The sequence below is a fragment of the Papio anubis genome, chromosome 2 (assembly GCF_008728515.1).
Source record: "Papio anubis isolate 15944 chromosome 2, Panubis1.0, whole genome shotgun sequence".
NCBI lineage: Eukaryota > Metazoa > Chordata > Mammalia > Primates > Cercopithecidae > Papio > Papio anubis.
In genome coordinates this window covers 12,970,658-13,042,746 of record NC_044977.1, presented here as the reverse complement: position 1 = coordinate 13,042,746, position 72,089 = coordinate 12,970,658, and the positions used below count along the sequence as shown (strand labels likewise).

At 34.8% G+C, this 72,089-nt stretch overlaps 2 pseudogenes; both read right to left on the bottom strand.

Moving 5' to 3' along the window:
- Positions 1-24,709: 24,709 nt before the first annotated feature.
- LOC101005558 lies at positions 24,710-27,312 on the bottom strand (annotated as a pseudogene).
- Positions 27,313-27,373: 61 nt separating this feature from the next.
- On the bottom strand, positions 27,374-28,964 carry LOC116273699 (annotated as a pseudogene).
- Between the last annotated feature and the right edge of the window lie 43,125 nt (positions 28,965-72,089).

The following is a 72,089-nucleotide window of genomic DNA, read 5'->3' as shown; positions in this document are numbered from 1 at the left end:
TGGTGATGAATTCCTTGAGCATTTGCTTGTCTTAGAAAGAGTTTATTTCTCCTTCATTTTTGCTGGACATAGTATCCTTGGATGACTGCTTTTTCTTTCTTTTTATTTATTTATGTATTATTATTGTTATTATTTTATTTATTTTTTTTAAGACAGAGTCTTGCTCTGTCACCCAGGCTGGAGTGCAGTGGCGCGATCTCAGCTCACTGCAAGCTCCGCCTCCCGGGCTCACGCCATTCTCCCGCCTCAGCCTCCCGAGTAGCTGGGACTACAGGCACCGCCACCTCGCCCGGCTAATTTTTTGTATTGTTAGTTGAGAGGGGGTTTCACCCTGTTAGTCAGGATGGTCTCCATCTCTTGACCTCGTGATCTGCCCACCTTGACCTCCCGAGGTGCTGGGATTACAGGTGTGAGCCACCGCCCCCCGGGCCGGCAGTTTTTTCTTACAGCACTTTGAATGTATTATTATGTTTTCTCCTGTTCTGTAAGGTATCTACTGAGAAATTTGCTTTTAGCATGACAGAAATTCCTTTATAGATGACTAAACACTTATCTCTGGCTGTTTTTTGACTTTAGAGAGTTGATGGTAATGTGCCATGAAAATGTTTGTGTGTTATATTTATTTGGAGATCTCTAGGCTACCTGTATGTGGATGTTTAATTCTCTTGCTGTACTTGGGAAGTGCTCATGTGCCATCCCTGGTGGACTGGGCTGGGTGATTCCCAAGCTCCTGGGTGGTATAACTAGGTACTGGGAAGCATGGAACCAGGTGGGATTGTTCCCTCAGTCCCCACTCCCCACCCCACCCCCGCAGGGGGAAAAATACACTGGCTATGGTATGCAGCAGTGAGGTGAGTTGCAAACCACTGGCAGAATGCTCAGGTGGAAGCAGCAATGGCTATGTTGTGACCTTGCTACTGGGGAAGGCAGAGTTGCTTTCCTTGGAAGCAATTGTAGACACCCAGCCAGATGGGGAGTAGAAGCTTTGCCTGTATCTTGGTCCACAGCATTCTACAGTCAAAGCAATTATGGGCAGTGAAATTTGTCCTCTGGGTATATGAGACTGTGTGGCCACCCCTTGGCAAGAGGATGTATAAGGGTAGTAAGAAGGTAAGAAGGATTGCTATCTTTGGCTGCTACCTTGCCCTAGTTGCAGGACAGACCAGAGTCCAATGGGGTGTGAGCTGTGCTCCATAAAGGCGTTGCTTTGCCACTGCCAAGGATTCTGGGGATTGTGGGACTCAGCATGAGCACCATCTTTGGAGCAATGGGACTTCCAAAGAAGTCCTTAAATAAGGCTCAGGGCCCATGAGGGTTTACACACTCTCCTGTGGCTGGGATTCTAAAAGTCAGTGATGGGAATGTGAACTTCTGTGGCCTCTCTCTTACCGTTTCCCGGTATTGGGGAATCTCTGTCAACCAATCTCAGATAAGCATGCTAGCTGCCTTCTTCCCTTTACTTGCTTTAGGTGTTTCCTGTCATTTCTCTGTTGAATTCCAGTGTTTTCTCTTGGACAATGTATTTGAAGTGCAATTATCTACTCACAATTTTGGTTCTTCATAGTGGAAGAGGTAAAAGATGTCTCTAATGAGCAATCTTGAAGCCCCCTTGTAATAATATTTTTAATCAAATTACTTTAAACATGGCACTTGTATACAACTTTTTTTTTTTAAGACATACTTTTCCTTGTAACTGGTGACTTTGTTCTTTTTATATAGTTCTATTTTGTTTAGTTTCAATAGCTGTCATAAGGGTTTCATTGTTTCAGTTAGTATCTTAGTTGTATAAATTATACAAAGATTTCCTTACAGGTAATACATCTCTCAAATTGCAGACAATCTGATAATGTCTTTTTGTCTCTTTTACATATTAAGGATGACGTGGCTAGGAATGGAATTTGAATGCATTCTTCTTTTCCCTAGAAACATGGCAGACTTGACTCCAATCCACAGAGACTGCCTTAAAGAAGTCTGAGACCCTCTTGATTTTTTTTTTAATAGGTGACTTGCTTCTTTTGTTTGCATGCCTTTGTCATGATTGTGTTTTCTTTAATCCCTGTAATTCAATAATTTCAACAGGGTAAATTCTAGTTTTGAATGTCCTCTATTAAATTTTCTGGGAATAAAATGAACTTTGTCAATGTGTGGATTCAGATATTTTCTCATTTCAAGAACATATACTTAATTTCTTTTTTTTTTCTATTTGTTCTGCTTTCTGCGTCAAGGAACCTCCAATTTTCCGCATGTTTCTGTTCCCAAAATCTAGCATTTATTTCACTACCTCTTTTTTCTCCAGCTTTGTCGTTTCTCTCTTCAATCTCTGATAATCTCAAGACAGATATCTTATCATTAGAAATGATTTTCCAATTCCTCCCTCCTGTTTCTAATGTATCTACTATCGCTGATGGCACCATTCTCCTCACTTCGTTTTCTGACTACTACTAGCTCTCTTAGAAGCTCATCAGTTTTCTGATTATCTCATCATCGATCTCTTTTTCGTAGATTTCCTGGTCTACTTGGTTATCTGAGTACTTGATGCACTTGTCTACTAAATTTATTTTAGCACGTGGTGAATTTCTTTTCTAAGCTTTCTTCTTGTTTCTATTTACTTGGATTTTATTCCCTATGTATCTGTTGATTACTGTATTCCTTCTTTGATTTGTTACTCCCTAAAATAGCTGTACACAACCTATGTGAATTCTCTTTTCTCTTCCCCCTCTGACTGGAGACAATTTTATTTAAAGCTGGTTTTCAGAAACAGAGTGAGCAGATTCTTTGTGTGTCTCTCTGTTTACCTGGATAACCAAATGTGGGGAGTTTGTATGATTACTATTATTTTTTACATTTTAGATACCCGAATGGTGTGGAGTAGGAGTTTCAACTATTTCAAAGAAACTTCTCTTTGTTTCCTTTTCAGTCTTTTTGTTGTCAGGGTACACTCTTCATTCAGTTCTATCCTATCCCATAAAGGGGTCCTCAAATTTCAATGTGTGCATTTAATGCAAGAACAGCCTGACTAGGTTTTGTTAAAAGGCCTTTGGCCTTCAATTTTTGCTTTCTTTTCCATTTTTCCTTTATTAACATGGACTGGAAATTTTCTTTATTTCATTATTCTCCTCCTTCTCTTTTTCTTCTTTTTTCTCCTCTAATCAAGTAAATATTTCTGCCAAAGAAAATTGACCTGAGAAGATTAACCCTGAGGTCCTTGAAACCAAGGCATTAATTTGACTATGTCTTCCTGCCCTCCTTGCTTTTGGGTGCTTGATTTTTGTTTTTGTTTCCTTTTTCCAAAAAAAAAAAAAAAAAAAAAAAAAAAAGCTGAGGCTGAAGGCTACAAGTTGGCTGCTGAATGCTGAAACTTAACTTTCACTATCTATTTTATAGATAACATTCATAAGTCATCTTGGTAATGGTCATTTCAGTTGCTTTTCAGGAACATGGGCCAACTCCTGTCCAGTTCAAACCAGTTGAGATCACTGACCCTTCACTGTGCCTATGCAAGTGCCCTAGAGGTAGTTTTTGATATTAGAGGGCCAAAAACTCCACCCTCAGATTATGCTAACACCACCATTTTCTGCATATCTATGTCCTATGAAATGCCAAGATCCCCAACTACAGTTGTCAAAATAAATCTGTTACTTCATTTTTCCCCACAGCCAGTCACCTCTCCTATGCCTTAAACCAAGCCATTTCTCTAACCCATAAATATCCCTAAGCCTTATCTTCAGGGAGGTGGATTTGAGAGCTGTTCTCCCACCTCCTTGCTTGGTGTCCTTGTAAATGAATCTTTTCTCTTTTGCAAAACAATCATTGTGATTGATTTACTGAGCATGGGCAAAATAAACCTGAACCTGGCTGGCAACATCCCATCTACAAACCACAGGAAGATGTTGGCCAGCAGGAAAAAATCAACAATAACAAAAACAGAGTAGATCGAAGTTTGTTCTCTAATGTTTAGGAAATATCAACAAGGTATTTCATAACTGTGTTAGTTTTGGGAAAGGGACATCTCCAAGTGTCTGTCAGAAACTATAGTCAGCATATACAGCATCATGTTTAAAAATGTCAGTTTCACCCCATACTACTCAGTTCAAATCCTACATCTACTATTACGTCCTCTGTCTGAAATGGGCAAGATATTTATCATCAATCATATCTTACCTTTGTGTATAAAACTCTGTGCAATCATTGTGCCCTACCTCCTAGGATTTTTGTTAGACCAAGGTTCTCAGGAAGCTTACATTTGCTGGACCAAGTGACTTGGTAATTAGTATCTGTAAAGTACTTGGCAATAAGTAGTCAAAAATTATATTTTTTTTTGTCATGTCTGTTTATATACTTAATAGAGGGCTGCAGAATAACTCTCAAGTGACACTTCTAAAATATTCCATATCTGCATGCATATTTAGTGTGTTACATCACATTGTTAAAACTGAAAGTGACATTCCATTTAATTTGAAAATATTTAACCGAACAGGAAATAATGAAACTTTCCAGAGAAGAATAGTGGTATCTCATTGCATGCAATCTATAATGATTGAATTTCTTCCAGTTATTGTTATCCAAGCTGTGACTACCCACGTGCATCTGAAATCATGTTCATTTCTCTGCTTTGTATTCAGCACCTGCTAAGGTGTATCTATTTTCCTGAATAGCATTTAATGAATTAAAATATACATGAATACAGTGCTATTTCTACCATATAATTCTACTTTCAGTGTATTTGAAATGACTGTGTTATCATTTATATTCATTTTGTTTATGGATGATCATTATAATGACACCATTGTTTAAGATGCTGTCTTTAAAAATTTTTCCTTGGATGCATAATTACTATTTTTTAAAACGCAGTTTTTCATGCAGATAAAATATAACATAGATATTTTCCTGTGCCAGAATTGATTTTTACAAATATATTTTGCCTAAAGACCAATGAGTTTTGTTGACATTTTACTTTGTACCTGTTCAGTGGGAACTCTGTTTAACGGAACTGCCATAATCAAGCATGTTTAAAGATTTCAATTAGTAAATGAAATGCAAAAAAAAAAAAAGTTACAATCTTTTAACAGAGGTGCCAAGTGTTTTATAGTCTTTCTTAGGAAATTTGGTCTTTCTGGGTAGGTGTTTATCACCAACCTCATTTGTTAGTGATCATGGTTGGAATGTCATCTCTTAATTATACAGCCAATTATATAGAGGTTCTTGTTACACTTTTAAAACATTATGTGGATAAATTACGATAATTCCAAGTGCACTGTACTCATATGTAGAAAGGTAGAACATGAACTTCAGCATTATTTTATAAATCAATAACTTAATCGTGTAAAAACATGTCATTACACACCTCACTGTTTAATTCCCCTTCAGGACTGCTATTCAAACTACAAGAACTTCTCAGAATTTTACTTTTTATTTGCTTCTCAAATATCATCTTGCTACATTTGATTTTAAATTGGTGTAAATGATATGCAAGTGTTTCAGTTTTAACTGTACGTGTATGAAACTTATGAAGCAATTTTCTGAAACCGTCATTGTCAACCTGATAAAGCTCTTGTTTTATGTTTTCTAGTCAAGACTTCCTTTTAAGTTATCTTCTAGCACAAATAATACTAGTTCAAGATTAATTAATACTTTTATCTTTTAAAAATCTCATATAAGTCATTTTTAGAATCACTTACTGTTAAACTAATCATCTCAGATTCTTTAAGAACCTACTTTTAAAACTATGTAAGAAAAAGAGGGAATCCTCCCTGACTCATTTTATGAGGCCAACATCATCCTGATACCAAAGCCTGGCAGAGACACAACAAAAAAAAGAGAATTTTAGACCAATATCCCTGATGAACATTGATACAAAATTCCTCAGTAAAATACTGGCAAACCGGATTCAACAACACATCAAAAAGCTTATCCACCATGATCAAGTGGGCTTCATCCCTGGGATGCAAGGCTGGTTCAACATATGCAAATCAATAAATGTAATCCATCACATAAACAGAACCAAAGACAAAAAACACATGATTATCTCAATAGATGCAGAAAAGGCCTTTGACAAAATTCAACAGTCCTTCATGCTAAAAACTCTCAATAAATTCGGTATTGATGAAACGTATCTCAAAATAATAAGAGCTATTTATGACAAACCCACAGTCAATAGCATACAGAATGGGCAAAAATTGGAAGCATTCCCTTTGAAAATTGGCACAAGACAGGGATGCCCTCTCTCACCACTCCTATTCAACATAGTGTTGGAAGTTCTGGCTAGGGCAATCAGGCAAGAGAAAGAAATCAAGGGTATTCAGTTAGGAAAAGAAGAAGTCAAATTGTCCCTCTTTGCAGATGACATGATTGACATGATTGTATATTTAGAAACCCCATTGTCTCAGCCCAAAATCTCCTTAAGCTGATAAGCAACTTTAGCAAAGTCTAAGGATACAAAATCAATGTGCAAAAATCACAAGCATGCTTATATACCAGTAACAGACAAACAGAGAGCCAAATTATGAATGAACTCCCATTCACAATTGCTTCAAAGAGGATAAAATACCTAGGAATCCAGCTTTCAGGGGATGTAAAGGACCTCTTCAAGGAGAACTACAAATCACTGCTCAGTGAAATAAAAGAGGACAAACAAATGGAAGAATACACCATGCTCATGGATAAGAAGAATCAATATTATGAAAATGGCCATACTGCCTAAGGTAATTTATAGGTTCAATGGCATCCCCATTAAGCTACCAATGACTTTCTTCACAGAATTGAAAAAAACTGCTTTAAAATTCATATGGAACCAAAAAAGATCCGGCATTGCCAAGACAATCCTAAGCCAAAAGAACAAAGCTGGAGGCATCATGCTACCTGACTTCAAACTATACTACAAGGCTACAGTAACCAAAACAGCATGGCACTGGTACCAAAACAGAGATATAGACTAATGGAACAGAATAGAGACCTCAGAAATAATACCACACATCTACAGCCATCTGATCTTTGACAAACTTGATAAAAACAAGAAATGGGGAAAGGATTCCCTATTTAATAAACGGTGCTGGGAAAATGGGCTAGCCATAAGTAGAAAGCTGAAACTGGATCCTTTCCTTACTCCTTATACAAAAATTAATTCAAGATGGATTAGAGACTTAAATTTTAGACCTAAAGCCGTAAAAACCCTAGGAAAAAACCTAGGCAATACCATTCAGGACATAGGCATGGGCAGGGACTTCATGTCTAAAACACCAAAAGCAATGGCAACAATAGCCAAAATTGACAAATGGGATCTAATTAAACTAAAGAACTTCTGCACAGCAAAAGAAACTACCATCAGAGTGAACAGGCAACCTACAGAATGGGGGAAAATTTTTGCAATCTACTCATCTGACAAAGGGCTAAGATCCAGAACCTACAAAGAACACAAACAAATTTACAAGAATAAAACAAACAACTCCATCAAAAAGTGGGCAAAGGATATGAACAGACACTTCTCAAAAGAAGACATTCATACAGCCAACAGATACATGAAAAAATGCTCATCATCACTCACCATCAGAGAATTGCAAATCAAAACCACAATGAGATACCATCTCACACCAGTTAGAATGGCAATCATTAAAAAATCAGGAAGCAACAGGTGCTGGAGAGGATGTGGAGAGACAGGAACACTTTTACACTGTTGATGGGACTCTAAACTAGTTCAACCATTGTGGAAAACAGTGTGGCGATTCCTCAAGGATCTAGAACTAGAAATACCATTTGACCCAGCCATCCCATTACTGAGTATATATCCAAAGGATTATAAATCATACTGCTATAAAGACACATGCACACGTATGTTTATTGCAGCACTATTCACAATAGCAAAGACTTGGAGTCAACCCAAATCTCTATCAGTGACAGACTGGATTAAGAAAATGTGGCACATATACACCGTGGAATACTATGCAGCCATAAAAAAGGATGAGAGGATGAGTTCATGTCCTTTGTAGGGACATGGATGCAGCTGGAAACCATCATTCTCAGCAAACTATCGCAAGAACAGAAAACCAAACACTGCATGTTCTCACTCATAGGTGGGAACTGAACAATGAGATCACTTGGACACAGGAAGGGGAACATCACACACTGGGGCCTATTGTGGGAAGAGGGGAGGGGGGAGGGATAGCATTAGGAGATGTATCTAATGTAATGTCGATGTCGATGTATCTAATGTAAATGTCGAGTTAATGGATACAGCACACCAACATGGCACATGTATACATATGTAGCAAACCTGCCTATTGTGCACATGTACCCTAGAACTTAAAGTATAATAATAAAAAAAAGAAAAAAAAACTATGTAATGTGTCAAAACCAAAAGTTATACAAATATCATATATAATAATTTGCTATATTAACACAAATATGTTATAATTTAGAATGTAAATGCATTCTATTATTTAAATGGTCAGTTTGGTATTTAAATTAAGTATAATAGAGACTAGAAACAGAATAATTTGTTTTCATTCCTATAAGCCTGCAACCTGTATATCATTAAACACATGCCCATTCAAAATTCACTCACATATATAAACATAAAAATATAATTATAAATGTATAGAAACATCAGAAAAGTAACACTACATCTGCTTCTTAATTTTTATTGGATAATGGCATTTTCTGGTTTAACAAATATTAAGTTCTAAGCTTTCTGGTGTAATATATTTTAAAATTCTTAAGTGTTGTTGCCATTCTAATATAATGGCACTTTCAAAAAAGTAAAAGGAAAAATCTGATACATGCTCGCGTTTGTCTTATACTTCTGAGATGCTGACTGGAACACCACCAATTTCAAAGAAAACCTAGGTTCAGTTTAAATAGCTGAAAGAGAAACTGATCCTTCCTGAAATGACCCTCACATAGTCACCTATATCTTTGTAGGATACTGTCTACAATTTTTATATAAGGACGTAGAATAAGCAACAAAAATAAGACTGCTCTAATTCACTTTATGAATATGGACGTATAGAAAATTTTCAAAAGCTTGCCAGAGCTAAGAAAAGAGCAATTCCCCATTTTTATCCCTGTTCCCTTTTCCACAATGTTCTATGTTTAATTATTTCATTTGTGTTTTAATTAAGAGTATTTTAATGAAGTCTGTTTTAGTTAATTGCTTCTGCATTAATCTCCCCCACTAAGTTGTGAACAAGTTGAGAAAAGGAATCTGTCTAATTCATATTTGAATTCTCTCACACAGAGCTTTGCAACGATTACAGGTTCAAACTAACTAGGGAATGAACTAAGGCAAATATAAGAGGTCTGTTCTTTGTTACTTGTTATTTTGCCTTTTCAGGCTGTGTCCTCTTTTCTTATAGTGGGTTATGGATAGTCGTGGACAGGATGGGCCTCCATTTGTGAAATAGTTTGGGCAAGTATACAAGTCAACTTGTTACGGGATCAAGCTTGCACACCTGCCCTTTGATTTCAACCTGGAAAACGGGAAAAAAAGTTCCTCACAATAATCTGGCCATTTGCTATTTAGAGTCTGAGTGGATCTTAAGTCAAGATGTTAATTTTGCTTGGCGTATTAACTCATTCTCCTTTTATTGGCCTTGGTGTATGCTTGAGATAATACCTTCTGTTGCTCAAAAAAAGATAAAATTGTGAGGTCCAATTTTTGTTTCCAACTACCTAGGTAATTTACATTCAAGTGAAAAACAATTTTGTATAAAGTACAAATTTTCTGCATTTTTTGGAAAATTTGTGTTCTATTTGGTCTGAGTATTTAGTATCTACTAAAAATGTGAATTTTAAAGCTAAAAATAACTGCTGCTCTCCTGGACTTCTTGCAGTACCTTTCTAACTCCAGAACTTCTGTTGAAATTACTTGGATAATTCCATACATAGGAAACCTGCTGTGGGTCTTAATGATTTTTATTGTAGAATTGTATAAGCTCATGATTTTTCCTGGACATGTCCGAAATGGATGAAGTAAGTGACCTTTTTGTTTTTTTTTTTTTTTTTAAACAATATAAAGAGTACTAATTCGATTTGACTGTCACAGCTGAAAATTTTGTGTTCCATGAAGAGTTTCAGTGTGTAGATCTCACTAAATCTAGTCATTCCATTATATTCTTTTCTACTGCCTTTTGAGCATGACTTTTATATAAACTCCCACTCTACCCACTTGGTATGTGGCAACAACATTATTTTCCCTGCTGGAGTTCATCCTCTAATTTCTTTGAGTTTCAGAGAACTGTCACTGCATTTTGACTTTTAGTTTGGGGGTTAAAAATGCAGCAGGAAAGGAGAGATAGCAAGACCTGCCCTACATTGTCAGGTGAATAAACCAGCATGAGAAGATAGTGCCAGGCAAACTTGGTTGCAAGTGTTGTCTCCTGGTAATATAGATATAAATGTTAAACTTGTATAACATCTGACTGCAAATATCTAGAAGATTTGCTTGATAACTTTTGTAAAGGATGATGCCATGCTAGTAAAATTAGTTTTCATCTTCAGACTTGGTGTTTATGTTTCTCCTTACTAAGGTGTCAAAGTTCAAGTCATCTGTTTTAGCTATTTCAATTCTATTTTCGTTAAGGTCCCTATTCTCATCCCCTCTTCCAGATATTTTAGGTTCTCCTTTTTCCTTGAGACAAAACTGCAAGGAGTAGCCTAATCAATTGATGGCAAATGTACTGTCTAACATATTATTACTAAATAAAACACTTTGAAAGCATAGAAAGTTTAAAAAATATCCAAAAACCTTCCATACATACCTCAATGGTAGTACTTAGCAATCTTCCTTTTTTGAACCAATTGTAAGATTCTTGGGAGTATGAGCCACGTTCTGTTCTTTGAGTCCCCAGTGCTTAATGCTTGGCAAGAAGGTAAAATTAAAAATATTTATTATTAGATCAGTCAGTGGTTCCCAGCTGGGGATGATTTTCCCCCAGGGGGATATTTGGCAATGTCTAGGAACATTTTTGGTTGTCACAACTGAGGAGAGTTGCTACTACATCTAGTGAGTAGAAGCCTGTACTGATGCTAAGCATTGTATAATGCATAGGGCAATCCTTTCCAAGAAAGAATTATCTATCCCAAAATGTCAATAGTGCCTAGATTGAGAAACTCTGAATTAAATGATGTATTCATATTCTCAAAGAATTAAAGAAATTAAGTCATATTTAGCTATAGTTACCAGCTTTCATAAATGACAAAACAGTGTAGAATAGAATTTGTGATATTACAAAATGACTTCTGAGACAAAATTTTAAAATACTGTCAAGGCATGGAGTGATTAAATGACTGAATTTGTGTTTGAACAGTTTTGAACTAATGGAAAATGCCATCCTGAACTTGCTTGTGGTATGAGTAATAGTACCTGTCCATATCCAGCTTATTCAGTTTGTTAGAACAGAATGCACTTTAAGTTAATACTGCTTTTAGCAAGTTGGCCTTTATTTGTTCTATATCCGCAGGGTGGTCTACAGCTTATCCTGACCTGGCTTAAGTGCCATTGATCACAAGAAGCGAGGATCAAAATAAGGTGAATGGATTATTTTAAAATTATCATTACTATATTATTGTATACAACAGTGTCAATGGCAGCCCCATCCTGCCAGCAGGTCAACATTGTGACTTTATTCTGGAAGGACAGCTTATAAATTAAGCAGTTGACCTTTATGTCAGTCAATCAACATTGGGTGATCTAGGTCTGCCAAAGACATTAACTTTGAGCAATGACCACTTCATCAAAGGCAGAAATGCAGTATTTATAAACCTCTCATTTTTGTCTTTGCCAAACTCGCAGTGACGTTGTCTAGTTATCATTTTTTTGGCATCAATTAAAAGGCAGGAAATAATAATCAATTGCCTAGAACATTACCTGTAAAAAATACAATGTCCCAGAAGTTAAAAGATATACAAAATGAAAATTCTAAGCAATGTGCCTTGTCTATTTTACAACTTTTTGCATCAGAGCACTTACAAGAGATTAGAACTGAAAAGTCTTCAGTGATATTTTTATTTTTCCACTTTCTTATTGCACAGATGTAGAAATAAGGCCCTGAGACCAAGCAACTTCTACCAGATCGTACACATACTGGACTCTCTTGAGTAATTATCACTTCTCATTATCTAGTTAAATGGTCTCTGCATTATATAATAAGGCCACATAACTGAAAATATGAGTTAGACAATATTATATTTATAACTGAAATATGACATGCAGTGAATGTTACCGCATTTAAGATACTCTCTCCAACTGTGGCAAAAGTAGGAAGTAATCAGAACCTCAAATGATAATAGTATTGACCTAAGTAGAAATCTTGTGTATCTGTTTGAAAAAAAGTCTTATTTAACACAATTATTGCATCCTTATTATACACTTAGAGCAGGTTGGAGACAAGTACAAATTAGGCAAAGATACAACACTAAGGGAGTTTACAGACAATTGATAATATTAGAAAAGATGTTTGCATAAGTTAGAGTACACTCAAGTTAGGATAACTTGGGAAGGATTTATTTGCAGATGGACTTATTACCAAGGTGGGGGCATGGTGTAAGAAAACTCAAGTAGAGTAGAAGTACCAGTAGTCTAGAAAGCGCCAAACTTGGTCTCAATGTAGTGGGGAGGGAGAAGTCACCTTAAACTAGAAAGAGAGAGAGTCGTTAAAATACAGATAGCTCCAGAAACAAAATACCTTAACAATTATTCAAGCTAGTATATTGGTAGAAGGACTGCATTAAATGGTGTGTTGTGTCAGTTGTGGTGTGTGAGAAATATTGGGTAAAGGTAGCTATAAGGACGTAAAACTTGTGGGTCAGCTAAGGGCTATTGCCTTAGGAAAAAGAAAGGGAAAGGCTCAGAGTGATTAACTGATAACTGAAAGCTAAGTGTGAAGCTAGGGGACTTTTACCACGTAAAGAAATTTTCACTTTCTGGAGTCAGAGAAAGCTGAGGACTAGGTCCAGGACTTAATCACAGGAGTGACAGAGCTTCGAAGATGGTTTAACTCTTAATATAAGTAGGTTTGCTGTGCTGGGACCAAGACCCCAGTTAGGAAAGAATGTGACCTTGACACATGGGATGGGGACATCTAGATTTATTGGACCTAGAATTCCCTAAATTCCCCTAAGCCTTGAGGGTTGAAGTGGCTTACTCCTTCTTATTTAGGGCTAATAGTCTACCCTTCTTTTGAAGATGGTGAAAGGGCTTCCTTCGTGCACCTCAAGATTTGTCCCCAGTTCTCCTATTGATCTCTAGGGCTATGTCATGATATAACCCAGCCAGAGACAAACAGGGCCTAAAAGGGGGGGGAAATTGAGAATACGTCAAAAGAACTGTAAGGACCTAATCACCATGATTATGCATGGGATGAGAATCTAAGGACTCTTGTTCAAGGGACAGGGTTGAAGGGAGAGAGGAGGCAAGAAGGAGAGTCACCTTTTTGGCAGAGTTCATTAAATCTCATCAGGAAAATCCAGTAGGTCTGTTGTCACATAGTGGTGGCAAGAAGAAACATATTTAGCATTCAGGTAGTACATTTACTTTCTCTTGATATTCTCTTGCCCAATATTGGTGAATGGACGAATGCAACAACCTTAATTTGATAAGAACGTGAGGAACAAGGGCTCAAATTTCTCAGAGATTATGGTATTCATCATGCCAGGAAGATCAGCAAAGCTGCTAGTCAATGTTGAAGGGAAGGGAATATAGAATGAATGGTTGAGGAGAAAAACAATGAGAATGTTTGTGGTTCTAAGACCCGTCATAGCAGTAATGTACATGGTTTTCTCACGAATCCGCTTCAGCCAAATTTCTCTAAGAAGAGAGGTTGACTCTAGTCCTGGGCTAACTGTTCCCTGAAGTTTTAAATTAAGTGGTGCCAAGTAATTCAAGCAGTAGGCTTATCGAAGCTCTCCCTTCAAGAATGTAGCTGCTACAAGAACTGTCTGCATAGCTAGTCCTCATCTGCCAGCCCCATGCTGGGCTTGCCTTGGCTGCAGGACAGGTACATTGCTCAAGGTCACACCTTCTTCTAGGGGCAGCCTGCATCTGGTAATCACCTGCAGGGCTATAAAGGTTTGGCTCTCTCACTCCAGTTCAGGATAAATATAAATGGTTATCCTATACAGTGAAACCCCTGGGTCTCTACTAAAAAAAATACAAAAAACTAGGGGCCGGAGGTGGTATGGTTTGTAGCCCCAGCTACCTTCGGGAGGCTGGAGGCAGTGAGAATGGCGTGATCCGGGAGGGTGGAGCTTTGAGTGAGCTGGATCCGCCACTGCAGACTCCAGCCTAAGGACAGAGTCAGATTCCCGCCCAAAACAAGGGCTACAAGCAAGGGCTATGGCAAACTGTTATCTGGCCAGCAGCCACCATTGATGCCTCCACTGAGACTGTATCACAGCTCAACTTCTCCCTCTGCCTGGCTGCTTTATTTATTACCAAAGAAGTTGAATCCAACAGCACTCTAATAAAATGCTTGCACTCTAAACTCCATCTCAGAATGGTTTTCCAAGGGACCTAGGGGACTGCACAGCTGGTGGAGGTTTATTTTGTGTGTTGGGGTGAAATATCAGAAATATTGGTAAAAAAGCACTTAAAATATATGTTGGACAGTTTTTATATAGATGTTCTATAAATAACTGCTACTCTGCCTGACCTCTATGTCTTACTCCATTGCAGACCTTGTTTGCATTAATTTTTTTTGCACTAGACTAAGATTTATTTATGCTTAATGGTCATCAAGATCTAATAGTATATTCTTATTAATAAGCTTCATAATTTCCTAATATTTCAGAAATCCACAAAGTGGCATTTACATAATCATCCTAAAACTTGCACAAAATTATAGTTGCTAGTATAAAATCATTTAAATATCATAACCCTATAATTTACCTTATTGTTTGTTTAGTGCAGTAATAATTAAGAGATGAAGTCTACATATACAGCACTTTTTTGAGATCCTGATATTAAAATGAATACCTGATTCATGTCATTAAACAGCTTATAGTTTTATTTAGTTATTTTCAAACAACAATACATGAGAAAACATACAGTCCATGGCCCTACCCACCAAAAGTTCTGATTTAGCCTGCCTGGGAGATGGGTGCAGAAGTCAGCATTGACAAGGAGGGTGCACTGATTTATGAGCTAGAGAGAGCAGACTGAAAAGCTTTGGGTTATACAGACATATCACTGCTGGTGCTTTGAGCTTTTCCCTGTTTTCTCACCTCATGCAAAGTAACAGTAGGTCATAGTGTCTATGCACTAATTTTTATTTCACATTATCATAATCTCTCTCTCATCACTTTTGATATTCTCATTGTTCAAAATGCAGGTTTATCATGCTAATTACCAGTATGTTATGCATCAGTTCTGTCAGTACTAGTATACATTTTAGGCAAGTGTTGCAAAACTAAAAATTTGTTCAGCTTTACCTGTTAAGGAATTGTTATAACCCAAAATGCTTGCGCTCTAAACTCCATCTCAGAATGGTTTTCCATTCTGAAATGGAAATGCTCTTCTAGACACAGTATTCCTGCCTAATTCCTTTACATTTAGCACATCAGTTTCATGGAAATATATAGGTAGATTTTCTGAAGATCACATGTCTAGGATGGCAGCTGTTTTTAACCTGAGGATCAAGATAAAAACATTCTCTTTACTGTTTATAAAAGACTTTAACATGGAATCAATCACATGTTTAAAATTGATAAGGTGTCTTAATAAACCATTAAATACTAAATTTTGAATATTTTCACACTCATAGAAATTCTTTTCCAGTTTACCTCTGAAAGCATGTGATAGTATACGAACGTTAGATCTTCACATTTACTGCAATTTTCAACCTAGGTGCCTATTGTTTCTGAAAAACCTCTTTCATCTTTTCTAGGTTCTTCGTTTCATAAAACCATTGATAACTGGCTTGCCAAAGACACTTTGCATATTATTCTCCTTTTCTATTCATTTTGTTTATAATTTTGTTAATTTCTCAAGTAATTGTTATTATTTGTTTAATCCGCTTACTTCAAATTAATTTTCTTCTTTTATCTGATTTTCTGTAGTGAAAGATTAGATTGCTGATTTTAGATTTTTGTTCTTTTGGAATATATGGAGTCAACGCTAAAAAATTTTCCTGTAAGTAGGCCAGGCTCAGTAGCTCACGCCTGTAATCCCAGCACTTCAGGAGGCCGAGGTGAGCAGATTACTTAAGGTCAGGAGTTCGAGACCAGCCTGGCCAACGTGGTGAAATTCCGTCTCTACTAAAAACACAAAAATTAGCCAGGCATGGTGGCGGGCACCTGTAATCCAGGCTACTCAGGAGGCTAAGGCAGGGGAATCGCTTGAACCCTGGAGGCAGAGGTTGCAGTGAGCCAAGATCGCGCCATTGCACTCCAGTCTGGGTGACAAGAGCGAAACTCCGTCTCAGAAAAAGAAAAAACATTCTGTAAGTATTACATTCCACACATTTTGATGTTTTGTTTTATTTTAATTTAGTCTAAGGTATTTTTAAATTTTTCTTGAGATGTATTTGGTCCAGGTGTTATTTAACAGTGTTTTCAGTCTACAAAACTTTTGGAAATGTGCAGGTATATTTATGTTATTGATTCTAGTTTAATTCCATTGTGTTCTGAAAACATGTTTTGAATGATTTCTGTACTTTTGTATTTATTGAGATGTGTTACATGGCTCAAAATATGGTTTATCTTGGTTAATATTCTGTATGAGCTTGAGAAAAAATGTGCATTCTGCTGTTGTTATATGAAGTATTTTCTGTCAATTAAATCCAGTTAATTGATGGTGCTATATAGTTCAACTATGTCCTTACTGATTTTCTGCTTGCTGGATCTGTCCATTACATGTAGCAGGGTGTTGGCATCTCCAACTATAAGGTGGATTCTACTATTTATCCTTGCAGCTCTATCACATTGTAGATGAGGAACATGTAACAGATAGAGGAGAAATAACTTGCCCATGTTCCATGACTGTAAGTTTATGTTTTCAGATCATGACGGGGGAGCTAACTTGTTAACCTAACAAATAATACTTATTTGCATGCTCAGGAATGAATAAAATTGTAATTTACAAGTGTTCTGGGCAAATATTGTTCCGCCAAAAGATATCTCCACTAGGAACCTCAGAATTTGATCTTATTTGGAATAAGGGTTATTGCGTATGTACTTAAGGATTTTGAGATGAGATCATCCTGAATTACGATGGGTCCTCAGCCCAATAACCTTTGCATATATAAGAATAAGTACAGGGACATTTGAGACACAGAGAAACAGAGGAGGAGGCCATGTGAAGATGGAGACAGAGATTGGAATAATTCATCTACAAGCTAAGGGACACTAACAATTGCCCACAGGCACTAGAAGCTGGGAGAGAGACCAGGGATGGGTTCTCCCTCGAGCCTACAAAAGGAACCAACCCTGCCACCCTTAATTTTGGACCCCAGAACTGTGAGAGAAAAAACTTCAGGTGTTTTGAGATACTCAGTTTGTGGTAATTTATTATGTCAGCCTTAGGAAACAAAAATGAGTATATAAGTACTTCACAAATTGTTTAGCTCAGTGGTATGGTAAGCTAAATCCATTAGCATTTTCTTGTTGAGATATTGACATGAAAAAGACACAGAGAAAACTAAAACTAACAGAACTGTGTGTGTATGTGTGTGTGTGTTAAATAAAACATAAGGACATTAATTAGTGATTTAAAAAATTATTCTCCATTAATCACCTTATAATATATCAGGCTTTAGAAAGCAATTTGATTTCAATTAGAAAAACAGGAAAAACTTCATAACATTAGTAGTAATTATAATTTGTAATTATCCCATTTATCTTGGTTTATTGTTAGTGTTGCCTATTGGAATATAAGCTCCTTGACATGTTGGTGACATTGTCAATCTTTTTTGTTGTATTGTCTCAGATATCCAGCAAAGGCATGTAATAACTTTAATAAATATGTGTCGAATGAAAGAAGGGTTGATTCATAAAGAGAGATCTTTATTAGCATGATGCATTATGTGTGAAAATAATAATTATTTCATATATCTAATCAACAGAGACAGGACAGCAATGTATCTACTGAAATATATCAAAGGTAACAAGGTGACCCTACCTATGGGGTTATTACCACTTGGACATAGGGATTCATGGATCTGGAAATTGACTTTTTATCCCATATCACTTTTTGTGGTTATACCAACCACATTATTATTTTTCATAAAATTTTCTCTGTCTCATGGCTTTAGTGAAAGAAATATATCTAAATATAGTTGAGCATTTTGGTAAAGAATCTTATACTGCAGTTTTAGGAGAATGTAACATTGATTGTTAATATTCATGAAAAAATGAATCATTTGTTTGCCCTCATTTCATGCACAGAATTCACCATGACATCAGTGGGAGCTTTTTACAACAATAAATCTGTGCCAAATAATAAATTACATTTCCTCATATTAAATTAAAATGTGCACATTGGAGAGGCTTAATTTTAAATTTCCATGACAAATGGAAATCTGGAAACTAACTAACTAAATAAATAAATAAAAATAAAGAGAAAAGAAAAACTAAAATGCAGTTTAACTACAAAGAAATGGCCCAAGTTTTGACTCTCAGGATTTTCTTTGTCAGATAGTTTTCTAAAAATTAGTAACTGTTAATATAGGGGTTGTCAGAATGCTGTTTAATTCTTTCTGAAAGGAGGTAATTGGTATTTACATCATTTTTGGTAACTGAATATACATGGAATATTTCTACATGCAGAAGAACAGTAAGAAAAAAATCTCATAAGAAAGCGAATGAGATTAAACACACTAACAACTCTCCTTCCAACATGTGAATATAACTCAGAATTTCAGAACTATTCCCTTTTTTAGTGAAAGCTTAGCTAAACTGAGTTAATGCAGCAATTTCTTACATTCCGGGATACTAATCGTATTCCTACACACAGAAGTCCTGTAACACTCTACAGTTCTTGAAAGGGTCAGATAAAACCTTCAGATATTCTTTCATCACCATCATAAAACATCAGCTAAAGGTACAAAATGTCATGTTCCTATTCTTCTCTTATCAGTGTGAAGTTCTCAAAATAATCTTCACAGTACAGGAAGCATCATGAAAATAGTATTTCCTCATTTCACTCCTAATAAGAATGGAAAACATCAGGTATTTTTTAAGTCTTATCCCGGGCCACTGGTATAGGCATCACAGTGATTGATTTCATCCTGCAGTCTTCAGTTTACAGGAAATCCATATAAATCAACCAGAATATGGAAATTCATACCTCCCAGGGGTAACAGATTAACAGATTCTAAATTGGAGCAAAAAAGAAAGGTCAATAAGAAAGCATCAATGAGGAACAGGGGAAAAATATGCCAGACCCTGAGTACTTTCTTTAGAGACGTACATTGTGGGTTATTATTATTTTTTTTCTGACTCAAAATGACACAGCCTGGAGCTGGCAACCACACATATGAATATTTGGGAGCCAATAGAATTACTGTCTTGAGAAAGTTTTTTGACTCACTGATTCTTTTCCGTATCTGAGATAAGCCATGGGAGCTCTCCCTCCAGAAATCTCTGTTTTCAGAAAGATTCTCACATCGCTTCAGAGAGAATTCTCTACTGAAAGTATCATCAGTGCATGATTAGGCTAGCTTTCCATAAGGCAGAGAACTGAAGCTAAAGAGGGGTTCCAAGAAGTCAGATGGAGACCATCCAGAAACAGCTAGTACAGAGTTTCTGTGCTTTGCCACAAGGTCTAAACGTTTTCATCCTTTAAAGTATTTCCTAAAGACACAGTATCTCCAAAATTATTCATTTTACTCTAAGGTCAATCCGAGTGAGAATCTGGAGTGAGGCCTCATGAAGTACACAAACCCAAAAAGAATTAGAAGTGTATGTTATTCTTGAAAGGACCTCATATGTGATCTCTTGGATAGGAATTAGTGCAGCTGGTGGTGAAAAGTAGAAAAGGATATATACAAAAAGCAATTGTTATTTTTTCATATACAAAACAACAATTGTTTGGTTGGCTAACCAAAGTGTATACTTGCAAAGTAGTTCTGCGGAACTATTTCAAGGAGGAACTTGAAGGAAGTTACATTTTTGAGCTAGGTACCACTGAAACTATCTTTCACATTTCATGGAAAGAAAAATATTTCTGAGCTATGTCATCAACTAGTGGACATGTGTTGGAATTGATCATATACTTTATTGAGTGATGAAACTAAATTAATGAATTAAGAAAGAAAACTGACAGAGCAATTTCTAAGACAGAGAAATGCGAACAGAAGCTCTGGCTTGTTTGGGGGTTGGGATTATTGGTAGACTCTCAAATGTATTATAGATAAAGGACACGAAGGAGGTGACACTGTCAGCCAGTGCAGAAGAGACCTCATGTGCACGCACATTTTAATCAATCCACAATAAAATCTCTAATGAAAACAAAAGCAATTAATAGGTCTACACATCTTTTATATATCTTTTTCCTACAAAATTAGATCTCAGGGTATCTTCTATTTAATTAACGAATGCTGTAGATGTTCACTTTACCTGCATTAGTTTCTTTTACTAATAAGCAGGGTTCCACTATTAGTGAAAGAGCTTCATAATCTGCGTAAATAAAATATAGAGTTATTATATATTAAGCCTTGTTTGTATACAAGGAAATGTTCTGGATACTTCGTAAATAATGTCTTTGCTTCTTACAAAAATGTTGCAAGGTTAGTGTTGCTGTTATTATTATTATTGAATCAATTGAGAGACGTGGAGTTTAAATATCTTACCAGAAAGCCCACAGATATGAAATGTTAGGGTTGAAGCTAAAATCGGTTTGCCTTCAAAATTATTTGAAGCCCATTCTATTAAGCCGTGTTTCCTATTATGGATATGCATAAATGAAAGGTCAGAGAATTTCAAAATATCAAGGTTTTTTTTTTTTTTTTTTTTTTTTCAGAAAGTGAAAATATAAAGCTTTTGATATCAGGTCAAAGGTGGAAAGAGCAAGTTTTACAACAACAAATTTACAAGTACCAAAAACCTGTGCAGGTTGTAAAATGAGCCACAGACTCCCATCCAGGCTGAAGTGATAACCAAAAAATATTTGCTTCTTTAAAAAATGCTCCTCTTATTGTAGAAAATAAAGGCTTCCCATAGTAAGGACGTTTGTTTATGCACATGGGCTATGAGTAAACAAAGAACTCTTATCTCCATATGCATCAGAATATTTTATCTGAAGGCAAAAAGAACAGCGAAGTATATTAATAAAAAATGCTAAGAAAGAGAAAATAAAATTCTGTGTCTATTCATTCTGCAAACTGAAAGACTGAAAATAATTTGAAATGTTGAAGCTCAACATTCACTATTTGGGAAGATATATATATATATATATATATTTTTTTTTTTTCTGAGAACAGCAGACCATGATTATTGAACATGACATCGACACTGGTAGTATTCTTTGTTGAAAGAAATGAGCCATCATGGGCCATCAAGGGGGCAATGGCGGATTTAATGGGGCCATTTAAGCAGAGAACTTTCAGTCTTATTGCTGTTCATACCACATTATGCAGTAGCTTCTCCTTTATATTCAGCCTGTTAACTAAAATAGAATTCAGAGGGGAAAAAAGGAACCTGGAGGGACTGCTTGCTCCTGCAAAACCCTAATAAATTGTTCAATAGCCATTAAACACATACGCATGAAACTCTTTAGTAGAGATACGTTTTCAACTTTGTGTAACACCTGTCTAACACGGTTTAAAAGAATGTCAAGAGAAAAGAAGATCAACTGATGGCAACGACGGAAAGGACATACAAGGTACACATTTGTATTACCGGCGCATTCCAATCCAGGCAAGACATAAACCAGGGTGCTGAGAGCCGTGTTGATCATGACAAGATTAGTGACCAGTGCCTTTCTTCTCTTCTGACAGCTTGCGGATGCAGGATGGATTTACGTGTCCCTGGAGGACAGGAAGGCATAAACAACGCTTGGCATCAGCATCATGCAGTGCTGACATCACCAGTTCAAGTCATCTGACTGAGCCAGAAAATTAGAATCCAAAACTTGATTTCGTAGCATACTGCCATGCAAATGAGGAAATATGACAGGTCTCAAAAGTGCCTCTGAATGTAGACCCTCTCACCCATTTTTTTTTTTTCATTCTGAATGAGTATATTCAAAGAGAGAAAATATTGCAAGCACATCGTGGTCAACTGGGGAAATGAAGGTTTGAATATTGGCCCTGAAGTTGTAGACTAAGTGGTAATCAATGCTTCATAATAATAATAATAAGCTCCAATCACATGAAGGCAAAAACCAGTCCTAACCTGAAGATAACATATTTGTATGGTGGAATCTTGCCATCTCCTGCTTGGCAGCATCAGACTGACGAGCAAGCTGTGTTTGAGCTGTCAGATGCTCGGCCATCACTGTCAGCTCCACTTCTGACACTTCAGTTATGTCTGTATTTTGAGAAAGGCCAAAACACTGATGCTTCCTAAATCTATTTTCTGGCCCAGAGTTTCATGTTTTCATCAAAAACCTCATATATCAATAACCAGGAGAGAGATTACTCTTTTTGAAGGAAGGGAAGGATTTCGGAAATATAATCAATTTATTTGAACATTTATTGTGCTTTTACTTGGTGATCATTACAATCTCTAAGGGCCACTTTTTTCAAAGAATAGGTTATTTATTTTATAGAACTATTTCATGATGCCATTTTCACCGTTATTGCAATACACTTCAGCATTTCAGGCTCAACAGTAGTTATTTTAATGTTTTCAAGGAGATAATCCATAAAAGCAGTATATTTTACAATGTCTATATTTTATGTATTTATGTATGTATTTATTTGTTTGTTTGTTTGTTTGAGATAGTTTTTCATACTCCGTCACCCAGACTGGAGTGCAGTGGTGTGATCTCAGCTCACTGCAAACTCCGCCTCCCAGGTTCAAACAATTCTCATGCCTCAGCCTCCTGAGTAACTGGGATTAGAGGCACAGGCCACTATGGACAGCTAATGTTTGTATTTTTAGTAGCGACAAGGGTTTCACCGTGTTGGCCAGGCTGGTTTTGAACTCCTGACCTTAAGCAATACACCCTCCCAAAGTGCTGGGATTAGAGGCATGAGCCACTGCGCCAGACCAGTGTCTATATTTTATATTTGATTCTTTGTTTCCAATGTTATGTACCTACAAAATTAGTAAAATCTGTGTTTACTTGTGAACTTGATATTTTACCTAATGAACTTTATTTTATCAGATAAAGTCAACTAAAATACGTTGAATAGTTGTATATATATTCAGCCTTATAAACTACATTCAGTTACCAAGTGATGTTAATAGTAATATTGCTAACCAACAAAAAAAACCTAACTACTTATTGAGAGGCTACTATGTGCCAGACATGGGGTTAGGCAATTTGCATGCAAAATCAAAATTAATGTTTACACATTTAAAATAACTTCTTGGAAGATAAACCTAAATTAAGAAATATTCTTACATCTCCTTTGAAATGGTTTCTCTTCACCTACATTATTTCATAAACATGAAGGTTAAGATTATCTTACTACTCATTTTAAGGGGAATGTGTGAAACGAATAACTTCTCAGTGTTATCATTTTCAAATTTCTGTCCTCTACTTAAGCACAAAAAAGTCTAGATAGTTTCACACTCAAACTTCCCAACATGAAATTTAATCACATTTCGTGGAATAATGCCTTCCCTACTTGCTATGAACAATGAAATCAGAATTACTGCTTACTGGAAATTGTCTCACAGGGCTTTGGCCTCTGTGATGTGAATATAAGCATGGTAAAATATTAATTTTAGCCTAAGTTTTTTTTTTTTAATTCTACTTGTGCAGTTAACATAAAAATCAAAATCTTTTGGTAAAAAAATAAAAGGATGAGAATGATAACTAGGATTTTCTTAGATGGGGAAAGATGGCAGGTTGCTGTTGACAACTTGAGATGGTTAGAATAAAATAACACTAGAAAAACGTTAGGAAATTCATAATTGCTTGCTAAAAAATGAATTAAAACCTCTAATTGTAGTACATTCCCAGTGTCTCAGGTATATCATCTTTTACTGGTGTTTATAATGTCTGTATCGACCTTTTTGACCTTGGCTACAAACATAGCTATTACTCCTTTACTGACTCTCTCTTTAGCGGGTGGTGGAAATTTTTACCAGTTTGCTCTGCTTTTCAGGCTTCAAAAGGAAGTTGGATACAGGTTCTCTTAATTACTCAATCCCACAAAATGTATATAGGGGCCTATAACTAATGGACTAGGGAGTGCTGATGGATAAGAAGCCCACAATATCCATCTAACTCTCTGCTTTTTCTTTCTTTGGCATCCCAGGATGTTGAGATTCCTTCTGTGATACCAGAAACACACATATATACGTATATGCGCACACATATAAATACTTGAATAAAGTTTAAAATTGCTCTGCAAGGATTCTTTCAAACGTTATACTTTGAACCAGTCTGTCAATTTCTTCACCGTTCACACTAAAAGTATAATAACTGATTAACTGCTCTAGGGTGTTGGCTAGGTCATTTCAGAAAAAAATGAGGGAGGGTAGTAGTGTTACAAAGTGGAAAGCATCTTGATTATTATTTCACAACATTGTCTTATTACAAAAAAAAAAAAAAAAAAAAACAGAGAAAGAGAAAAAAGAAGTACACAAATTGAACTTATATCCTTTAGGGTATATTGCTTGTGATACACCTCCAAGCAAGGTGATACAATAACAAATCAAAGGACTTTACTTACCATGTCGTCCAACACCCTTTACTCTGAAGGCAAGAACCAAAAAAAGCACAAAGAACACAAATACTTATTCTGATGTTACATACATCCTTCTGTCAAAAGGTATTCTAGAATATACTTCTCCACTTTTTGGCCTATCTCATTGTCAACATTGTTACCAGTTTGAAGGATTCCTACGAGCTCCTGGACAAACCCTGGCCTGATTTTCCCACTATGGCTTCCGCTCTAGTTTTTTCTCTTTATCACTTAAAGAAATAAAACTCGGGATGATGCCGTACACATGGTAAAGTGTTTTCCTTTATAATTTCAAGGAATGAAACACTGAGGTATTCGTACCTTCTTTCATATGGAATATTAATAGTAATAAACACAGGCATACCTTGGAGATATTGTGAGTTCACTTCCAGATCACCTCAAAAAAGTAAATATTGCGATAAAGCAAGTCACACAATGTTTCTTCATTTCCCAGGACATATGAAAATTATGTTTATACAATATTGTAGCCTGTTCTGTGTTTAACAGCACACAGTATAAAAAACAATGCGTGTATCTTAATATAAAAATACTTCATTATTTAAAAAAATGCTAATGATCACCTGAGCCTTCAGTGAGTCATAGTGGAAAGTCTTAGCTAGTGGAAGATGTTCCCTCAATGCTGATGGCTGCTTATAGATTAGGATGGTGTTGCTAAAGGTCGTGGTGGCTGTAGCGATTTCTTAAAAGAAAACAACTACAAAGTTTGCCTCATCAGTTGACTTTTCCTTTCTTGAAAGGTTTCTCTGTAGCATGCAATGATGTTTGGTAGCATTTCGCCCGCAGTAAAACGTCTTTCAAAATTGGAGTCAATCTTCTGAAACCCTTCCACTGCTTTCTTAACTAAGTTATGGAATTTTAACTTGCAACATTCATCATTTTAAAGGAGTATATAAAAACCGTCAAAATGGGTCAGAAACAAGGTTTGCAATGCTCATAATTATCTTCAACATTGGCAATATTCAACCTTTTGAGTCAGTCTCAACAGAGTCAGTCTATCAGAACAGTGTTGTTCTTGATTAAAAAAAAGCAAATTATTTTTCTATTTACAATTTTTAGAAAAGGTTTAATGTAAAAATATTTTTCTCCTTTATATATTTCCCTGCCATGGTAATGTTAAAACATATCAAGATCCTCCTCGGACTTTAAAGGGGAAAAGCATAACATTCCATTTTAGTTGAAGCATTCCTTCACATAGCCAACATATTTTTTCTAGGCACTCTAAGAACTCTTCAGAATACTACAGGAAAAATGTTCCTCTTGCCTACTGATCTGTTAGTTATATTTTCCCTCAAACTTTTCTAAATTAAACATTGCTATAACTGTTTTTTAATTTAATTTTCCATGGTTCAGTCCTCAAGTTATTTTTCTTTTATTTGGAAACACTCCTTCAGTTTCAACTTGCTGAACAGGCAAGCAACTGCTTTTGGCTTCTATGGAAACTGGAATCCTGCGGCTGCATATAGGCATTCTGGTTCCACCAACTTTTGTTGGGTTGTGATATCCAGTGATTTAGGTGGAAAAGTACAAGGTATTCTTCCATGATGGATATGATATGGTAATAACAGGCTGGGATCTAATTGGACCCAGGGAACTGAGAGACTGGAAGATACAAGAAGGCCACAATGGGTTTTATACAAATAGTATGCTGTCCTAGTAACTTTTCCATCACAGACCTTATAGATCAGGAGCGAAGAATCTTCTGCTGCATGATATAACTAGTAGGAACCCTCCTGCAAGCTACTTAATTTCCTTAGAATGTATTGGAGGATGTTAAATAAATTGGAAATCTTGAGTGCTGAAACTTTTCTTTTAATTCTTCTGAGGTAATATATTCCAGTAGAAAAAGCTTTGAAGTAAAAGCATTGATATGCCCAACATAAAATGAGCTGTTGGAATGCAATAAACTTTCAGTTCATAAGTGACAAAGTTCACTTTCAATCAGAGCTTCAAGTTCATAACAAGCTTGATACTCTACTTTTGAGAGTACATAAACTGGAAATTGTCTTCTGATTTTCTTCTGGTTTTTTTTTTTTTTTTTTTTTTTTTTTTTTTTTAGAACATGGTCTTGTCTCTATCCTCTGGACACTGCAGCACATGAGAAACAACAGGTCTTGCAGGCTAAATAAATTATAAACAAAACTTCCTTCTTGAGGAACTAGGTATTCCTATGTATCTTCAACATAGTCCTGAAGTTCATAGGGCAATCGTCCTTTGGGCTTCTGAAATGCAGAAGGCCATCCAGATTTTGGTCAACTAGAGCTATCTGAAGGAACAGACAATTGCTGAGAAACAGAAGACTGTTTAGAATTTTCTAAATTCATTAAGGACAATTCAGGTACTTTTCTGGAAATTGGCTCTAAGAGATTATCCTGCATTTTTAAAATTTCTCCAACTGGATCATGTGTTTTATATACTCACTTGATAAGTTTTTTACAAAACACATGACTCTGCAGGCCTACAAGCAGTATGTCTGGTTTCCTACAGAAGCCTGCCCTGAGGAAGAATTTGGACTGACTGAAGTTAGAACCCACAACATCTGTTTTTCCATCACTATTATTTTTACACTCCATATCAATGATTAAACACTCCTCATCTGTATCACAGTTGAAGAGAACTGTATCTTCAGTTTTAGCTGCTTCTGATCTAACAGTCTTTTCCTTTGAGTTGTCCAGGTTTTCCAGAACATTGGGTCTTTCACCATCAGCATGTACCATGTCTACAGTCGTATCATTTTTATCAGAAGTTTCAATTTCCTAAGAATTTTCTAACTGTAAGGCATCAGATGTTTTCAAGTCACTATCTTGCTTCAAAGACTTGTCAGAATTTGACACCTTATCACCACATGATTCAAATCCCTGATTATCTTTATTTTTGCACTCTTCAGGACCACCATCCATACCAGTGACCAGTCGTTTCTCCTTTTGCAATTGTTCCATCAGAATCTGAGATAAACTTCTAGAATTAGCAGTAATGTCTGGTGCACTTGTTGCCACAAGTGTAGTTACTGCTTTGGGGGCTGCAGGAGCATCTGTCATGTTAGGTACTGTGGAAGCTCTTGCTGGAATTGGTGACTTTGATGCTTTGGTGGTGGTTACTCCAAAAGTTTCAAGTTCTGTGACATCATCATCAAAATCCAAATACAAGTTTTCAAGAGTCTCAATTTTTCAGCTCTCATTGACTTCACGGGACATGTCCATTTCAGATATAAACTCTTCAGGTTTGTGCATAAAGACTGCAGATACTGGAACAGATGTGTTTTGGGGTATCATAAATTTTAATGGAACTTCATGAAAGATTTGATTTCTCTCTCTCATAGTTACTTTATTTTGGGGAAGTGGTGAATTAATATATATTACTTTAACTGGTTTTGAACCTGCAACAGGTATTACTTGAATCAATACTGGATACTCCCACTGTTCCTTGTACATTGGTCCATGATTATTTAATAAGGTAAATAATGATTGACTAGTTAGAGCTAGCTGAGGGTGATAGCTTGAAACAAGCTTCTCTGCATTTGGATCTTTTCTAATATCATAATGCATAGTTTCAGCTGTTCGTTCTGACAATTCAATGGTAGATATATCATCTTTTGAGAGCTGCAACTTTATAGGCATTGAGGGAAATACTGTTTTCACATATTTTACGCTGCCCAATGCAGAAAGAGTTTTTTCTAACTTTAATTCCATCTCTACTTTGAATGGGAAGAATACCATTAAGCTGGTGACCTCGTGGAGAGTATAGAATTCTAGGTACTTTTTCACTTGTTCAATGCAAGCTCTTAAAATTTTCTCTGGGAAGAGACAAACATCACCGGAAAGCATGTTATAATCCTGTGCACATTTCCTTGCAGAATTCTGTAAAAACTTTAGGAACCCAGTCACTTCTTCATTCACATTTTTTTTTCATATCCAAGGAGTGCAAGAAGTCATTTGTATTTATTCCAACAGCTTTGAAATTTGCAGGAATCTTTGTATATTTAATCAACAAGTCCACATAACTCCTCTGCTCGCTCTGTTCGATAAAACATAGTTCTTTTACACTTGGAGCCACGGAATGATCTTTATAATTTTCTCAAGAGAAAAATGTCTTAAGGCCATTTTTGAGGAAAATATCCCAATTCAGTCCTGATTCACTTATGACCATCTTGGAGCTCATCTTCCTAGATTTCTGCTTCACTCTAGCTCACAGTTCACGGCTGCCTGGCTGCAAGGGCTCCAATGGAGGCAGGATCCCTCCAGAATTTACTCAACTCATGGTTTGTGGTGGCTCCTGCCCGGGCAGCGGCCACACACCACACACGCTCCTCCCCGCTCCTCACATTGTCGCGCGCACCTGGGAAAGCCATATTTAAAGGACGTGGCCCAAATTGTATAATTTTTGTTGTCGTTTTGATAATGTTCATAGCATTTTCCCTAGGAATAAATTTCATCTCCAAAGAAACCACTTATTTAGGTTATTCATAAGAAGCAACTCGTCATCTCTTCAAGTTTTACCACAAGGACGTAGTAGTTCAGTCACATCTTCAGATTCCACTTCTAATTCTAGTTCCCTTGACATTTTTACCAGATCTGTAGTTACTTCCTCGGTTCAAGTCTTGAACTTCTCAAAGTCAACCATGAGGTTTGGAATCCTCTTTTTCTAAGCTCCTGTTAATGTTGATATTTGTCCTTCTTAAATGAATCACAAATGTTTTTAAGCATCTAGGAGAATGAATCCTTTCCAGGAGATTTCCAATTTACTTTGCAGATTTAAATGATTTTTCAGGTCTATCAGAGGAATCACTGTGACTACTATTTATGGCAGCTGTAGCCTTACAAAATATATTTATTAAATAATAAGACCTGAAAGTCAAATTATTTCTTGACTCATGGACTGCAGAATAGATGTGTTAGGAGGCACAAAAACATTAGTCTACTTGTACATCTCCACTAGAGCTCTTGGTGACCAGGTGCATAGTAAATGAAAAGGAATCATTTGAAAAAATTCTATTCTAAACACTATGTCTCAACAGTGGGCTTAAATATTCAGTAAACCATGCTGTAAACAGATGTGTTGTCATCCAGGCTTTGTTTCATTTATAGAGCACATGCAGAGTAGATTTAGCATTGTTCTTAAGGGCCTAGGATTGTCAGAATAGTAAATGAACATTGGCTTCACATTAAAGTCATCAGCTACATTGGCCTCTAATAAGAGTCAGACTTCCCTTTGAAGCTTTGAAGCCAGGCAGTTATTTCTCTTCCCTAGTTATGAAGTCCCTAGATGACATTCTTCTAAAACAAGGTGGTTTCTTCTACATTGAAAACTCTGTTGTTTAGCATAGCCACTTTCATCAGTTATGTTAGGTATTCAGGACAAGTTGCTATAGTTTCTCCATCAGCACTTTTTGCTTCTCTTGCAATTTTATGCTATGGACAAAGCTTTTTCCCTTAAATCTCATGAACCAACCTCTGCTAGCTTCAGCCTTTTCTCCTGCAACTTTTCATCTCTCTCAGTCTTCATAGAATTGAAGAGATTTAAGGACTTGCTCTGGATTAGGCTTTGGCTTAAGGGAATGTTGTGGCTGCTTTGATCTTCTATCTGGTCCACTAAAAATTTACATCAGCAATAAGGCTGTTTTGCTTTCTTATCATTCATGTGTTTATTGGAGTAGCACTTTTAATTTCCTTCAATAAATTTTCCTTTGAATTCATAATTTGGCTTACCGGCATTGAAAGCCTTGCTTTTACTCTATCTCCACTTATGACATGACTTCCTCACTAACCTTCATCTTTTTTAGCTTTTGATTTAAAGTAAATGATGTACAATTCTTCCTTTCACCTCAACTGTTAGGCATCTTTGTAATGTTATCAATTAGCCTGATTTCAATATAGTTTTGTGTCAGGAAATAACAAGGGCCAAGGAGTAGGAGAGAGTTGAGAGAAGAACTGGTTGGCAGAGTAATCAGAACACGCACAACATTTATTATGTTTGTCATCTTAACATGGATGTCGTTCATGGGGAACCCAAAACATTTACAATAGTAGAAAAAGATCACTGATCACAAATCAGTATAACACATATAATAATATTGAAAACATTTTAAAAATTTGCAAGAATTACTAAAATGTGACACGGAGACATGAAGAGAGTACATGCTGTTGAAAAGTGGTGCTCATAGACTTTCTCGACATGAGGATGCCACAGACCTTCCATTTGTAACAAATGCAATATTTTCAAAGCATAATAAATTGAAGTGTAATAAAATGAGGTATGCATGTACTAGGAAGAACCATTCAAGAATAGAGAATGACCCTCTCTAAACGTAGAGGTTGATTTAATGTAGCAGATACAGTATGCTTCATCATAATGGTTGTTGAATTGACTACTAAAAGATTTTATAGATATATAAAAATTGTAATATGATGTAAGAGTCTTTGAAACAGTCACATAATTTCAAGTTGCTAATAAAAACATTACATTAATTCTATGAAAGTAATCATTAACATCTGAAATGTAAAGTAAAATATTTAATTTTAAGATCCTGGATCCAACAGATTTATAGAAGTTTTCACTTATAATGGAGACTAAGAATAGAATTTTAGTCCCTCTCTGAATTAGAGGATTTAATATTATCTGTTCCCAGAAGAATATGATATAATGAGATGGGCATATTGAAAATATTCAAATGAAAGGAAGCAATCCACAATGTTAAACTCAAAAAGAATTCCTAGTTCTTTTTGAAAATTATGACAACATTTCTATAATTTGCTACCTGAGGAAGTGTTTGAAAATTTGAAAGGTCTTTTTGTTTTTGGTGGTGGTGTTGCTAGTGGGGTACACTTTATGTAACATCTAAGAATGATATTAGCATTTTTTATTATTCCAGTAGATTTTTTTTTTTTTAATTTAGAAAGTCTAAATTTAGGCTTTCTTTGTGACTGATTTTGTAACATACTAATTCTATTCATGATGGCCATCAGGAAAACTCCTAAATGTCAGCATTGCTTAACGTTTTTCTTGATTTAGCCTCTCCTTTGGATACATACAATTCGTATTGATATTTAAGAGCTTCATATAAAAATGCATTGAGTGAGTTTCTTTGGCTATCTGTGGGAATCTGCTAAAAAAAACATTGATCTTTCCTCGCAGTGAACAGTTCCATTTGATTCACTGTTTTTTAATATCTAGGGAGCATTGTAGCACACAAAGTGCAGAAGTAGACATGAAAGGTTAGTGATTTGCTTTTATAAGACATGCCCTCCTTAATCTGTTATACTAATGCCTTTCATAGCATCACCCTGTAAGATAAGAAACTTAAAGCCATGTTTTAATAATGCAGCCTCATTGAGAATTCTAAGAAAAAGCTTCAGTTGGAGTCATAGAGTGAACACTGAGTAATGGCTGGGGTCAATAAAATCTGAAGTAATTATTTCAGAATATACTTTGGATCAACAAATTTTTGTAGCTCATGTGCCTTGCTTCCCACTATAGCTGAAGAATGCAGAAGGGATTTTTGTATTCAAGTCAGGTCAATATCAACTTATATACATTCATAGATATAAAAGTAATTATCATGGATTGCATTGACAGTATCATTTGTCACCAGTGACTGCTATCATAGTCATTTACATTTGGCATCACAGTTAAATAGTTTTATACCAGTCTTTTTTGGTGGCCTAAAAACATTGAACCAATGAGTCATTTAGGAAATAATAAGTATCCTATTTTGTTTATTATTTCCAATGGCACATGGCAAGCTATGATTTAGAATGGTGTAGGATTTTATTATTACAATTACCTTATAATATTACACCTTGGATAATAAGGGTGATTCAGACAATCAAATGTTTGACATTACTGTGTCTTAGAACTTTAAGAGAACTCGTATATCTTAAGAGAGCCTTAGGATTAAAGCCAGGTTTCCTATGGGAGGAAATATAGTTTGCTGTAGGCATAAAGGGTGTGTGCGTGTGTAAAATGGAAAGAAAAAAGAATTCAGAAACACACAAAAGAAAGATAACAAAAAGAGACAGATGACTGAGGAGAGACAGATCTGAGGTTGAGTTATTGGAAATACATTGCTCTCTGTAGGGCATTTGAGTCCACCAAGCACAGTGCTTCTTTTAGGAAATGCCTCTGCTGCACTATCAGGAGCTCTGTGCGTTGTAGCTGTTTTTTTTTAAGGAAATCAGATGGATGTGTTTTCATCTATTCATATTTACCCAGGCCTCTTCATGACCGAAGGCATTTACTGATTTCCAAAATAATTAGTTGGGGTCACAGGTGCACTGAATACTCTTTACCAAGGTAATGGTTACAGAACGTTGAGATAGGGCTTGGCACATAGCAAGGGCTGGATAAATGTACGTAGTTAGTATTATTCACTTTGTGATGCCCTATTGCAGTTAAGAAAAAGCATCATTTTATAATAATAACAACAAAACCACCCTAACTTCACATCCAGTCAGCCAGTATTTATTTATCTTGGTATTATATTGAATATATATATGTGTGTATACATATATATGATATAGATGTATGATTAACACAATGACCTATAAGGCAGGTACTGTTACAAATAATTGTAGGTACTAAATAACTGTATTACTGATATGAAAAGTGAGGCACAGAGAGATTAGGTATCATTGTCTAGCGCCAAAACTATCATGAGCTTGTTTATTTAAATATAAAAAATACAGCTATTTGACTCCTTCTATGTTCTCTAATCCATATTTAATTAGCTTTCATGTACTGTAACTTTATTTGAATTTTGTAGAGATGATCATATCAATCTTTACATGAAAGTTCTTTTATTTCTACCATAAATTCTGGTCATACTCTCCCAGCAAATTATTTCCATTCATTCATGTTTCTGCAGTTGCTGACAGAGTAGAGAAAAACAAAGTGTTTCTTCTAGTACACTTTCACAACATGCTTCTGATACCAGGTGTGCAGAGGTTTACTCCCACACCTTATGCTAACAATCAGTTCTGCAACAGATATGAGCTGGGTTTCCTCCAGTTCAATTCAATTCAATTCTGACACTATCTACCCGGGCATAGGTTCAGATCCTACAGGTTGAGGGCTCAGCCCCAAAGACCACCCCTTACTTCTGATGTCAATCACAGGCCCCAGGTTGCTTTACCTGTGCATCTGACAGGCTGGCTGTAAATCCAGGTTCCCACAGTTCCTTCCTTAGGTTCGATTAATTTGCAAGAGCAGCTCACAGAACTCAGGGAAACGTTTGTTTATTTTTACAAGTTTATTATAAAGAATATTACAGAAGATATAGATGAAGAGTTGCATCCAGAAAGGTATGGAGGAAGGAGTTTGGAGATTCCATAATTCTCCTTGTGTGCCATGCTTTAGGAACGTACACACGTTCAGCTATCTTGAAATTCCCCAAACCCAATTCTTTTGGGTTTTCAATGGAAGCTACATTTCATAGGCATAATTTATTAAATCACTGGCCATTGGTGATCAACATATCCTTCAGCACCGCCATGTCCCCTCCCTGATAGTTGGGGTGTAGGGCTGAAAGTTCCAACCCTGTAATCCCACCTTGGTTTTTCTGGTGGTCAGCTCCCCTTCCAAATCTATCTAGGGATTGCCAGCCATTCATCATCTCATCAGCATACAAATGACACTTATCACTTTGAAGATTCTGGAGATTTCAGAAGTTGTGAACAAGAAGATGAGGATCAAATATATATTTCACAATATCATACTAACTAGTTGTCCTAATCTCTGTTGCGGTAAGCTCTCTCTCTCACCATTAATAGATTTACCTTTGTAAAATCACACAAAAAGTTTTATGCATGAGCACGTTCTTCACATTATTAGTGTTACTCAAGTGACTCAAGTTGCCAAAGTCCCTGCTTGAGTGGACCTTTATTATAATGGTTCCCACTCCATATACGATGAGAAACTCACTCGCCCCCACCATGCTGTTGATGATACTGAGGAGGTGTATATTTCTCTTGAGCACGTATATTGTTCCAATAGCCTGTTTCCTTTGCATTCTCAGTTTCCACTGTGCATCTTGTCTCAAAAAGTTTATTTTTTCTTTGCCATTTTCCTGAATTTTGGATTCTACCCCTATTTTCTCTTTATCTTAAAGTATCACTTCTCTAAAATATATTACTTAACGTACTACTTGAAAAACATTTTAGTTCATATTTGGATGCAAAGAAGAGAAATACATATTACAGTTAGTACTGGCAATAAATTAATTTGTAACAGTAGACATCACTGTGCAAAAAATTGTCAGGCGTGTCCTACCATGTGGGCGGCACCTCAGGGCCCTTAGCCTCTTGCTATAATTTTGAAATTCTCCTTCATATTATTTCTTCTCCTCTTCAGATTATCTCCCTTTTATGAAAGAATACTGAAAATATCAAATTCTTTCTACTCTTTTAAACCAAGCATTTGTTTTTATTTATTTGATCTAGAATGGGAATGAGCAATCTGCATTTTAGCTAAGGTGACAACAAAGCATAATTGTTTGAGCTTGGTCTCCCGGCTTAATTATCAAAGCCCCCTGTTTCTCTCTCAAAAGGGTATTGGATTGGAAGATGCATTATATGGTCATCCTACACAAGTATTCCTGGTGATTCTAGCACAGTTGACTCATGAAATAAACTGCTATGTTTGTCCTAATTGAGTAAGGAGAACACTAAACCATCACCTTTTCTCCTTGGGTGAGGCCGTGTGTGGCTATCTTATGAAATAGAAAAATGGTATAAAATAAAATATAAATGTGGAACTAAATGTTCACAATATGTTCTCTCTCTCTCTCTCACTAATATTTTGCCTCTTTACTTGCATTTCACTCTTTCATTCCTCTGTAAGCCCTGATGTCTGCAAAGAGCTTTACATATTGGAAAGCCATTACTAGCACCAAAGGCCATTCAGTTGAGAGAGTATTGATAAGATCTAAACCCCAGCCAGGTGAAACTGCCATGTTCACTGTCTCTGAGGGTGTGGAACACAGATGTTCAGAGATAATTTTCATGACCATAAACGGGCACTTAAATTTCAAATGATCTCTAAATACGTGTTAACAACATAACATATGTGTTAACAAGGAACGACTTTATGTTGCCCCTTTCTTGTCCAATTTGTTAACTGGTTGAATAAATTGAAAATTTAAAAACTAAAAGTAATTTGAAAGTTTCTAAGATTAATCTTCCTTCAAGAGATTCAAAGAAAGAAAATATACACATATGGGAAGTATAGGACACATTTTAATCAAATAGCTTGCTATGGATTTTCATATTAATTGAATTACAAAGTTAATATATTTCCAGGAAACCTAAATTGACCTATGAAAATGGTGATAAACCTTGAAGAATAATGCTGATGTTCATAGGACTGCCTTAGTGATGTGTGCAAAGAAGAAAAAAAGGAACCATCAGTTTTAAGTAGTATTATCATCAGCCTCTGCAGCATCTATACATCTATTTTTTTTTTAAATAAAAGTGTTTTTGTGATTTGTCTCAACAATAAATTGTAATAAAATTCTCTTGTTTTATAAGCTTAGGTAAAATGTTCACTGTGAAGAATGTATACTTAAATAATAGTTAAGGAAGTGCTGATTGGAAAAATGTTTCATACCACTCCTAAATGCTAATTTTCCATACATGATTTCACAAGCATAGGGCTGCTCTTTATATAGATGTAATATAGTTCTGGAGCATGTAGTTGCATACATAGTAAATACCCAGGGGATAAGGTCACAATTTACTGTCTTGCTTTTCTTTTAGAGTTCATTTCAATGCTTAGGATGACACTGATTTGCTGCCTTGTGCCTGGCCTGTATCTATCTTCAGCTGCTGATCTATGGGTTAATAACACCCAGGGGAAATCTGGCCTATGTTGAATTTGTTTAGTTTTTATATTCTCGCATCTATTGAAAATCATTATTGGCATTTTCAATTTGTTTATTAGGCAAAACCTTTCATGTCAACCAGCAAGTTTAGGTAGAATATCTTATGTAAATCATCTCTACAGCCATACCTTATATAGCATGACCATGGCAAAACACATTCTTTTGTAGACAACAAAGCACAGGCATTTGTCGTATTAATAGTTTCTATAATGGTTGTAGCATAAATCCTGTTGTTTGTATTTAAGTAAGAAATAAATATATTTTCAGAAGTCATAGTAGGACTGATTTCGTAGGATTCATGAGACATAGAAATATTATGGAGAGAGAATAGATGTTTGAACCAAAACATGCAATTCAAATTCTGAAGTCTTGAAACTATATCTTATTATTATTATTACACTTTAAGTTCTGGGATACATGTGCAGAATGCGTAGGTTTGTTACATAGGTATACACATGCCATGGTGGTTTGCTGCACCCATCAACCTGTGATCTACATTAGGTATTTCTCCTAATGCTATCCCTCCCATAGTCCACCTGACAGGCCCCAGTGTGTGATGTTACCCTCCCTGTGTCCATGTGTTCTTACTGCTCAACTCCCACTTATGAGTGAGAACATGCAGTGTTTGGTTTTCTGTTCCTGTGTTAGTTTGCTGAGAATGACGGTTTCCAGCTTCATCCATGTCCCTGCAAAGGACATGAACTCATCCTTTTTTATAGCTACATAGCATTCTGTGGTGTATATGAGCCACATTTTCTTTATCCTTGGCGGGCATTTGGGTTGGTTCCAAGTCTTTGCTATTGTGAACAGGACACAGGAGTTAAGAAGAAATTACATAGGCAGATAGTAAGCGTATGGAAGTCCTCAGTATGGCTTTTCTGAAAAGCAGACCCAAATCATTACCTAACAAAGAGCAACCTGCAAAGTTGATCTACAAACATAGACAAGCAAGCGGGGAGCCTGAATGGGTAAATGCTGGCAGGAACTAAGAAATAGATATGTTCAAGATGACAGCTCCATCTTCCCCTCTCTGCCAGCCAGGTGTACAGTAAGAAGCAGACAAGATGGCACTCATCAACTGGAAAGCCCATTTGCAGAGTAAGATTGGGGGGGATGACCCACCTTCCCTGCGCATTATGTAAAGGACATACCTGATCAAGCCAGTCGATAAGCCCTATGTAAATCAGACACTGCCTCCTCAAACTGGATTATAAAATCCAGCACATTTGCCTCCTTTCTGCTGGGAGACTACTTTCACTATAGAGAAAGCTGTTTCTCTTTCTATTCTCTTCTGCCTATTAAACCTCCACTCCTAGACTCCTTGCATGTGTCCATGTCCTAACTTTTCTTTGCATGTGACAGTGAACCCCAGAGTATATACCACAAACAGTGTAATATGGTTTGTTGTGTCTCCACCCCAATCTCATTTTGAATTATAATCCCCATAATCACCACGTGGCAAGGACGGGACCAGGGGGAGGCAATTGGATTATAGGGGTGGTTTCCACCATGCAGTTCTCATGACAGTGAGTGATTCTCATGAGATCTGATGGTTTCATAAGCATCTGGCATTTCCCCTGCTTGCACTCACTGCTGCCCTGTGAAGAAGGTGCCTGCTTCTCCTTTGTCTTCGCCATGACTGTAATTATCCTGAGAACTCCTCAGCCATGTGGAACTGTTATTCAATTAAACCTCTTTCCTTTATAAATTGCCCAGTCTCAGGTATTGCTTCATAGCAGTGTGAGAATGGACTAATACAGACTATTGCATTGCTTTTCTTCTTTTCTCAAGGTACAACACATAATTTCACATTTTCACTCTCAAGTAACCATTGTTCCTGTTTCATTAAAGAAAGTGACATCATTCAAAGAGAACTTTCTCAGATTCACAGGAACCCACCTATCTACCTACCACAATCAATATTCATGCTTCTTCCTTCTAATCCATTTCTAAAGATGAAACTTATCTGATTCTATCTAAGGAAACACTCTTTTGTTGTGCACTTGATTCTCTTACCTATCTTTTTTTTCTACTATTTCAAATTTATTTCTCCCCTGTATCTTTACATTAGTATACAAAGTTATTATTATTGAATATCCAATGTAACTACAAATCTTGTTTGCTTTGCTTTTAAAATATACTCAGAATACAACTAATTCTTACCGTCTCTACTGCTACCACTATATCTAAGTCACAATCAATTCTTGCCTTGAAATATTCTCTTGCCTCTTTGGATTTTTTGCATGTTTGCTTGATTTTTTGCTTATTTATGACAGATCAAATGTCACGTTCCTTTTAGAATTGAACTATATTTGGGTCACTCTTTGGCACAAAATCTTCCCTATCTGAAAACAATCCAAACTTCTCATGATGGTCTTGAAGATCATGCTCTCTGATTCACCTCGTCTCACTCTGTTTCACTGTCCCTGATTCTTGTCCACACCGGCCTTCAAGCTGCTATTTACTTCAACATGCCTGACACATGCTATGCCTCAAAACATTTGCAAAGTTTCTTCCTTCTGTATGATATCCTTTTAAATATGCTTATGACTTACTTTCTCATCTGTTTCATGTCTTTTCTCAATTATCACCTTCTCAATAAGGCCTGCCCTGACTACTCTATTAAAAGTTTGACTCCCCCCATCAGTTGCAATCTTCCTTTTCCTTCTCTATATTCTATAATACTTATAACCTAAACATATAATTTACTTATTTATCTTGTTTTTGTTTAGTTTCCACTAAACTGGAGAGAAGGTTCATACAAGCTAAATTTTTTGTTGATTTTGTTCATATATGGTTAGAATCTATATTAGCTCTGTACTATTAGATTATTAGTAGTAACAATAAGTATTTATTGAAGAGTCAAATGAATAAAATCTGCCACCCATGTCAGACTCTTCTATGACACTTTGAAGACAAGGTATTGTCAACTCTTTTGGGTTCTCTTTTTAAAATAACTTTATATTCAGTATCTTACCTTAAATCCATAGTTGACTTCTTGGATTCTTGTGGTTGTCTCATAATACATTTCTTGTTCTCTAGTAATATCTCCTTTCAATCTGTTATTTTCTTATCCACAGAGTGATATTTTAAAAAGATAATTTCATTACATTTTCTCTTTGCTTATAATCACTTATTATTGCTTTGTGATTATTGTCCACTGAATGCAATATAAGTCCCTTAGTTCAGCAGATCAGGTTTTTGTATTTCTGTCCCTCTACCGCCACAGCTTCATCTCTTCCCAGGCTTGAGTCTTCACACTGACAGCTGGCAGTAATTGCTGTAAGCTGCAATTGTCTTCTGAACACTGAGATGTACCATCTGTGATGATACAGACTGTTTGCCTTATAAATTATTGCATAACTAGTATCTGGAGTATAAGTGATCGATAAATATTTGTTGGAAAGTTAAAAATGAATATACTACTTCTCTGCATGTATCATATTTTCTTGCCTCCATGGTTTAGTATATTCTATTGCCTTTGCCTGAGATTCCGTCCTTCTATTTTCTTTATCTGGATAGTGTCTTTTAAATTTCAGATCACTTGTCAGTCTCTCTCCATTACCTATTTAATGAGTCTAGGATGAAGTAAATAGTATTAAATTATATCATGTGTAAACAATAGTCATGAACAGTGCCAGTTCTATCGTTGAATCCAACTCTCTCTGGACATAGAGGACCAGAGATATTCTGTGACTTGCCCAAGTCATTAAGTCAGTCAGCAGCATAGGAGAAAATTGGTCCCAGATTATCTGAACCTAATGCCATTAATGGCAAGGAGGATGCTTTTCTCTACAACTTGCACAACAAGAAGGCAGCCACAAATGAAGGTCAAATAAGGATTGTTCCCAATGGGAGCAAGGTAGCTCCTCCTTTAGGGAGCCCATGACACAAATGAAGGTCAAATAAGGATTGTTCCCAATGGGAACAAGGTAATGCTACATAGCCTCTTCTAGCCTCAACATAGCCATCCAATTTTCCCCCACAGATGGAAGTAAGGATTTTGTGTGTTTCTATTTTTAAAAGTGTTGGTCTATTTCTTTTCATGACAATCAGTTGGGATCTAAGTTCAATGAGCTGGATATGGGACAATCTGTTTGACCTCACTAGCAAATGTGGCCAATCTACCTCATTTATCTCAATTTAGGAATATGCAGGAGACATAAAGATGATATTAAAACTTAAGTTTTTGTGATTCAAGAGAACTCAGACTCTTAGAATGAAAGAATCAGGTCAGAATCCTATAGAGGAATGCTTAATAATCCAACAGATGTGGACAACACGTATTTGAAATTGAGGACTTAGAAAACCCTCACTCAACCTAAAGATAATCCAAGGAATCAGCCTAAAGAGCAAGTATGAGAGGCAGTCAGTCATATAGGAAATCTAGTGTAGTCATGAATAAAAATCAAAGATAGGGAGTGCTTTGGATGTAGTCCAGAAATAAATGTGTAGCTTTAAGAAAAAATTGACACTTTCAACTCATCACCTCATTAAATATTTATGTAACAGTATGTAAAAGGAATTATGTTAGTACTGAAAAAAATGACTAGTAGAACTTATTCCCTTAGTTAATTTATAGTTTAGTTAGACATGTTAAACAATTGGCCTTTTAACAAATCATACTGGATAATACAATATGAACATTAAATGATAGAAAGAAGGACACTGTGAGCTAAAGGAACTGTTCTAAAAGAATTCTGGGTGCAGAAATTCAGGGCTTATAGAGTGAATACCAGGTGGTTCATTACAACAATCAAACACCATGGAAAAGGTCATAAACAGATGAGATAAGTTTTGAAGTCATGTGGGTAAATCCATGTTAATTGTTATGTTTCATCACATTAACTGAATTCTTCCCATAAATTCATTGAAGGAGGAGGTCCAGATATTCTCTGTCTCAACATGGCTTTGGTTCAGGGGAAAACTTCCTTGGTTTTTTGTATCTATTGATATTAGCGAAGGTGTTGTGAATGAATAGTGGCACCCTCCAAAATATATATCCACATCCTAATCCCCAGAACCTCAGAAATATAACTTATATGGCAAAGGAGTATATTACTTTGTAGGGAAAAACATGTGATTAAGTTAAGACTTTGAGAAGCATAGTTTAACTTGGATTATCGATGGGGATATAAAAGTAGTTACTAGTGTCATTTTAAGAAATAGGCAGTAGAAGATAAGAGGAGTACATAGAGGAGGATACAGACATGCAATGGAAAAGGTGATATAAAAGAGAGCAGAGGCCGGGTGGGGTGGCTCACATCTGTAATCCCAGCACTCTGGGAGGCTGAGGCGAGTGGATCATGAGGTCAGGAGTTCAAGACTAGCCTGGCCAACTCAGTGAAACCCCGTCTCTACAGAAAGTACAAAAATTGGCTGGGTGTGGTGTCGGTCGCCTGTGATCCCAGCTCTCGGGGAGGCTGAGGCAGTACAATCGCTTGAACCCGGGAGGCAGGTGTTACAGTGAGCCGAGATTGTGCCATTGCACTCCATCCTGGGAGACAGAGCAAGACTCTGTCAAAAAAAAAAAAAAAAAGAGAGCAAAAGAGATAAAGTCAAAGTCAAGGGATGCTGAGAGTCACAAAAAACAGAGACAAGGAAAAAGCAAACTCCCTTAGAGTCTCCACAGCGAATTTAGCTTCCATGCTTGTACTCTGATTTCAGACTACTGAATTCTAGGACTGTGAGAGAATAAATTTCTGTTGTTTTCAGCCACTGAATGTGTGCCAACTTCTTACAGAAGCCTTAAAAAACTAATATATAAGGAAAATGGTAATTTTTCTCTCTTAAATATGTCATTTTGCTAAATGTTGTATGAATATTTCTTGGCAAAGCATTAATATTCATCAGGATCTCCACTGGGCAAGAATATTACATAAAATTTGAAAGAGAAATGAAAAGAACTGCTACGATTGCAAAGGATAATAGTCGATGATTTTATAATTTAGACATCATCTATCATTTGAAATTATTGAAAATGTCTACCAACTTCTTGGTCATTGATTTTTTCCTACAAATTTATGTTTCTGTGTAGACACTTTATAGAATTAGGGTGAGACCCTACCCAAAATGAGGTTTGGATGTCAAGAATGATGGCACCACACACACACCAAAAGCGTATTAAAGAGTTTATTGCTTACCTAATAGGGCTTTGCAGGGAGAATCTGGCAGGCTTTCCAAGCAGGTCCAAAGGTGGCTTGAGAGAGCTAAATAAGGTTACTAGCTTCAAGGATTTTATGATGATTAAGGGGTGGGTCCATGGTAAGGATTCCCATGTGTGACAGGAGCTTGGGTTCTTTGAACTTCTTGCCATCACCAAAGCAGGAAGGGGCATTCTTGTCAGATTTCCCACATGTTAGACAGGCAGAAGGGGAAGGGGGAGGGCCGAGGCTCAAAATTTGCCAGCAGGAAATCATCAAAAATAGAGTCAGACTATTACATAAAATAGTCTGTCTCCATAAAGTTATTAAATATAGTAAAGGTTGATTGAGAAATTTTCTCTATCCTTCATCTATTGTAGCTGCCTCTCCCCTCCCACCCCAGTTCTTCCTCCTTCGTACATTTCTTCTATTTTCCTACAGCTATGAACGAAGTCATCCGCAACAACCACCGGCATTCTAATTGAGTAATTGAGGCTGAAGGAGATCTTGACTTTGCTTATAAATGACTAGCACTGCCTCCTCAGAATCAGGGGATCTTTGGTTTCCTCATGTTTACACATTAATGTTTACACTTATACTCATGCACTTAACAAAAACACAAGTAATCTGGTAATCTGTAATTATCTGGCAGACTAAAGCTTTCTGTCCTATCATGAAAGTAAGTATTGCAAGGAGGCATAAATATGTACCTGACCAAGTGAGAGGTCTCTAGGGTGCAGGATTCCAATTTTATATAATGATGCTCAGTCACTATCTGATGCCACTCTATGCTTTATCAGCCTCAGAAGATACCTTAGCCACTTTGCTATCTTCTCTAATAGCCATCCTATCAGACAGATGATTGTATCACTAGCAAAGTAGGAATGAAGGAAATGATTCTGTAGTCCTCAAAGATTCTGAAATTGCCTGATATAGAATAAACTAGGTAGTAAGTTTATATTGCTCACTGTAATGATGCTAAAAGTGAGAGCTTCTAGTACAACTTTGTCAGGAGAAACGAGTTAAATAGATTGTTTATGGAGTAGTTTCTGTGATTACATGATGTGCATATCAAAGTGGGTTTATGCATTGCATTTTATATCACCATCCTTGTTTCGGTAAAAACATTTTATTAACCTAAAAGCAAAAAAACTGACATTTTAATGTCCAACATCAGCGTTAAATGACATTTATAATAATAACCAGTAAATCTATAAAACTCTTCAGTACACTAACATAATTAAATTAAAGGTAACAGCAACAATGTAATACTGAAAGCCTCCATGTTTCATCCAGTTAGAGGCAAGAATACTTTCTAATTTTAGGAATGGAACCAAAGATAGTAAATATACGCATTTAAGTAAATATAGGTTATTTTCTTTTAAAACCTTTGCTTTTATATTTAAAAAAGTATTTTTAAATATTACTATTCGGAAAAAAAAGGAATGGCCATCGATAACACAATTTTTTTTTATTCATATAGGTGCTTTTTTTTTATACTTTAAGTTCTAGGGTACATGTGCACAATGTGCAGGTTTGTTACATATGTATGCATGTGCCATGTTGGTGTGCTGCACCCATTAACTCGTCATTTACATTAGGTGTATCATAATTTTTTAAGTTTTGTATTTTTTCTTTCAGTAGTTGTTAATCTGCCTATGTATAACCTAAATATATTAAATAGAAAAACTTCCATTTTGTTTTTCTTTTAATCTTATTTACATACATGTATATTTACATATATACACATACATATATATCTGCATATATGTACATGTAAATACCTGTATAGTTATTTTATTTTATAGAATTCATATTCTAATTTTCCTGATTCTTAAAGTTTATTTTATGGAAACTTTTTCCTCCACAGAAGGAAAATTAGAAGAGATTAATAACAAATATCCACAGTGAATATTCAGAAAGCTATATAATTACATGTAACTGAGGGAAAGAAATTTGATAAATAAGACTGAAGATATTGGCCAATGAATGCACAGGCATTAAAAGTTATACATAAATATTATCATTCCAAGCAGGTGCTGGTATTCAGAAGATCACATTTAGATGTAATTCAGCATAGTCTGTGGTATACACACCGTAGCCCCACTCTCTTACTTCTTACTGATAATGTCTTAAGTGATAATGTAAATTAAGTACTGGAATGTTTGATTATATTTTGTTTCAGCACAGATATATTATGTAATATGGAAAAACATTTATGTCAAACATTCTATGCTTGCACAGCTTTTGAGTTTTAGAGCTAGAAACCAATTAGCAATCCATGTTTGTTAAGAGGCTAATGGACAAAAAGATGTAGTCACTTGATCAATGTCACAAATTTATTAGGTGGCACAGCTAGGACTTGAAATCTTGTGTTTTGATTTCACTGTTATTTCAGAGACTGAGAACTATTTATTTAGACGTGTTTAAATTCTGTGATGTTATATTGCATTCATCAAGAAAATAAATCAAGGCCAAAATATTGTTTACAAAGAAGTAAACATTTTCAGAAGATGACTGAGATACATTAGATGATAGAATCTCTCATTGGTGGTTAATATGCAATATGGATGATTACATACAGAACTTAGTTCAATGTGCTCAATATTATTCAAATTATTTAATTTGATTTTTTCAACGTATGTGCTGCATGTCCACTTTCTTCCTGATCTTGTATAAATCAAGCAGAAATGTGGATTAGAAACTGGATAATAAATAAAGAAGGAAAGAAGTTTCAAAAAGGATGAAGGGAAGTAAGGCAAAATGAAAGGCAGTGAGGGAGGGAGGGAGGAAGGAAGGAAGGAAGGAAGAAGGAAGGAAGGAAAGAAGAAAGGAAGGAATAGAGGGAGGGAGAGAGGCAGAGAAAGAAGAAAGGAAGGAAAGAAAGAAGGAAAGAAGAAAGGGAAGAAAGGAGGAAAAGAGAAAGAGAGGAAGGAAGAGAGAAGTTGTCTATCTGTAAATATTTAACAATCATTTCTACAGGTGTGAAAACCTGATTTCTAGTGTTTTCTATTTTAATTGGTGTAAATGCTCCCATCCATAGCTGATTTCCAGTTACAAAAATTACATTACTGAGCAGTTTGGAAAAGATGTTCACACCTGTTTCTTGTAAGAAGCTGTGTGAAGTCTTCAGTATAGGGCTAAAAAAAGTCAAGAATAAAGGAAGTAAGGGAAATGGGAAGGAGAGAAGAAAAGTGAGGGAAGAAAAGAAGAAAAAAGTTTTATTGGCATTAATTCGTTTGTTAATGATTCTCCTTTCTTAGCCAAAGTTTCAATTCCTTCTTACTAGGACTATTATACTTAGTCATCTCTCAAGTGGCCTTTGGTAGTCTCCTCTTTCCCTATGTCTGCTAGATGAATTTTCTTAAGGGAAAACTCAAATCTAGCTTTTATTAACCTTGTGGTCACAGAGTCCTTCAAAAATATGTGGAAATCCTGAGCCCCGTCTCCAGAAAAACATTCACATGCATGCAGGTGCACATACAAATTTAAACAAAAGTTAGGACAGTTCGCAAAAACTCATAACTCACAGATTTAGAGACTTCTATTTTACTCCTTTGATAAAAATTTGTAATGACTTGAGCATCTACTAGTGTTTATGACAATTTCGTGTATAAGCCACGTTTTCAACTACTCAAGTCAAAATCGCTTATTTCAGCATTCAACATCCTCTACCTTTAAGCCTAACTTTTTTTCTGCCAGTCTTATTTGCAACTGCCTAAGCTTCTATAATAATTAAAAAGTAAGATTCAAAAAGAATGTTCCTCTGTCTCATTGCAGCCTTACTGTCTTTAACCTGAAAGTTTCTCAGTGTTTAGAGTGCCTGACACATAGTAGTTACCCTGTATATATTTGCTGTATAACAAGATAAATAAATATATTGATAAATAATAAAGCTGTATCAGGGACTTCTTTACACTGTGTATTGAATTTTCAAATCTATTTCAAATTCATTTTGGGTTAGAACATGAATGTAAACTCTGCAATCTTTCAGCCACATTACCGGAACAATTTACTTTACTTCTTTTGACTTCTGTTCTCTCATCTATAAACTGAAGATAATTTTCCAGTGGATTATTTTAATAATTAAAACAAATAACAATGAAAAGACACCTTTCAAATTGTAAACGTAGAACTTACAGTTGATCATGTCTGTGTTCTTTACTATTAGCGGCCCACATCCCCAACATGTTTTTGTTGTGAGTTTGGTTTGACTTTGGGTGCCCGTACTTAAAAAAATACATTGTGCCAACACTAAGAATTGGAATGTTTTCAATAAAAATTTCCATTCCAGTTTTCTTTCTTTTTTTTTTTTTTAAAGCATAACGTTTGGAAACATTTTAGGTAGAAAGGCAAGAAGTATATTATCTGCTTCACTGTAGTCTTCATCATCCATTTTACATTTTAACTGGCAAACATCAGTCACATTTGCTTTCCGGAGCTTGAAAGGTACTATGAAAACTCAAGACTTCCCTTGGCTAGGGGAGGGAGTTTCCCTAACCCCACCCTGCTACCTCTTGCCCTCTGTGGGCTGCACCCACTGTCTGACCAGTCCCAGTGAGATGAGGCGGGTAGCTCAGTTGGAAATGCAGAAATCACCCACCTTCTGCGTTGATCTCCTGGGAGCTTCAGACCAGAGCGGTCCCTATTCCGCCTTCTTGCCAGGCACCCAGCTTTGTCTCTCTTGGTCTCTTACCTGAGCTTTCAAAACGTGGTTTAATTCACTCATTTGCACACCAGCGGGCCCCTGTAGATTTATGGCATTGCCATCTCTCTTTTCTGTAGTAATTTCCCCATAGTAGGTACCAAATACCTGTGTGCTCAATATGAATCTGGTGTGATTTGAAGGGCCTCAGGGAGACTCTGTGCCTGCCATAAAATCCTGCACAAACAGGGAATTCTGCTAACCAATAGTTTCATTTGTTTAATTAAATGTTTGGATCTTCATTAAATTTTGAATATCATTAGAAAAAAATGTGCTTAGTTTTCAGTATTTTGTATAGTGACTCTAAGAAGTATCGATGTGAAGTTTTGCATTCATTGTGGCATTTGATACACAAAATTGTTCTGTGTAATACCTAGAACATCATTATCGCTTCATTTTACTTTTTAAATTGGCTGACTTCTGTCGCATTTGGATCCAGGAGATCAAACAACATCATTAAAACATAGTCTCTTTTCAAGACTCGGTTCAGCTTTCCTCTGTGTGGGTACCATTCTCAGACAGGGCCTGAGACCTTCCTGCAGGGCCACAGCAAGCAAAGGGTTTACAATTTGTTTAGATTTCGACCTCAAATGGGAAGATCATATCATTTTCCTAATACCTTGTGGAATTATCATGAGGATTACAAAATCGAATGCGTGGAAAATAGGTCAGATCCTAGCATATGATAAGTATGTATTTGTTATTATTTTCACTCCTGTAAAAATTCTGGGCTTCACTTGTCTGGGACCCTATGTTTCTATCCCTGTATCAATCCAGCATCCCAAGAATTTGTGGAAGAGGAGCAAAGGAGGATTGGAAGTCAGAGTTACATTATTTAAAGGTAGGAAAAAAGAAAATTATTCAGGGGAAAATATGCATAGCCTCCAATATGGAGAGGAAAATAATTTTATCATTTGTGTAATCCTAAATCAGGTCCCAAATGTAAAAGAAATTTATTCCTTATGTGAAATATTGACATAAATAGTAATGTGTAGTGATATCTATTTACAATACTAGTTTTTCAGCAACATTGCACTTCCTTTTCTGCTGTTTCACTTTAAGAAGACTATCATTACATTTGTAGGAAATGAGATTTCGGGGGATTCCATTATCTTTTGGCAGCCAAAGTGTGATACGTATTTCTTCACCGTCTTAGACCTAGAGAAAATTAATGACTGGATGCTGACCTTTTGTGTTTCTGTGGAGATAAACAACGTCCTTTACACACAAGAAGTAGTACTTTAGGAGTATACGTAGTGGTAACAAGAATCAGAACACATACTTTATAGGTCTGCCTAGGTGCCCAGTTATGTTATGATTCAATAATGATTATGAAACAGAAGCAAAATCTTCCCTAATAGTGGAACCATATCCTTCATAAATATAAAATATGTCTTATTCTTCTCCAGATACTAGAAAATGTTATATTATATCCATAAAAAGTAATTGGTGGCAGTATGGACAGATTGATTCTGAATCCAACATTAGGATGGCCAGAAAAAAACATAAAAGAAACTTGTATGCATTTGGATCTTGGTTTAAATTGTTAAGTAGCTTTCTGTGTGTCATGATGGGAAATGATTGGCTTTTAATCGATATTCAATAATATCTACAGAATTGTACTTAAATTTGTTTTAACATTTTAACTCTTACCTTGATATGTCACTTTTTTGTTGTTTAAGGCTGCTACCAAATTTAAGCTTAACTATTTCCATTATATTAAAATAAAAATATGTACTAAGTATACACAGTAAAAATGTGTTTGATGAACTAAGAACATAACCGATATAATTGGCTGGTTGACGTTAAGATGTAAGTTGTAAAAACAAATATCTCCCTTAAAATATCTAAATGATGTCTTATAATAGACACTCATTCCTATTTCAAGACGCCTTAGGAAAACAAATGGCTTATTATTTTACCCTTTTGCTGAGGCTTCACTTGCTTATTAGGGAAATGCATTCAGTCACAGATTTTCTTTGATTAAGAGTTATTGTAAATACCATTTCCTTTTTACTTTGCTCTGAACTGTTTTTAAGTATGTAGCTTATGATTCTTAACATACTTTAATTGTCTTCAAAGCAAGTCAAAACTATATTTTAAATTGTTGAAATGAAATTTTCACCATCGGCTTCCACCAAGTCCAGCATATGGACACTCAGTATAAACATTTTAAATAATAATTTGTAAAGTCCTTACATCTGTTGGTTTTAGGTTAAATAATAGATTTCATTCCTACAGTTCTCTATAGATTATAAGACACTTTCGTATGTGTATTTCCTCTAGCACTTGTGCCACTTCTGTGAAATTAGGTATGTATTTGAGGAGATACCTCCTGTTCGGCATTAGATTGCTGCCAGCCAAACCCTCATCCAGTAGATTCATGTTTCTATCTACCCCACTGGAAAAGCACAGTCAATAAGGTGAGACTCAACGGCTGATTAATACACCTATAGGATACTCCATTATTTCAGTTATATAGCTTAATTTTTAGTGTTTAATAGTAAAAATGCGCAAATCGTCCCTATTTAGAATCGTGTAAAGGCAGAAAAACTTATATCAAATTTATTCATGACAGAACTAGTTTTTCAAAACTCACTCAAATGTCTGTTAAACATAAATTCATGTGACCGTAATCTTCATATAATTCTATCAACGGCTTAGCGCTGTTTATGAGTAAATTATCGTCTTCACATACTTTTTGTGAATATTTTCAACAATTTTGATGATTTGGTTCCACGAGGATACTTACCCCTAAGGAAATATGTGCCCGTTTTGTCTATAACACAGAGAAGAAAGAGCTTGCTCATATTTGGAAACATAAACATTACCAGATTTCTCTTTTTCCTTACATTAATTAGATAAAACATATATTTATAGATGAACAGCAATAATACATGAGTCATATCTGAGCTTCAATATTAAAATTATCAAATAGAAAAATTTTTGAAAAACACTTGCAAACTAAACTCATCTGCCATTAATAAACCCCATCTGCCATTTTATGGCACATACACAAACTGCTATAGGAAGCTGCCAAGACAATTTAAAATTTCCTTCTACAAGGGTCTGAGCCAGAGCTAATTTCATTCAAAGGATAAATGAGCAAAGTATTCCTTTGCCAACTGACAAAATATAATGATTCATGATTAATGGATCCTTGTTCTTTTCTTCTAAGACCTCTCCTTTAGGCTTGGCTATACTGTGATCAGGGCAGGAGGAGAACCTGAAACTCTTAATGTGAGGGCAGCAAATCTGATCTATATTTTATGGTTAAGATTGGCTCATTATTAGCCAAGAGAATGATTGATGATAGAAAATTCTGTCTTTGAACCTTATAGGGCATATGCTAAAAATATTTTAAAACATTTGTCCTAGGTGAGACAATATTAAGTTTTCCTAGGAAACACAAGCTTCTGTTGTTAAAATGTTTTTGCTCTGATGATCAAATCTAATTACTTAAAATGCTGTTAAGTTTTGTTGACTCAATTACTTATGACTTGCTTTCTAATTATAAAATTGGAATGATTTCTTATTAGAATTAGCAGTCTCTTTAGTCTTTTTAGCTGTGGAGTATCATAGTAGTTTATATATTGTTAAATGACTACATAAACAAACAAACAAATGCTCCTGCTGGAAAACAAGAAAGCGTTCTATTTTTATTCCTAATAATGAAGAGAAGAAAAATATAATTGAGAAAAAATTAATCACTATCAATTTCTTCACCATCCTTGTCAATGATATTGGTAGCCACAGTGTAGAGCCTGTTTTCCGGTATTGTATTAGAACAGCTAGATAATTCTCACTGGTAATCTATTTGAGTTTCTCTTTTGACTCTGGGCATCCATTTACTGAAATAATAAACTACTGTCAGCTTTTCGCTAACATAATTTATAATTATCTTGCTGCTAAGTAGTGGGGAGATTTTGTAAACCTGAGATCAATAAAAATGTGAAAATGTGTTGATCTCATTTGAAAGGATGATTAGTTGGTTGAATAAGAGTCATTAATAAGCAGTGTATGCAAACTGACTAAAGGTCAATTTAATGGCTACATTTTAAAATATCTTATGAAACACAATCACAATGCACAAACAAACTTTATTGGTCAATAAAACTCTTGCTTTGATAAATTTTCATGTTTATAAAATTTTACATGGATGTATATTTGCCTATTACACACTTACATGTTATCAACCTTAAAAGTCAAATAAAACCAATACATATTTTATATTAAGATGAAACATATGAAAATAATTCCAAATGTTTTCACTACAAAAATGACAATTTTATTTATTTGCATTTTAAAAGAACCATTAAGAGTTTTACTCGTCTCTTCAGTTTCTGTTATAGTAGAAGATCTAGGTTATCTAATACATGTAAAGTGCTTGTAATAGTAACTGGCGCAAACTACACATTCCATATGTTAGTCCTTATGTCATTATCATCCTCATAAAAGGGTTAACAGGAACATGTGGCAGGATTTTCAGTATAAACACCAATGGAATTGATGAAAAACCTCATAAGATATTCAGTGGCAGTAAAGAAATGGTTATCCACACCTGATAGATTTAGATAGAAACGCTGGGATAAAGGCTCAATTCTCAGCAATATAGTGTAGAAATATCTACTTTTGACATTATTTTTTGAATAAATTTAGATCAAAAATATAATTTATCAATGACATTTATTATATGTTCCTTTTTCTCAAGACACAGATATTTCTCATGTTTTTATTTATGATAAGTGACATGCCAACTTAGTTTGGAATATCTTGGAGGTTGAAGGCAATCTCACTAGAAAAATAATAGAAAATGTTCACATTAAAATTCCTATTGGATGACTCTTTTTAAAGATTTTTGTATTGGGTTGCTAACATTAATAATTATCACTACACTGATGTCACGACGTATATCAGAAAAGCCTTCATTAAAATTTGTAAGGTAAGATAGACAGTACTGAAAAGTTAACCTTTAAGCCAATTCAGATACAATTAATTTTTTGTGACTGGGTAGTTAGTGTGTTCTAATTTGAGGCAGGAAGTGGATAGACTCTCAATACGTTTTACGGCATGGTAGCACAACTCAGAAAAACTAAAGGACAATAAATCATATTAAACCCTAATGTTTCCTAAAAGATTTTGTTTTTGCTTTTGTTTATTCTTAAAATCTAAAACGGGAAGTTATTATTTTGCAATCAAGCAGTGTGTTTAGCGTGCTGCATGGAGCAATTTATATGAGTATAGAGAACTCTTTGTGCCTGTGTAGGTGTCTGAACAAAACAGTAAAAAGCATTTCCTTTCCCTTCTCCTTTCTATTCCCTCACTGACTGCCTCCACTCCCAATCCCTAACTCACATGGAAAGGGTTAAATCTTGAATTAGTCATTTGACTTTCTTCTACTTTACCCAACACATTAAATATATAAAATGTTATAAAAAAAACTTTGATTATTGGATTGAACAAATTTTAATTATTTTATTTTATATCCTTCACATTTTCAACTACTTACCTAAGTTTTAATGACCATGATGGAAGTGAATGTGTAAATATAAGAGAAAAAGGAAAGAAGAGCTAACTGTGTGAGCATCACATTTTAAATATGAAGGTTCTCGAGACCTATAATTCTATTTAGTTCATGATGCAAATGAGTTAAACCAGCCCTTCAGTACTGAGTGTATTTGTTGAATGAGGATCTATTAACATGCCTTATATAGCACAGTGATTCACAAAATTTCAGAGAGTTAATTGTGTTTTTTCCAACTACAAGTAGAATAAACATTGACAGTGTTGTCTAGTAAACAAACTTTTTTCCTTTCTGGGTGGGCTGTGGTATTTTGTTTTTCCACATTTTTGTGTATTTTTTCCATAGTAAATGTAAATTGAATATGTTGACATAATGTTATTGATTCAATTGACTATCACCTCATCTTTTTCATTGTTTTTAATATTTTTACCTGTAAAAATATTTCCCTAATTTCTTCATAAGAGTAGCTAAAGGCAAATGACCAACCTGCTACCGTTCATATCCATGATACTTCTTTTGAAGATGCCATATTCTTTGGCTGGAGAGAGAGTTGGATAGCTAATTTGTGTAGAGACACATTAAACTGTGAGAAATGAGAAAATCATCTAATACATAGTTCTGCAATTTCATGCTAACAAACATGGCAAAGTCTTCCTCTTAAATGAAAACCATTTCTCCCCTCGAGAAAATGCTTCTAAAATATCTTCTTAAATACAGCCTCTGCAGGGGCACTTCTTTCCCACAGACATCAAAAATACACAAAACTTTCCTTTACAAGAGATTCTGGATTGGGTTTAATGCATTCTGAAAAAGAAAGTTAGAGATTAAGGAGAATAGAATTGCTGCAAAGAGGATGGGGGCGTCTACCCGTTTAGCAAAACCCACAAGGCCCTGACACCCATCTTCTTGCTTTTTTTTTTTTTCCAAACTATATTCTTTTTTCTCTGTGATTTCCATCAGAAATCCCTCCTCTCCTGTGAGAATGTCTTCTTTGTTCACATGCGTGGTTGATCACATAACTGAGATTTAGGCTGAAGCCAAGTGACAGTGCAACCAAATACGGATTTTCCGTCTTCCATTTTCCACCCCCTGTTGCCAGGTCTTTGATATTTGCAATCTTGGTCAGAGAAATTACTTGTTTTGCAACCTTTAGTTTTAGTTATTCTTCACTCTATCAGACAAAAAGTAAAATATTAAGCTTGATAAGGAGATAAGTAATTGTAGATATAAAATAAAACCACAATATTTGAAGAAAAATTAAATTTGTACTAAGACTCATGGAGATTTTGTTACATCTTAATTCTTCAGCAGCTGCTAAGTACTCTTTTATTCTAAATATATCATATGACAGGATACTTATGCTAACTCTGAAATATATAAGCTAAGCCTCTTTGAAGAACTAACAGTACTCAAAGAGCAAGCTGATTATCATAATTTAATAACCAATATGTTCATCATTATTAACGCACATAGGGTTTTTGTTTGTTTATTTCAACAAGACACATCCACCAAAAACACTTAGGTGAATCTAGAGTATGTAAAAAAATGTACTCTCTGCAGTCCTGGAGTGAGGAATTGACATTTTTAGTTTTAAAACTAGGCTTGGACTGAAAGACCAGACATTCAACAGGCAGGTCAGCCATGAATGGTACAAATAGTGCTGAACATTTGTTTTTCTTCACTGGTCTATTCATTCATCCAAAGATATATGGAGAGTGCCCACTGAATGTAGGCTTGGTAAGATGCCTCATTCTTCATCCATTATAAGTACTGCCTTAGACATTCTGTCATATGATGCTAATAACAATCTCTAGTAGTCAGGGCAGATGGTCCTAATCACCATGTACTTTTTCAATGCAGTTTAGGAGAGAAGCATGACTATGTGGAGCTCAGAAAGATGACACTGAGGTTGAGGCTATAAACTAGATCTTGCTCTAGGTATACCCAGTGTCATTTTTATTTACTTGATAACCTTAATCATTATAAATTTGGATGCTCTGATTATTCGTGTCAAAGGCCCCCCAAAATTATTTTGTTTAAAATAATAGAAAGCCCTGAGGATTTGTTAAACAGCAGACACATCAATAAATGATCAAAACATATAGAAGTATCCTGCCTTTCCAAATCTTGGTTGATATTAAAAGTGATTTTCATACAATTGCAATTCATGCTCCTTTCTACCCCCAAAATATAAGGGCCAGGATATCAGAGCTATCTGTGTACTGTTCAGTGAGGTATCCCAATTTCCCAGAACAACATCTGGCACATAGAAAGCACTCAATAAATATTTGTTAAATAAAAGTTGAATAAAACTCATTTGTGAGCTTTGGTGTATATGGCGGGTAACATGAACTGTTAGCAGTTTTATTCTCTTAAGGGAGCACAGATAACATGGATCACTAATTCTTTTCTCTACACAAATTAAGGTTGGCAGTAAAAAATACCATCATAACAATAATACCTTACAATGCCAAAACAAAATCAAACTGGTTCATTGTTGACAATCTCCTTTCATAACAGAACAGAGAGAAGAGACACAATTCATACACGAAGACAATTCCAAAACGTTATTTTAAGCGATGCTGTTAAAGTCCTCCCAGTCAACTGTTCTACTATTTACGCAAATAACTTGAAACTGGCTGTAGTTCCTGTCTTTATGCAATCCATAACACATGCTTTGGGAAAGCTGATTGAGATAGAAAAATAATTACAGGCCAAGGCAGAAGAAAAGAATCAAAGAAATTTTTAAAAATCAACAGTGTTGGCCGGGCGCGGTGGCTCAAGCCTGTAATCCCAGCACTTTGGGAGGCCAAGACGGGCGGATCACGAGGTCAGGAAATCGAGACCATCCTGGCTAACACGGTGAAACCCTCAGTCTCTCTACTAAAAAATCACAAAAAACTAGCCGGGCGAGGTGGCGGCTTCGTAGTCCCAGCTACTCGAGGCTGAGGCAGGAGAATGGCGGGAACCCGGGAGGCGGAGCTTGCTGTGAGCCGAGATCCGGCCACTGCACTCCAGCCTGGGCGACAGAGCGAGACTCCGTCTCAAAAAAAAAAAAAAAAAAAAAAATCAACAGTGTTATTGTCTTTTAAATAAGTTTTACACTAAACCCTAGAAAAGGAGGCTGTGGAGATCAGTCAGTTTAATTTTCCTTTGCATTATGTGTGTGAGTGTGTGTGTGTGTGCATGCGCACACAAGCGCAATCCTTTGTAGACATTCCTTATACATTTGACCTACCTATTTTGGAATATTCTCTGTGCTTTAAGATGTCAGAGTGGGGTATTTTTACTTACTTTGCTTGCTACAGAAAGTACATTCTGTTTGGTAAACAAAAAGTGAAAACTCAAAACAAATGTAAGTAGGAGACAGCTTAGCTTAAAAATCTAAAAATATACTACAAGTCTATCATTTACTTTAACTTCGTTTGCCACTCCCTTTTTGTTGCTAGTATTTTCTTTTTCATAATATTTATCGTGATAATATAGGGTATGTTCTTCCTGACCACCTGGGCCTAACTCCCAGGTCCACGTAAAATGCAAAGGCTTAGACATGTCAATGCATTGTGCTTAGAAACTTAGCTAACTCTTCAAACAAAAGGCATATCAATTTGTAATCAGGTTTCAATATTGCTCCTTGTTGGAAATATAAAAGAGAAACATTTTATTCCTATGTTGCAAGTGTTTAAATGAATCCATTTCATCTATAAATAGCTCTTGATAACATGCTTCATATGAATTAATTACCTTCTATTGTCTTTTTCCATATGGTGTTGACGTAATATCTTTCGTAATCTGTTAATTAAATTTTAAAAGCAGACACAAAAGTATAAAAAAATGAAAATTTTTTTCCCGTGGAACTTAATTTTTCAAGTAATTCTTTGTGAATGTACAAGTAATATATTTAATCAATTTCCACAGCATTAATATGTATGATGTTCTGTTTTTCATGTTATGTTTTTTGTGTATTTATGTTTGTTAATGTTCTTCTTTGCTTTTGGTACTGTATGGCTATAATAGTCCCTATTTCATGCAGGCATTCCTCATTTTTGGTATCCATATCTTTGAATGTGTTTATATGGAACAGTGATTTTAAGAATATACCTTGGCATTTTATTGTCATGACTTTATGGAAAATGGACATTTAATATATTTTTAAAGAACATTTGAAGTTCAAAAGTCTAATAGAGAAACTGTGTCTAAAAAAATTATTTAAGGAAGATAGCAGTTATATAAACCTTCTGCTATAAATTCATACTTTTGGTATTCAATAATTGATCTATGCCTTTATGAGAAGAAATCAGAAAAAAGTTTTCTAGAGGCTGAAAGGATGTGATATCTGTGAAAGAGATTTAAGTACATACATTGTACTTGCCCTTTTAATATTTGAAGAAGTACTTCAGAAAATTTTAGGGCTGATTTTTATTAAAGTGGAAAAAATATACAGTACTTAGAAATGTATACTCACACTTCAAATCTTAAGTCTAATATTAGAATTTGGAATTCTTTTCTTCCTTCCCTCTTTCTTTCCTTTCTTCCTCTCTCCTTCCACCTCTTTCTACCTCCTTCCCTCCATCTATCCACAGACATTTACTGAACTTGATAGTCTTCTAAAAGCTAACTAAAAGAGGAAAGTAAGCTTACTGCTGTAAAAGGGCTTAACCATGTTTAGCCTCTTTCTGTTATTTATAGGCAATAATGTATATCTGATATGGTTCTTTTTATGAAAAAATAAGTGTGATATTTGAAAAGATTTGGCTAAATACCTGTCGTCTAGAATAAGACCTGAAGGAATAGTATTTTCTTTTTAGGAAACTCATTTTCAGTGTTCCAGATGGCCTATTACGGCAATCCCTAACAACCTCTATTCCTTCTTTACTTTCAAAATCAGGAAACTGGATAGATCCTTGACCACTCTCGGGTCCAGATCCATAAGCAAGTTGAAACAAGGTTCTTTATAATTCTCAGTCCTTAGATCTACTGAGCATGGCTGACTTACTATATGAATGAAATATGGTTGGATCCCCCTTCCTGTTCAGTTCTCAGGCTCCACAATGCTCAGCAGGCAGTAGTCAATTTAGTAAGGTCTTATCCATCACAACTGAAAAGATACCAGGCATTGACTTGATGAATGGAAGATAAATCATGAGAGGGTTATCCATTCAGGCAAAGCTGAATGACACTGACAGAACCCTGCGTGAAAGCTCATTTTGTGTTTGCCTGTACAATATCTCATTTGTCGTGCACTTCTCTTGCCAATGATATCGGTGGCCTCCCCTCTATGAAGCCTTCTCTCTTTATTCCCTTCAACAAGTCACCCAGTTGGTAAAATGAAAGAAACACCAAGGAGACAAGATGCTATTATGATCTGAAAATTCAAGTTCAGAAATGTATTTTGTCTTTGTTCTTTGATACAACAAAAACTAAATGCACAATTTTTGTTGTTATGTGGGAACAGAGGAGACAGACCCAGTAAGTGGGACTTAAAATGTTAATTGGGCCACAAGGCATTACTCCATAGTCAGCCTTCAAATTCTCACTAAAGTACATTTGATCACCCTGCTATTCTATTTTAAACATAAGTAATAAATTGTCTTATTTTTCAGAACTTTCAGAAATCTGAGACTAATTTTAGAAAGTTAAACATCCTAAGCATTTTTAAGTGGTATTATAATTTTCATGTAAAAATGTTAAAATGAAATGAGCAGTTATTTTGTGTTTTTCCCTTACATTTTATAGCAAACTGTTAAATACAGAAAATTAGTGGACTATTTCATAAAGTGTGGAGGCTCATTAAAAATCAAGTTAGCTTTATATAGAATCACATAACTTGATAATGAAATATTTTTACACCATGATATAGAAATTGGTAGAGACAAAAGATACCTCAGGTATTGAAGTTAAACACGCTGTAGGTCTGTTATTTTGCATTTCTGATAATATTCAAAAGTTTTGAAATGACTTAAAATATCCTATTGTTAGTGACTCATATACTTGCTGATGCTGTATATACAGAGAAAAACTGAGTCATACTGTATAAGATTTTAGCCATTTTTCTCTAAGATAATGGTAAACTGACACCAGTAATATACCCTAAAATTTCAAAGAATAGGAGAAACTATATAATTCATTGTACCATTTTTATTTTAATCATTGTGTACAGTACACAAAACACTACAAAATACATAAGAAATATACTATTCTTGTAAATGTAGATAGTACCAAGTTTTGAGATTATCTATAAAATTTTTGTTGTATTCATTAGAAAGTATTTAAAAGAAAAAAGTAAAATACACAAATTGACAAAACTGACACTGCATTTTTTAGACCTCACTTGTATCTTTAAAACAAGTTACTCAGCTGCTGTAGAGTGCATTTACTATCTTTATAGTTATATTAAGAGAAATTTAATATACATTCCAGTTTGCAAAGTGTAACAAAAACAATAAGAGACATTTAAATGATCACTCATCTCTGAATTTGGGAAAGAAGAAAAAGAGTTTTTAAAAAATCCTGCAGCCTCATTCTAAAATATATCAACGGTTACATAATCAATGCATACAAGATTATTAAAAGCCATTGTAAAATATCAGCGTTATGAGAATTTCGAGGATCTTTATTCACATGCTACATTCTGAATAAAGGAACTGAAGAATGGCAGCCTTTCAGTAGAATTGAATAATAAGAAATCAATAATTATATAAAAGTTTCACTTAAAAATTTTTTCTATTATGACACGTCTACAGTATATTTTCTATAAAACGTTTGAGATGAATATAAATCAATCTATCTTATCTCATAGCTTGCTACTTCTTATAGTTATAAATTTTAGATTTTATAAATTTCATTATATATTATATTGATCTCATATATTATTATAAGAAATATAACATATGATCTATCAAAATAGAAGTATTACTTTTTATGGAAAAAAAGAAAACTCACTTTTAAAGAGATATCCCAAATACTATCTTATAGTACAATCTTTATCTGCATTTATATTGCTAGTGCAGACATAATTAAAATTGATGAATAGTTTCCATTTCTTGATTTTTATAATATTAACCTAGAAATAAATTCCTGAATGTGATAAATTATATCCATAGTTAAAAATGACCAGTATATGTAAAGATTTACTATTAATTTTTGTCACTAAAGGCACATAACTATATTTAGCTTCTTTTAAAAAAGGTAAAATAATCTTGATAATCTAACTGTTGACATTATGAATATCTCTTTTGTTATTGGTCTTATTAATTTAAAATTAGCTAGTATCCATCTCTCTCTGTGTATTAAATTCATTCCATGTTAATGAATAGTATGTATGGGAAGAAAAGTTGTTACATACTTTTGAGGATTAAAAGACAGAACTGAAACATGCAAGTATTACAGTAAAGTACAGGCTGGTTAATGTAAGAGGCAATGAAGTTTCAGAGGTACTGCTTGCCAGTGAGATCCAAGAAGACGTCGTAATAGAAGTCACATTTGAACTTTGATAGGTAGTGATGCAGAGAAGAAGTGGAAACTTCACGAACAAAATAATCAGATCTGGAACATATTCATGGTACTGACATAAACATGGAATAGCAGACTTCTTCTAAGGATGCTATGTGTAGAAGAATAGAGTGAGAATAAATTTGGAAAAGAAATTTAGTTTAGATTTTGGAAAGCTTTCAATACGTGTTTTGAATAATTGTACGAGGAGTGAAAAAAGTTAATTGTCTTTTCAGAAGGCAACAGGGAGATTGGAATGTTTCTGAGTATGAATATGACATGATTGGATTTGAATGTTAGGATACTTCATGTGATAAGTCTATACAGAGTGGAACGGAAAGTTGAAAAGTGGAAGAAGGGAAAGGAGAATCAGAGGCTGCAGCAGTGGTCAGACCAAAGATAATAAAATGCAACTAAAGTAATGTATACAGCATAAAGACATGCAAGAAAGCGTAGCTACAGGGATTAATATCTGATAGTAGACAGAGAAGGGAAAAATGAAAGGGAGCATCACTTTCAAAACTGGACAAAGTAGTAACACATTGTACAGAATTAAGCAATTAAGAATTTCACTGGAGCATCACAATGAATGAAGGTCTCAACACACTCCCACTTTCAGTGACTGGTCTCATCTGGTGATCATTTCTCAGCTTCAAATTGTATGTACAAAATTTTATATACCGTGTAGATATAATCTTAGGCACATACTTTTGCAGAACAAAGTATTTGATATCAATTACTATATTCTCTTTCATAAACTGCTGCTTCCCTTAATTTTCTCTCTTATATACTTAATAATAGATGGCTTACAGAATATCATGAGCCATCCAATTTGTTTGCATGTTTTCTTTTCAAACTCTTCACAGTCTATCATTAAGTTTGTATTTTTTTCTCCATAGAAATGTATTAACAGAGCTTGGAACAATTAGTTTGCCATAAAGTCTATTTTTAACTACTACTTATCCTTGTAATGAGACAAAATAGCTTAAAACAGATTTTAGAAAAAGTCGGAGATGGATTAATGTTCTTACCACATACACAAAGTAATAGGTAACTATGTGAGGTGATGGATATGGTAATTAGATTGATTGTGGTAATCATTTCTCGATGTTGACGTATGCGAAAACATCATATTGTACACCTAAAATAGACACAATTTTTATTTGTCAATTATGCCTCCATAAAACAGAAAAAGAACCACTGGCAAAACAGGATTTTAAGAAAGTGTACTAGTGAATATAGACTTATGACAGTGTCGTGAATTAAATTGCCCATATTGGTGAGGCACAAGTTTCTTTTCTCTCTCTTCCCTATATTTCTGCCATCCCCCCTCTCCTACCACCCCCCAAGCCACATCTGCCTCTCTTGACCCATCTCTCTACCCGCTTCTTTCATATCCTCTAAGCTTCTGACTTCTCTCCTCCTTCCCTTGGTTTTTTCTTTCCTTTCCTTTACATTTGCTTTTGTTTTCCCATAAAGAATCACTGAAAACATATACTTACTCTTATTACAGAATCAATACATTCTGTGGTTCACATTAGGATAGCAATTATATGAATTAATTATAGCATTCATTCTCACCAAAATGTCTTAAGTAATTTTTTTATTTTAATTGTACATATTTTGTTCCAAAGTGAAGATAATATAAAACACACAATAACGTGCACACATGCACATACACACCCTTCCATCTGAAAAAAAAAATTACATTGCTTAAAGAAAACAGCTGAAGAAGGGTTGTAATCTGTACTCATTTATTTAGCTTCTTTACTATTCCCATTGGTGCTTTTCTTTTCCCGGATTATGGGATTAGAAAGAAGAGAGAATTTCCTTACTAGAGTGTATTATAAAATTGTCTTCATCATTTTATAAAGTTTGAAAATTAAATTGAACATTTCTAACATGGATTAACCAACTTTTGCCAAATTTTATTCACTGATTATAAATAGCTTTTTCCTGAGCGATGCTATTTTACTTTGAAAGATTTTAGACCCATGTTGGTTTCAGCTTGTGGTCAGGGGGTAATAATTTTTCAAGCACAAGTTTATTATGTATTTATTATGTTTAGGAAATAAAGGAATTATTTGATTAAATTTATCCACTATCATGATGGAGATAAACCAAATGCAGAGATACTTAAAAATAAATTTTGTAAAAACAATTATAGCTTAGCTAGCATCTTAATTTACACACACACAAAAAAGAGTCTTTAAGATTTTGCAACAGCACAGGAATGGAAAAATAGAACATTCTCCATGGGAATTAATTAAATATAAGCACAGCATAAATTGAGTTATAAAATATGTTGTAAAGTTCTTTTAAATTGTCTTCAGTTAATATTATCATTTTAAAGCACAAAATTTTAGATTCTAAGGAAAATTTAAAATGTGCTCTCTTGGTTTAATATAAAGTTTTAACTTTATTTTGACTCTCTTGAGTGCCGAGTGAATGGATCAACTGTGACACATGGCACCAATCCTTCGAATATGAACAAACAATATTTTGCTGCATGAAGAGCATTGTAAGGTTTCCAGGCCTCATAACCGTAAAACACCACAGAGTTCTAGAATTAAACACATATATTTCAAAATGAATAATTAGACAAATGTGTAACTTCTTGGCTTTATTATATTGTTCAACATGTGTTTTGAGTTTTTTGAAAAAAATCATAAACATATATATTAAGTGTCTATATGAACTCTTAAAATAACAAAACTTTACACTATCTCATACTTGCTACATGCCCAAGGTAATTAGGCTGGAGAAAAACAAATTATTGGAAATATTCAAATAGTACATTCAAACAATGAACTAAGGAGGTATTAAGAAATTGAAGCCACATTGAAAAATTTAAAGTCAAGTCACAATTATACCCATTTAGGTTCATAGTAACACATGATTTTGTTTCACTGACTTAAATGAACTTAAAATTTCAGTAGTTTGCTGTATAATAGAAATGTCATTTATATCATAGAGTTAATTAACATTGAAAAACTGTGAAAATATTAATGTTTAAAACATTATGGGTATGCCAGATGATACTAATGGAATTCAATTCAAAATGCTGAATTAAGCATTTATCTTTCATGTAATTATTGTTGCACACAAGTAATACTCATCTTTTAATGAATGCCTGTGTCTTATATAGGGAAGAATAGAATCTTTTCTTTTACGTAGTAAATATAGTAACAAATAAAATACCTTACTGAGACTTCTTTAATTTTCCTAATTATTTTTTACTCAGGAAACATGAGTTTATTCTCAAATAAAGCACAGTATTTTATTAATATGATAATTAATAGATGCTATAATTTTATGTGATTACTTTCCCAAGGTAATTAAAGCAATTTTAAAGTTGATGAAGAGGTTAACATTACTACGTCAAACCACACCAAATTTAATTTGAAATTAATATCATGAATAAGTCATGAAAGTGTTCTGGGGACATACGTTGAACAAGAGTCTATTGCCTTCTTTCAAATTATGTGTATTTGTTTACAGTTTTAAAAATCTTCTAGAGAAAAATGTTTTGCCAAGTTATCTGCTGGGCATCAAGTATGAAAGGTTTCCCCAGTGGTACTTGGCATGAAGTAGGTTAAGTACCCAAAATATTTTGTTTGGAACCAAGAGTACATGTTTAGGAAATCAAGGATGTTCATGATTACAATTGCTTGGGATTAGGGCACCAGCCTGAATTAAATCCAAGAAGGATTTTAAATATTGCAGCACCATTTTTCTGTTTTACTGAATAATTGGTAACACTAGATTACAAGATTTGCAAGCCCCTAAGTTGCTGTATTTTCATAGGGAAAAGGTTCCTTTCATTCAAGCTTAATAAGCTTGGCCTATATCAGCTTTTCTCACATCAGCCCAAGTGTCACATTTGGGCTGGGGGAAGCTTGTTAGCAGTAATTACCAGCAGTAGGTTCTATTATTTGCCAAAGTAATTTTCACCACTAAGTACCACCGAAACTGCCTCAAGCCTTTAATTTTTTTCCCTTCCTCTTGCCTTCCTTTGCTTTCTTTTAGGTTAGTGCATTTTCCCATGATACTGCTCTCTGTGGTGTGGGACAAGGCAAAGGCAAGGCACTGGGTATCAATGTGCTCCTGAGACATGGGGTCAGGCCTAGCGAAAGCCTTTCACAAACAGAGCCTGAACTCTATTAGAGATGCAAATCCACTCTCTGAGTAAGGATTGTTTCAGGCACATAATGGGGCCAAGGAATTCCACGGCAGCTCTCCTTTCAGCATAGGCCCTTTGTCTGCCTCTTAGCAAATTTCAGCAGCCTGTTTAAACTCCAGCTATTGTCCCTTTGGCTTCATTGATTTCTCTGCCTGCCACAAACTCACAAAGGACTGATATGAACATCTTTGTTACTGCTTTTGTACTGTATATCAGAGTAATGTTTCATCAGCTTGAGGCCTAGGAGGAAGAATTAAACCTGTACTACACAGAGCATGATGAATTGCAGGATTTACATATCATTTTGAGACGTTGGGGATGGAAGTCTTTGCTGAAAGCTGTTGTGTCTCAAAGGATGTTGTCCGAAGACGGAGTGACAGAAAAGGAAGTGATTTAGATAGTCCCTGACAGCTTAATACACAAAATACAGGCAAATTGTGAAAATTCACAGGCATCGTATCATTTTCTTATACATGATAGAGTTGATTGGGAATCTTAGTGTGGTTCACGCGATGGAATTTGATGTGATAATCTCATTATTGTTTCAAAATTTAGGAGGTAGAATGTAGAATATTAATAACTTAGATTCCATTATTTTTGATTTCCATAAAAACTTCTTATGTTGAAAACAAAATGTTCAATGTTAATATTAGTAGTCACTTCCAAAATAAATAATCATTTTACTCATAATATCAAGTGTTCCTTACCTAGTATTAAGATTCTAAATATTCTAGTATTAAGATGTATTTTTTAAAACTCTTGTTCAAGCAATCTATACACCATGAAATAATTTTTCTTCCAATATTAAAAGATTTTCGTAAATAAATATTCAGTAGTGTGCTAGAAATTGTTTAATCACTGGTTGCCCCAGGGGAAAACAAAGCTGATGTGTCATATTTGCTGATTTCTGTCGTATATATACTGCTACCATGGCCAATTTCAATCTGCCAATACGAGGTCGCTGAATGAGGAATTGGGGAAAAAAAATGTACCCAACCGGCTTCTGCTAGTCTTACTAGCCAGCTTCAGCACAAAACTGTGAATATCTAATTGCATTTTATACTACTTTCTTATAAAACAGCAGCTTTTTCATTGATCTTGCAAACTTGGGTGAACAATGCCATAGAAATGCATAGAATAGTGGATAATAGTGCTTAAAATGCTACAATTATACTGGGTTATCATCTAAGGAATGTCAGTTTTATGGTTGACATAATTTATGTGTAAACCGTGCTTTTTTTTCCCCTTAATTTTTTTCAACCACTGTCTCTGGACACTATATGGTATATGATTGGCATCGAAATGAATGGGTAGAAATGAATCTGAATAGACTCACTCTATATGCTTCAAGTTTCCAAGAGGTAGACAGTTGGGACAGAAGAACTTTTTTCATTTCTTGGTTAAAAAAGAAGAATCATTTATTTGATGAATTCTAATAAATATACTTAAAAATGATATAACTTCTGTTTATATACACATTAAGATGGCAAGACCCCACATGGATATCTATTTGTGAAAAATATGATACTAAGAAAAATGATTCTTGAAAGTCTGTGTTTTTTTAATTTCAAAAATCACTAAGTCATCTATAAATCTCTGAATACACAGTGCAGTTTCATACTTTCATACCATTGCATCTGCTGTTCCTCGCATTTTGAGCGCTCTTCTATCACACTTATAAATTCTTCAGTGGGCTGTCACCTTTCTTGTATAAAAGTCTATTTTGATATACATCTTACATGATTTGAACACATGTTTTCTGTTCTATTAGGCAGTGCGCCCCTCAAAGAGAAGCCCGATGTGTTATTCAGATTTCTATTAGCAAAGCATAGCCAAGTGCCTTAACACATAGTGGCTGAACTAAAATTAATTGAATCGTAAAGTATTGGCCTCTTTTCCCTATTTCTATGCCCTCACGCTTTTTGTATTGATTTCTGTTTCTTTTTAAATCTTTGAAATTTCAGTATTTTAGATATTTCCACCAATTAGCTGTCAAAGTGATGCTGTCTAAATAAATTATAGTAGAGTTAGCCAACCTATTTTTATCACCTGTGTCTTCAATATTCTTGGTCTGAATGTTCTTATGACAGAGTATATTAACTGCATTCAGAGCCTATAAAAGTAGCTTTTCTAACTTCCTCATGTTAATATCTTTAACCATGTCATTGACTGAGCATCAAGATATGGAGCCTTTTGGTATTTAGTGTTTTTGAATAATGCTTTTGAATAATTTTCACAGTTTAAAAAATATTGTAATACCCAATCATATATTTGTTACCTTTTTGACTTGTTTCATAATTTCTTTTAATTGTACCAAATCATTTGTGAAATAAGATATGCAAGAGTTAGAGGTTTTATTTTATATTATATTCTGTTCATGGCCAGCTATTGAAGAAAGAACACTACAAAATGTTGTCGTCAGAGTTAAGCAATGTCAGTGGTGAGTAATTTATTATTTTTCCATTACCTTTTAAAAATTTCAGTGTGAATCAGTATTTGATCATTTTACCATTATATCATATGCCATTTAAAGAAACCTAGGCAGAGGCCTTAACCATTACATAAAAATTAACTCAACAGGCTTAAATGTAAAATGCAAAGCCATAATAGATCTAGAAGAAAGCACATGAGAAAATCTACATGACCCTGGGGCTGGGGATGAGCTCCTAGATGCAATACCAAATGAATGATCCATGAAAGAAAGAATAGATGGTACACTTTACTAAAATTTGAAACTTCTGCTCAACAAAAATACTGTTAAAAGAATGAAAAAGCAAGTCACAGACCAGAAGAATATATTTGAAAGAAAATATATTCTGGAAAATATAATCTGGAAAAGGATTTGTATCTAAAGCAGAAAGAGAACCCGAAAAGCTCAACAATCAGAAACCAAATAGATTATAAATGTGCAAAATTTCTGAAGGTATACCTCACTATTATGTCAAATAAGCATACAAAAATTATATACAACATCATCTGTCATTAGGAAGAGGCAAGTTAAAAAATACAACAACAAGATAATACTATAGACCTATTCAAATAATTAAAATCCAAAAGATATGACAACACAAATTTCTCATGAGAATGGAAAATGATAGGAACTCCCATTCATTGCTAGTGGAAGTGCACAATGATACAGTCATTTTGGAGGATAGTGCAATAGTTTCTTATAAGCCTACACATAGCCTTACCATGCAATCTAGCGCTACTAGATATTTACCATCTGATTTAAAAACTTACATCCACACACAGACATATAAATGGAACATGAAAGTTATAGAATATTTATTCATAACCCCAAAATTAAAGCAACAAAGCTGTCCTTTAATAAATATGTAGATAATTAAACTATAGTATATAGAGACAATAGAATACTATTCAATGACTAAAGGAATGAACTATCAAGTCATGGCAAAAAAGGATGGATGAATCTTAAATGTGTCTTGCTAAATGAAGGAAGTCATTCTGAAAAGTCTGCATGCTGTATGATTCAAAATAGATGGCATTCTGGAAAATATAAAACTCTAGAAAAATTAAAAATTTCGCTGGTGGCAAAGGAAATCTGTAAGTTGATGAAATTATTCTTCCAGATACTCTAAGGGTGCATATATAAAATAATACATTTATCAAAACCATAGAATATTATAGTACAAACAGACTCAACATACACACATTTTTAAAAATCATATAGAAGTTTGAGGGATTCCAAGATGGGATTCAGACTGAGATAAAAAAAATCTAAATATACTAAAAATGTATTAAATTACCTTACTGATTGGATTAGGGTCTAAAGGTGCTAATCTAAGTAATTTGGAAAATGACTAGAGACTGTAAGATGAAAGACAAAGGGAAATGTACATGAGTGTTGTCCTCTAGTTGATGAAGTTGCTTCCCATGGAGCACATGCTAGCACCACTATACATGTATATTGAACAATTAAGTTAATGGATGATAAACGATGGCAGTCTGACTGTTGTAATCCAGGTATTCCTGAATTAGAGTTGGAGACCTCAGTGTTATAGGGGAGGAGAAGTAACTTTTTCTTCAGCTCTAATAAGTTATTAGTTGGAATGGACCCCTGTAAGAAAATATGGATTAATAAAGGAAAAACACACAGAAGTTTACTAACATGTTTGTTTCGTATACACATGGGAGATACCTAGGGAATAAATAGTTCTCAAAGAGATGAGTTTGGATTCAGCATATATATCATAGCACCTTCAACCAAGAACAATAAAATTTTAGAGAAGTAATAATACAAACGAAAAGGATTTTTAGTCTCTCACAACAGCAACTTGTGGAAGAGGCAAATAACCGGCAGATAAAAGCTAGTTAGTAAAACTTGTTGGTCAGATTCCTCTTAGTAATATCTCTAGGACCCAAAGGATCTAAGTTTTCAGCAGTTTTTTATTTTTAATTAGAAAATTATATGTATTTATGAATATAATGTGATGATTTGGTACATGCATACATTGTGGAATGAGCAAATCAAGCTATTACTCATATGATGTGATTAAAGTGGCACTTTGCCTCTGTGATCTTCCTTTTAAAAGCCTATATTTCAGTTTTACCATGAGAAAAATATCAGACAAACCCAATGGAGTTACATTCTACAGAGTTCCTAATCTGGACTTTTCAACTGCCGATATCACCAAAAACAAGCAAAGTCTAAGAACTGTCATAGCAAAGCAGAGACTTTGAAGATACTATGATTAAATGTGATGTGGTATTGTGGATAGAATCCTGAAACAGCAAAAGAAAGCTAGCAAAGGAATATAGAAATCTGAATGAATTATAAATGTATATTAACAGTAAAGAATCAATGTTGTCTCATATTACAAATATGCCATATTAATATAAAATCTTTATAATATGGAAATAGTGTGGGATATATGGGACCTCTCTAATATCTTTTTAACTTTTCTGTAAATCTGAAACTATTCTAAACTTAAAAGTTTACTTAAAACATTAAAAACTATTGCTTAATATTTCTTAAGGACCATGTACAAAATCTTGTGAAAGATGACATAAAACTAAAATATAGATGTTTTGATCTCACTTCCTGTGCCTGTCCTCCATCTTAAAGTAATCATTTTGTTCATTTTTGAACTGTGAGACGATTGTAATATTATTTTCTTCCACATTTTCGCACTGCATTTTTACTTTTAGACACAGTTCTGTAATGATCTTCTTGATTTTGTTTTTTCCTTGCATTTTCTAAAAGAGTCTTTTTAAAAAACTTTTTATTACATGGTCCAACTTTTTACAAGTCTCCAGAGAACTTCTTGTTAAAAATGCAGATTTTAGGGTCCTGCCTAAGCTATTTTTATGTACTAGTCTAGGTCAGATCCAGCAACCTGGATTTTTACAGGTATTTCAGGTGATTATTGTATATTCCAAAACTGGAGAAGAACAGATTTAAGACATCTAGAGAGGGGTAGTATTTATTTATTCTCTTTTTTGTTTTCTCCTACATCTTTCTAACAATTTTATTTATTGCATTTGAAGTTGCTTTGTAGAAAGAAAGAAAACTATTCGAGTCCAATTAATTCCCTCTCAGTTATTCTTGTTGCTCCTATAGGAATTCATAGGCATACTACAACTTGCTAATGAGCAAATTTTATGAGTATATAATATTTAAAATAAAGATTTCCAAAATTTAACTATTTATCTTATATTTGCAATTTCTGTTCTAAAAATACTCTATTATCAGTATATTTTCTAAATATTTAGTGTTTTGAATTCTTCAGTTCTGTCTATAATGCAAATAGAAAACCAGTATTTTTCTTAGTTTTTAAGTTTTCAAAGTGTTGATTCATTCTTTTTCTAATTTTATAGAAGTATAATTGATACACAAAAATTGCACATATTTAATGTATGCATTTCAATGAGATTTGACATTTGTATATACCTATAATACCATCCCCTAAAAGTACTAAAACATATTTATCACCGCCAAAACATTTCTAGTGTTCTTTTGTAGTGGTTTTTGTTTGTTTGGCTTCGTCTGTTTTATAGTAAAAACACTTAACATAAGATCTATTCTATTAAGTATAAAGTGCACACTGCAATATAGGATCTATGCTGTACAGCAGCTCTCTGGAAGGTATTAACCTTACATAACTGAGTCTTTGTACTCATGAACAACATGTTGCCATTTTCTCTTTTCCATAGCCTCTAACAAACAGCATTTTATTGTCTGCTTTTGTGAGTTTGGCTATTTTAAATACCTCATATCTTTTATGCATCCATCTACCAGTTCCACGTTGCTTTTTCTCTTTCTATAGTATATGTATCTAAGTTATTAACCTATATCCCAGATTCTTGTAGTTTAATTATGAATTTTGAGTTAATTTGTATTGCTTTGAGATATATCTTATTTTCTTACAATACAATAATGAATAGTAGCAAACCACCAACTTTTGTTTGCCTCAAAGTTTCAAATTCTTAAACTAAGTTAACTTTCCTATATATTTTTTTAATTTTCATATGCTTTTGGGGAACAGGTGGTATCTGGTTACATGAGTAAGTTCTTTAGAGGTGATTTGGGAGATCTTGGTCATCCATCACCCGTGCAGTATACACTGAACCCAATTTTTAGTCTTTTATCTGTCACCTTGTTTCCATCATTTCCCTCAAATCTCCGAAGTCCATTATATCATTCATATACATTTGTGTCCTTATAGCTTATCTCCCATTTATGAGTGAGAACATACGATGTTTGGTTTTCCATTCCTGAGTTACCTCACTTAGAATGGTAGTCTCCAGTTCCAACCAGGTTGTGGTGAAGTCATTAATTTGTTCCTTTTTTATGGCCAAGTAGTATTTCATTGTGTGTGTATACATATACACATACCACAATTTTTTTTATTCACTTGTCAATTGATGGGCATTTGGACTGGTTCTGTATTTATGCAGTTGGTGAATTGTGCTGCTATAAACATGCATGTACAAGTATCTTTTTCATATCATGACTTGTTTTCCTCTAGGTAGATACCCAGTAGTGGGATTGCTGGATTCAACAGTGACCACACTGAGAATCAAATCAAGAACTCAACCCCTTTACAATAGATGCAAAAAGGGAACAGAAATACTTAAGAATATACCTAACAAAGTAGGTGAAATACCTCTACAAGAAAAGCTCCCAAACACTGATGAAAGAAATCATAGATGACATGAACTAATGGAAACACATCCCATGCTAATGGATGAGTAGAATAAATATTGTGAAAGTGGCAATACTGCCACTTTACTGCCAAAAGCATCTACCAATTCAATGCAATTTTCATCAAAACACCACCATCATTCTTCACAGAACTAGGAAAAAAAAATCCTAAAATTAATATGGAATTTATTCATATGGAA